This window comes from Tasmannia lanceolata, unplaced genomic scaffold (genome assembly GCF_043159265.1).
Source record: "Tasmannia lanceolata isolate RefF3 unplaced genomic scaffold, GAP_Taslan_0.1 ptg000015l, whole genome shotgun sequence".
NCBI classification, from domain to species: domain Eukaryota; kingdom Viridiplantae; phylum Streptophyta; class Magnoliopsida; order Canellales; family Winteraceae; genus Tasmannia; species Tasmannia lanceolata.
In genome coordinates, this window is record NW_027518692.1 from 59,207,800 (window position 1) to 59,268,747 (window position 60,948).

Sequence of the window (60,948 nt, forward strand, 5' to 3'; positions counted from 1 at the left end):
TCTAAATGCTTAATACTAGTGAATTACATAATAATCTAATTTGGTAGGGGTATATTGGGCTTTTTACCGGCGGTCATACATTCGTCTTTACGGCATTTTCAACTGTCTTTTAAAAAAAATATTTAAATTATTGAAAAATCCAAATGTGGTTGAAATTCCATGGTTATATCCTATCACTTGTACTACCTAGTGGTAGCTATCAAGATACCTAAATTATTGTTAGCGGAAATAGTTGTCCAGATCATGTCAAGAGATCAGCAAATGGAGAGGCGGACTGGCTAGCTAGAGCTGGAGTGTCAAGAGCAGCGCTAGAAATATTCCACTTTTTACTGGCCTCCATGAGCTCTTTTGTTCTTGTCTAGTTGCTTTTTGTCTTGTTCTTCTTATTCCCATAACTGTCTCGGTCGAGGGGTTTTTTTTTTCTACTAAAATTTCACCATTTAAAAAAAAATAGTTGAGATCATAGGATCTCCAACAACTCGGACTTTATCTACAACATAAGAAATACAAACATCAGACACCTAATTTACAACATCAGACACCAAATTTGGAATTTTTTCTATCCCCGTAGTAACTACCACTATAAGAAATACAAACATCGGCAAGGGTCATAACCTGTTGCTAAAATGGTATACCAGTATTCAAATTGACGGGTTTAAACTACTCCAATTCACTTCCAAGTGGAAATCATTGAAGTGGAGAAAGCAGATGCTGACACTAAAATATGACTTCTTGTACGTACTCAAATAGGTGGAAACTGGTTAGATGGAGAAATCAAGGGAAAAATGGCTCGAACAAGGAGACAAAAAGGACAGCAGCTTTTCACCATATGTACAATGCTAGAATAAGACACAATTGCATTAACGTTGGAGAGATTTTCGAGGAAAAAGGTGGAGGTGGGAGAGTTTTATAAAGGATGTAAAACAGTAACTTTAGAACCTCAATATTCCCCCAGTGAAAGATAAGATAGAATAAAGGGTCAAAGTTATGTCCTCAACACCCTTTGAAATACAGAACAACTCAAAAGCAAGCACAGAATCAATGAAGAGCAATCACTTCACATACCCATTAACGCAAATTTTCAGGAAATACACAATAACTAGATCTATACTAAATTCCTGTGTCAAATCACAACAAAAAATTTCCTCTAAACCCATGAAAATTCCAAATCTAAATCAGGAAATACACAATAACTTATATGCCATACCCATTAGCCTACAATTCTTCTAGTTCACAAAAACCACCACCCGTATTTTGGTGATCCGGCTAAATCTTTTTGAGTATTATACGTGGAAATGATGTTGCCAGCCCCTTTTCTAACATTTCCACCCCACCCTGTTTTTCTCTTCCTAGAAATAGCTGTCTTTTCATCCCTTATGTTTGTCTAAACTGAAAATATGTGATTCTCTAGAAAAAAAAACAAAGAAACAGAAGGGGACAAAACATGTGTATATTTTTCCACGCAATACTACAAGCGGGGGTTGTTCAAGGAAAAACATGAATAGGTAGAAATAATAGTGAGGCCCACTTGTTCAACGATCCAAACCATTTATTTGGCCTTGCTATGGAAGGGGGCCATGAATCAGTATCCACTCCCATCGGACGGTTCGAATCGTCCGATGGGAGTGGATTCTGATTTGTGGCCCACCCATAGCAAGGCATAACAAATGAATTGTTTGGATCATTGAACAGTGGGGCCACTGATACTTCTAACAGTCTATAAGGGCCAAAAATTGTGGGGTGGATTTTGGTGCATGGCTCAACCATAGGCCACAGCTATGCATAGCAAATAAATGTTTAGATCATGCAATATGTGGGCCCTACTTATTCTTCTGTCTGTTCATATTCTTCCCTGCAGAAAAATATGTGAATGTATTATATAACAGCTCAAATATTTTTGCTTATGAACTCATGCACCAGATGATCTTACACAAGCACATTATCAGCCATATTAATCATTTAGAACTTCAGATAACAATATGTAAAGACAAAATTTTAAAAGTAAAGATCCTCCAAAACCGCTGAGCGATCTCAGATGAAGCAAAATTACAGTAGTCTTGATTCAAACTCGGACCTGCTTCTGTCCAAAACCTAAATTCAAGAAAATTGGTCATCCAAAGTTTCAACTAATCAGTAATTGCAGGGCTCAAATGGGATCAGGTGCACTGGTATGTACAGAACCTTCATAGAGTTTTCTTGATCAAATGGTAGTTTGGAATCGAGCAGGAACTCGGAGCAAGGGAGGCTGGATCTCTCCGGGCTTGCCGAGCTGGCCACAGGCAGCCATCTGATCGTCCCCCCTACTGAGCCGCAAGAAGACAACACACCCCCCTTCGGCAAGAACATTACGAAACTCAATCATCTTCTCTTCACTGGTGGGTCTGAACTGCGATCCAGAGTGAGGATTAAAGGAGATGAGATTAATTTTGCAAGGAATCCCTCGAACAAGATCAATTAGCCTCTTTGCATCATCAATACTGCACACGGAAACAGATATCTCGTTATGAAAATAGATTATGAAACCGATCATATCAGACAAAAACAGCGCCCCAAGGTTACTAAAGTGGTTGAGCTGAAGAGCTCAAAGAATCGCCGACTAGGGTCAAGTTAAAGTACCTCTGTTTCCAAAACCTGAAGAAAAACTCGATCAAAATACTTGAAAACTTAAAAAACAGATGAGACATGTGTTTATTAACCTTTAAAAAACTCAGTTGACTACTTGGTCACGTTTCGAATAAACTTGAAACTTAGCTGGCTTTACAACTAAGCTGTCTTGGCAGGATACCCAATGTGCTGTGTTTTCCAAAAAAAAAAAGAATTTTTGAATGGTTGTGTTTTCCAAAAATATAACCTTTTTTTTCTGAATTGTCAAAAAAGGCTGGGGGTGCAACTCCAAAAAGATAATCAGATATATTCTTGTTAAAGTAACAAGTTTTTCAAGAAGCAATAAAGATATTGCAAAGTATAAATTGATTAAGGGAGCAAAAGTAGAGAGGGTCACTCAAATCTAGGAAAACATGTCACACTATATGGGAAACTTAGTTAACAAGTCAATGGCATTTGTTTGGGAAGCTTTTCCAATTACTTATGAATAATCAGGGTATGTTGGACATCACAGGCACTCTTCATATACCAAATACCAAAAACAAGATGAGACGTGCAACTATTTTTGCAGTATTGCCTAGAAGAAATCCTGGGAAGCAGCAGGGGACAGCATGTAAAGACCTTCCTTACCTGTCATTAACTCCCGAAAGCATAACATATTCAAACAATACTTTGTATTTGTGTTTGAATTGAAGCTCCTCCTTCAAAGTCTCAAGAAGCAGACTCAGATTATACTTTCGGTTAATTGGCATGATCCAGTTTCTGACCTGCAAATTTTTAGTGAGTTAGAATCGATTTCAAAGGAATTTCTTGCAATGTCACCAGCATTCAAAGGCTGTAAATAAATACCTCATCTGTTGTGGCATTCAGACTGACAGCTAACACACAGTTGGAGTCCCTTAGGAAACGTTTTAATTGAGGAACAAGTCCACTGGTTGAAACAGTCACCTTACGAGGACTGAAATGAAGGCCTTGCTCATCAACCATTATAGCTGAGGCTTTTATGACATTTTCAATATTGTGGAGCGGTTCACCCATTCCCTACAAATACATTTTGCTTCAAGCTTCAAATGACAATATAGACAAAAGGGATGCCTAACCATTCTTATTAGAATAGATGGAGAAGGGTCTAATTTTGGATTCAGAGGAGTTGAGGAAATCATTAAGAAACCTAAAACACGTAGGATACATATTCCTCGCCTTCCCTGTTTCCCAGTACATATGATCATAGAATATGCAAAAAAATAAAGCCAATTATTGGGGATGCAGGATTATTGGGGAAATTAAGCCAATTATTCCAAAAGAAGGCAAACTGACTAACCCATCTCTTAATTAACTAGTTTCAGTCCGACATGCTGGACAGAGATGAATCCTGCACCCATCACCACCATACAAGTAGATGAAGATCAACTGATCAGACAGTCCGTCTAGTGGCCCCAACATGAATGGGCCATGGCATGAAAGAAATAACCTCTGATCAAGAGCTTGCAACCATCCTGACTAGTGAAATTTGCCAGCTGAGTATGACGACTTTTTTCCTTTAATTGTCTATTGGCCCAACACCAATCTGAGAATTAGGATCATCCATTCAATGTGACTCTTGGACCATCACCTATCGATGGAGGGCACGCTGGATTGTTGATGTGAATCCATCGCTGATACCAAATTGATATAAACCTAGGCTCTAGCGCCAAATTGATGTAATTCCAGCTCTGATACCAAATTGGTGCGAATCAATGACAACCGAGAGAAAGAGATGGAAAGAATAGATAATCAAGAACAGCAAAGAGATCAAGATCAAAAAAATAGATCAATATCAAGAAAACAGAAAAGATAGGAGTAGCCAGAGAAGCGGTTTATAAACCCTACCGGGAAGTGTAGAGAGAGAAGGGGAGAAAAAAAAAAGAGATAAGAGAAAGAGAACTTAGAAGAAAGAAAGAAGATAAGAGAAAAGAAAGTGAAAGATGAGTTTGGGGATAGAAAAGTGACCTAATATAAAGCATCACACTTGAAAAAAGACAACACACCCTATCAACATATGTAAACATGAATTTTTATTTATATTCAACTATTTACTAAACCAATTAGCCTTCCACTACTAACTCCTCATTGAAATAAAACTCTTAATAAGTAGGGAGAGATTCTCCCTACTGCAAGTAAACTAGGACTCTCCAAACTCACTAGAACTCTTAACTCAACTCAAATACCTAATGACTTAAGACTCACATTAAATAGACTTTTTCTACCATTATTAGACTACTAGGACTTTTAAGTTGCAAGGTGGGCCCTTGAAGGCACTTATCAACTTAAGCGATTAATTAAGATTCTCGTAATACACTTGTGGGCACCATTTTAAACACCATCAACATAAAGAACCCAACTAATATTGGTGGAAAAAGACTGTGAACTGTAACTTAAGGGACTTAAAAGATACCTAAAGGATACATTAACATTAAAATATTGGCCCTAGGATGGTCCCATCAACTGTCGGTCCAGATAATTGGACCCTTTCAATGTGTCATACGCCTTTCTATCAGCACATAGAATCGGAAATTACTTCTTTCTTTATTTAGTCCATCTAGAGAAAAGGTTAGATGCTCAATTATAGTATTAGTGTCCCATAAAAGCATATATTAAACGCTCTTCCAATCATTAGAGGCCTTTTCTTTTTTGGACAACATACATTAATGAAGGGCTAGATGTATATCACTCATGCCTCCAACTATAGGACTAGTACTTGACAGCCGATTATTAAGAAATTCAAGATCAGCATTGCTGAACCAGCATACAGGTAATAAACCATGTATCTAGTCAGGCTGACAATATGGTATGGTAAAAGCCAATGCCTGGGTGTTGATAAAATCAACATTACAAGTCCAGTAAACAAGAAATGCATGTCATTATAGAAAATTTGTGCAAAGAATAGCATACTCACCATAAATACAATGTTTGTGATAGACCCCATCTCACTAGAGAACAAACGTCGGGCAAAAACAGCCTGCTCTACTATTTCTGCGGCTGTCAAATTCCTCCTTAAGCCCATCCTGCAAAGCATGACAAGCCTAAGCTACAGCTACAGAAAATGTGAGACTGAGGAATGCGTTGATCTATGTCACAAATATCTCCCAAAAATTCGACCTGTGTGGCCGTTTTCACATGCAAAAGCCAGCCGTGAAATGGCTTTCCGCGAAATTGCCTAGCAAACCCCTATAACTAAATATAAAGGCTACTGATATTTGTCTAACCATGTTTTGGTAAAGACATAAACGCGCCTAGTCTTTTCCTTTTTAATTGGCTGCAAAGCTTTTTGGGAATTGTAATAGCTTTCGGCAGCTAGTTAAATAACAAAAACAAGGTGAGCTTGTGTTATTATCAAAACATAATAGTGCAAATCTCAGTAGCCAATATAAATATGTTTATTGGGTTTTTTTTTACATCTCTGTACTTACCCCATTCAAAAAAAAAAAAAATTAATTAAATATTCGATATTTATAAATAATTTAATTTTTACAGCTTTTTTCCCCTGGAAAAAAAAAACAAAACAAAAATATATCCCAAGATTTTTCCTGGCCGAGAAATTCCCGAGAACGAGATTTGTGACATAAGTGTTGATACATCATGCAATATGTGATCTATCTAGGTTGGCACAATCTAAATATTTTAAATAGTTAAGCATGAAGAAGGTAAACTTGCCTGCCTGTGTAGCAGAACTGACAATTCATGGCACAGCCCACTTGGCTTGAGACGCAAACTGTAGTCCTCCCCTTAGTACAAGGAATCACAACTGTTTCTATTACCAGCCCATCTTCCAAAGTGAATAGAATCTGCAACCTCCTGTGTTTCATAACCAATGAGTACCCATGAAATGAAGCTATGTGCATTAGCATAAATATTGCCCATGATTCATGAATGCTTGTTAATAAATTCTGAAATTCTGCATGCAAGCTATGGATGGTATTTTTGGAACAAAGAAAATAAGAAAATTTTAAAGGTACCTTTCGGGTTCCATCGGATGCTTTGAGAGTATCTTTTACTGACAATGCCTTTAATTCGGCAACTTCACTCAACATTTCTCTGAAGTCTTTGTTTAAACCTACCAAGGATTAAAAACAGTTCCAAGATATTAAAAATATTGTTAATCACATCACTGACTGTGTCACTCAACAATTCTGGAAATAGCTCCATTTCAAAATTTCTGGGAATGGCTAGTAGAAGCAGTCCTAGTGACTCAAAAAAGTTATAACATAACAGGACAAAAAGAATATAGATAATGAATGCATTTTTTCATAGACTTCGTACGATTAACCAAGCAGAGCAAATGATGTTAGTATGATAGAACACCGTTCTATCAGATGGAAAATAAAGAAGAATATTGATAGATTGAGAGGAAAAGAGAGAAGAAAGTGAGCTAATTCGAGGAAACTCAGGCCTCCAATGAGTTAATTCGAGGAAACTCGACCTCCAACGTGCCAAGCACTAAACGTGATTTTATTTCTTGCTCAAAAAGCCATACGGCATCTACATCTTATAGAAAATATGGATAGCAAAATAGGAAATATAGATTAGCAGAATAGGAAATAAGAAAATAGAAATATAGTGCAATATGAAAATCTAGCTTAATTAAAATCTTCTAAAAAAAAGGAAAGTAATCCTAACATAGTAACTGTCAAAACACGATAGAAGTGAGAGAATAAATCAATTCCCTCACCAACAATAGCTTTGTGAACAGACATGAAGGAAAACTGAATATTACATGCCCTACATTGGACTCCAAACTTATAAGCACACACATAACAGATGAGCACAGATTACTTGATAAACTCATGAAGCAAAAAAGTTGAGGACCTTCCAATTCTTCACTGCCATGTGCCCAAATGTTGTTCCCATATAGGCGTTTCCACAGCATTAGAGCCTGCCCTGACCTGAACCCATGTGACTTAACCCATTTCTGTTCACAAAAAATCCTATTGTTAGAGAGAAGAACTGTTAAATTTAACTCCATCAACCTATATTTCAGAGTCAATAAAACACAAAATGCAAATTAATGACCTAAACTCCTGATATTTGAAAATGTTGAAAAGCAGTTTCAGAAAAGTAGAAACAACAAGAGAACCAATACATACTTCAAGTTCACTGAATTCCATTCCTTTCAATAGCACCTTTGAACTTATGTTCTTATCAGTAGTTCCTGCCAAAAACCATTAGCATATAAATGATGATAAATATAAGCCTAATCACATTACCAACAAAATTATGAAAAACATTAATAATAAATGAAAAAGGAAGAGAAATTTGGCAGGACAAATTTAATATGCCGAACAATCAAATTTGATCATATTGCATTAACAGAAATATTACCTGTCTGCGAATCGACGAACGGGATGGAAAGATGAGCGGATTTTGAAATAGAGCGAGCAAATCTAGGTTTGAGATGAAATCCGAATGAAGAGAGCGAAATCGGAATCCCTCTCATCAAAGCCATGGATTTCGTCTCAATAAAACGCTTGGAGAGGATAAAATGTGAGGAACGAGAATTAGGGTTTTTGTTGCGTGAGTAAGAAGAAGCGAGTTAAATTGAAGGAGATGATAAATTCGCACTCCTTTTAGGATTATTCGCACCCCTCTTACGTCAATTGACGTCAAAAAGCATCAAAAGAAGGGTAACGTCAAAAGGAGGGTAACGTGAATGGAAATTAACGCTGTTTGACGTGACAAGGGTGCGAATAATCCTACAGTGGGTGCGAATTCGGCATCTCCCCTTTTAGAACTTCGGATAATTTATGGAGATCGTAGGGCGAAGGACGAGAGGAATGCTAATATCCTTTGCGCAACCATCCTTCTCACCCTATTAAATGATATATTCACCCCTTTTTTTGCTATGGACAGCCCACTCTATTGTAAAAAGAGTAGTCATAGATACACTGGAGGAGGCTGTCCCAAGTGAAAAAGGCGGATTAACTTGGAATTGATATAAATAGTCATAACACGTTTCAGTTGATTCGTCTATCAAGGTCCAAGAATATCTAAACCGTTGTTTCTTTCGTTTTTTTTTAGTCATTCTTATGGATGGGGTGTCCATTAGGAACATGTGGGTTGTCTCATGATGTCGAAAAAGCTGATTATTATGACTAATCCTGGTAGTGCAAATATGCCAAAGGTTTTAAATTTTTTGTTTGGTGAAAAGAGAATATTTCAACTGAAAATTTATAAAATCACACAAATATTTCGATTGAAATCCAGTTACATTTTGGCTTAGGTACCAAATTTCGTTCTTATAGAATTTTAAACCTACAACCAGATCAAAGTAAGATTCTTACCCATCAAAAAAAATTAAGATTCTTAACCACGGATTTTTTTTTTTTTTTTTTTTGCCATTTATTTAGAAATATCTTAAAGGATTGCAACATACTAAGATTAGATTTCCAAAGTTCACCCTCAAGGCCATGGGTGATGTTTAAGAGGGAGGTATGTTGTGTTTGGTTTTATTCCATAAATTCCATTTTTCATGTAGTTTGGGTAAGTGGCGTAGTAGTGTTGGATGAGTCCGTGTAACTGGTGAATATAGTTTGTTTGATGGTATCTACTACTCATATAACGGTAGTAATTTTAGAGCTAACACGTGCAACAAACCCCGACTTTGAAAGGTATGCATTTATAAGGTGAAAGGTCAATGCGGACTTTTGCCCGTTGCTTTGATTAATCATGATAACTCGATGGATCGCACGGCCCTCGTGCTGGCGACGCATCATTCAAATTTCTGCCCTATCAATTTTCGATGGTAGGATAGTGGCCTAATGTTAGACCCCTAAAACAAATGGCATGGGCATTGGCTTGTGCTGGCACCTTGCACCCTTGCCAATAACCAAGTGGGCCTAGGGAATTAGGCCAAGAGGAAACAAGGTAGGGAGGAGACCATGACATATGGCCAATGGCATGGGAAGACCAAGTGTAGATGGGCTTGGCAAAATGGTCTAGCAAAGACCTTGGTTGCACGGCATATGTGTGCAAGGCAGCACACGAGCAAAGGCCATGGGCTGGGCATGGCTAAGAGTGAGTGCACAAGGCATATGTGCGCAAGGGCTAAGGGACTTGCGGGCATTGGTGTGCAAACGCTGCCATTGGCGGGCACTGGTGTGCAAACGGTTTAGGCATTGGCGGCAATGCACAATGCCCAAAGAAGTTGACGTCAGGCTATGGCATTGTTGGGCAACATTAGGCCAATGCGCAAGAGACAACTGGCCAGCACATGGGCGTGTTTGCACATGGAGGTAACGGTTACAAAGAGTTCAAATTTGGCCAAAGCATGCTTGGACGTGGTGTTTGTGTTTGAAAACAAGGAAGGCAACAGCAGGGCAGAAGTTTGCACACTTGGCAGCAAGGCAATGGCAAAGTGGCGTTGCACATGCACATCTTGGAGGCAAACCATGTGGCTATTGCACACACACATGGCTGGATGGTTGTGGGTTGTTGTGCCACTTGTTGGCTTGTAATTTGTAAGTGCTTATGCACATGGATTGTGGATGTGTTGTACATTGGCCCATAGCCTTTAGGCACTATGTAAATTGGCCAATGGCCTTGAGTTGGTTGCCAAAACTACCCTATGTTAGGAAAAAAACGGCCCATGCACATGGGCAATGGGAGTATACGTGTATTGTGAGAGAAAAGGCTTCCTTGTAATGGCTTCGGAATAGAGTAAGAGTTTAAGAAAGAGGATGGCAATAAGTTGCTAGTGGAGCAGGCATTGTTTGGCCGAACCACGTCAAAAATTGGTGTCTGTATTCTTTTGTATGCATTTTGTGCGCTAGTTTTTCTTTATGTGTGTTGTTCCATTTCTCGAGAGAGCCTCGTTGTGTACTTGAGGGTGGGTTTGGCTGACTAAGTTATGAAGACTTAGTGCCATCACAGGTTCCTTTGAGTAGGACCAATTTGACCCCGTGACAACTACTATGGTTGTGACGGGTGACATAGAATTAGGATTCAATTCCGAAGAGTACGAGGAAGGCAGCAGGCACAGAAAGAGTGTAATGTCTAGTCGTTGTCGACTCTATTGATTACTTACTGCTTTACTGCAGCTTCATGCGTGAGTTTCGATATCTAGTTTTAGGTCTCTTCGGAGTTAGTTGGGTTCTCCCTGATCAAATTATTAATCATTTTAACTTGTGTGCATTTGCTCCTTGGCCTTTTAGAGGTAGGATTCTTTTTGGAGCATGTTCGTTGTTGTCACTCTTTGACTAGTTTTGATAGGAAAGAAAGATTCGAGTGTTCAAATGTGTTTAAAAAGGAGTGCACAACTTGATATGCAAATTCTCTTTGATTGTTTAGTGGGTATGGAACCCTACTACTGCTATAGGAATCTCGGAGACCTCTTTCCACAGGTCATGGAAAGAGATTGGGTTGTGTGGAAAGATATTGGGTTGAGCAAACACTACAGGAATGTTTGATGTTCGAGCCCTGGGTGAGAAGTGAGAACCTCCTTCATATATCATTGATGACAAGTTAACAACTCCTTCAACATAGTCAAATGGGTGACATATGAAGTCAGGTATTCGTAGAAATTCGCAGATGCTATAAAGGGAAATCGTGCAAGTTTCCGAGGGACACAACACACAATTCCAACAAGTTTCAGATAACATTTTTACTTATCAACTCTTCGACGATGTTTTGGTTTACTGACAGTTTTCTTTTTCTGCTTCATCTCCTAATGTTATATCTTTCTATATGAATTTTCCATTGCTCATCCTTTTTTATTTCTTATATTTTGTATGACTATCTGAGTCACAGGGGCTTGGCCTTTTTCATTAATAAAACTTTATCATTCAAACAAGGGATTTGTCATTTGCAGGCCTCCATCGCAAAAGGCATTTCGCAGCTGCCCTGTCGCATGTCAGAGCAGCCGCCTTGTGAATGATGACAAAATCTGCTGAAAAGTGAGCCTCTGTGGCTGCTCTGACATGCGGGAGAGAGCATCCGCGAAATGCCTTTTGCTATGGACGATGGACGCTAGCAAATCCCTTCAAACAATATAACAGTGAAGGAGGGAAAAATAATAGCCAACAGTGACGAGAGTAACCATAGCAAGATCTCCCAGGATGCCGAGGAATCAATGGATACCGACGATTTGCCTTTCAACAATGCCAATTGAGAGAGGTGGTAGGAGACTCGGGATTCAATTGGTGTGTCAACACACTTCATAACTAGCTTCACCTCTATTGTTGTTGCTGGGGGTCTCATTGCTATGAAAAAAGGAAGGGAAAATTGCCACAGAAACCTTTGGTTTATGCCCTCCCTGTTGAGGGGTGTCTTGGGGGGGGACCAAACGAAGTGGCAAAAAAAAACAGGGCAGAAAATGCTACATAATATGTAGCCTTAAATTTAGGGTAACAGTGATTGATTGCAAGAATCTCAGTATCCCAGGCCTGCATAAGCAGATGAAAATAGCAAGCATACGATATACAGAAATAACAGAAAATATAAAATTTAGATATACATAAATGTATTTTGAGAGGACTGCTATAGTCAAGCAGCTATTTTGCCATTTGATTATACTCGGGTTTCCATTGGTTACCAAGTGCTAGCCTGGCAAACTTTAATGTCTACTTTCCCTGTTTTATTAGGTAGCTTTATTAATGAAATGCATATTAATGGACACCTGTCGTTAAGGAGAATCTGCATGCCTAACGGCTTCAATGGACGACGTCGTTAAGGAGTAACTAAAATGAAATCCATAGGATCCCTGTGATGCTTGATAAGAAGAAGAGGAAGGAGAAGAACAAGAGCGGAAGAAGCAGAAGAAGAGGATCATTGTTACTCTGCCTCGTCCTGAAGCTTCAACTATATGAAGAAATCCTGCAGTTAGAATTCAGCACTGATTGTCAAAGAGTTGCATGCACGTTGGTGGGGTGTCATTGCTTGTTTGTGTAAGTCCTTATGATTGTGCATGCATTGTTGAACGGTTATTACCTGTATTTTGGTGGAGAATTTCAAGGGAATAAATAGTTACTGTAGTTACTCGACATTTTACTTGTTGACATGGATTGTTCTTCTTCGAATCCACCTAAAATTTCACTTCATATCGATCTCCATCTTGATATGAATTCACTATTCGGTTGCTACTCCATTGACCATTTTTAATGAAGCTTCTTTCATGGAATTCAAACCTTCCTATGATTGTGCTGAATTCGTTGTAGCTTCCAACTAATGATAGTTGTTGTGTTTGTTGATTTGCCTCAGAGCCATTACATACAGATCTTAAATTCAATGGGAGTGCCTTTTTAACTTCCAAGGCTTAATTTCTATAGACTCCTATAGTGCCTGGTGGAAAATCATTTCTAAAGCTATATGATCTGCCAGTTGTTTCAACTTACCTGTTGAATCTATCCTCAAGAAGTGGGTTCTGATGTTGCTTCTTTAAGTTTGAAATGTTAAAAACACCCGCTGCCTCAAGAGTCCTGTCCTGTGCCTCTTGTGAACAAATAATTTTGCTAAAGCATGCCCAGGAATCTCAGGATTTTGGGCGGTTCCTATATCCTATATCAGGCCAGTCTCAACTCTGGCCGGATCAGTGTTTTTGGGCTAGTTTCAATAGGTTAGACACGCTAAGCAGTAGTTAACTAGACAAAAGAACGGATAATGACAAGCACATTTTTCTAGTCATTTCACATTCTGTTTGGGAGTTGTATGGGTGTCGAAAATCTCTAAAGTTTTATCAAGAAGTCATTTACAGGAACCCACAATGCATTAAGTTGAATCCAGACAATGCCATTTTTTTTCACTGAAAAAAAAATAGCGAAACAACATTCACCAATCTGTTGATTGGGTAAGATTGATTAATGACAAAAAAATCCATGATAGAATTAGGAAGGGTAGAAATTTTGGATTAGGGAGGCTAGAAAATTTGGAATTCACGATGTGGAAAATACTGAGAGAGAGAGAGAGAGAGAGAGAGAGAGGGAGAGAGACCAATATGCAGGGACATCGTTTTCCAAAGTAGTATTTAATATCAAGGTGAGAGAGAGACCAATATGCATATGCAGGGAAGTCGTTTTCAAAAGCAGTATATTTTTTTTCCCCAAAGTAGTATTTACTATTTAATATGAAGAAGGAAGGTCGATTGTGAGAAGCCCATTTTAACCTTTCTTAAAGCAGCCTAATGAAATCAGGGAAAGACAGACTTCATAGTTTGCCAGTCTGGCACTTTATCACCAATGGATACTCAAGTAAATTCAAGCGGCAAAATATCCACTTGATCTTAACATTTATTTTGAAATATTCAAACCGTAATTACAAAAGAGAGGATGATGAGGATGGGTAATTAGAAAAGGAGATTTAATACAGTGTAAGCCCTTATAGTCCCTTGTTTTTTCAAGAAGTACTGTACGGACGACACTATAGGATGATCCAAACCGTCCACGTGATGGGCCATAACGTAAATAGGTTGTGCCCAAAAAATCATTTCTATAGGATGATCCCAACCCTCCGATCCGCAGATGAACTGCATATTATGGAAACCTCTATTGATAGGAGGGCTAGGATCATCCTATGGAAATGATTTTTTGGGCACAACTTATTTACGTTATGGCCCATTACATGGACGGTTTGGATCATCCTATAGAGTGGTCCGTACAGTATTTTTTGAAAAATAAAGGGCTATACGGGCTCACACCGTATAAAAATCTCATTAGGAAAGACAGGAACATGAGGGTGGGTTTTAAAGCACTTGCCTTGCTAGCAGTTTTGTCCAAGAGCAAAGCCAAACCCTCCTTGAAGCCATCCCCAGAAGCAACACATGTCCTGTGGACGCACCTGAAAAGGAAGATATTAACAACCTTAGTAGCGAATAGATAGACTCGATATCAGTTAGATATTGGGGTGGGAATTTACCAACGGCGTTGACGGAGAGAGGCAAGACCAAGCTCATCAATTATCTCGTCCGAGTTCATTTGCATTTGGGAGATCTTGTTTGTTGGCAAACACAAGCAGCGGAACATCTTTCAATTCAACCTACCACCGGGTGTTTATTGTAGATGTCAGTCCTTTGTTCTTCTCTTTTATTTATAAATTAATTATTGACTCAGGTTCTAAGCCAAAAACTAAATAGAAAAAAAATCTAAGAAAAAATAAATGTTTATATAGATGTTTTGCATGTGAACTATTAGAGGTTTATTCACGGATGTTTAAATTGAAATATGGTAACCGATTTGGGGACCAAGAGTGGAACCGAAACACATTAGCAATCTTTCCCTTGATTTTTGGCTTTTTCTCCGTGAAAATTGCAAAACTACCTCTCCCATGGCATGTGGGGATTTGTTAGTTGTACTCTCATTTCCACTCTCGGTCTCCATAGCGGCACTCTTACTTTAATCCAAGACCTTCACATCATAATACTGATGACTATGAAATATTGCTATACAATTTCTACCTGGAAATGTTTTTTATGGAGTCATCTAGTGACCTGTGTGTTATGACTATTAGACCTCACTAATTAAATAACTACCTTGCTTTTAAATCGTTGCACTTTCTACTAATTTCACCCTATTTGAAAGACCTTTTACCTTTCCCTATTTTGAGCCAATTCAAGCATTACCTGCCAATTGTTCGATGAAATGCCTCATATGATGTCGACGACTATGGTTATTGGGTATGAAATCTCTACAACTATGGTTACTAGGTATGAAATCTCTAGGCATATCTCCATCAGTGTATTTTGGTATTGGTTGCCCATGGTAATTCAGAGTCCACATGCTAGATAAGTATAAAATCTTATAAATTGCCTTTAAATCGAGTGTCTAACCCTCTTAAGTATACTTTAGTGACAAAAAACCTTGTTTGATAGGTATTCGATTCCAATCATCGAGGGATTGGAAGGAGAGCTTTCCTTGAAGGATTGCTTGGACTTTTTTGAGGCATCGAAAGAAGGTGAGTGGTTATATCTCTTGTTTAGTTGTTTTCACCCAGTGTTTTCCCTATGCAGTTTGTGAAACGAAATATTAGAAACAAGTTGTATGTAATGATATTAGTTTCGAATCGATTCTTCCTTTAAAATTATTCATATGAAAGGTGATTTACAATGTTCTCTCAAATAATATTCCTAATATTACCACCGGATTTCATGAGCTTTATTCGAAATTACTGCATTCCCATGTTTTTAACCGCTACGAGTCAAGCATGATAGTGTTACCGAGATCTTGTTTTGAAAATACCAATATTTCCTTATGCCTTAGCTATTAACTCTTAAACTGAAATTGGATTGCCTATTGAATATCATTTGAATTTCAATGTATTATTTTATGGGTTCTCAATTGGACTACGAAGTGATCCCGCCAATGAGGGTTAATACGCCATGTTTAGTAATCATACAGTAGTGATTCTAAAGTGTTAGTGAATTGTGCTCGCCACAGAGTGGTGACATAGGAAAGTGGCCTTGTCACAAGAATAGAGTATGGTAATAGTTCCAATGACATAGGAAAGTGGCCTTGTCAGAAGAATAGAGTATGGTCATAGTTCCAATTACTGTAGATTCCAAGTGCTTTACAAATATGTGTTGCTTGTGAACTGAAAGAAACGATTTATCTGTTATTTTTTGAAATATGCATATTTGATATTTCAATTGTTAAATCGGTTTCTCTTCGCAGAGTAATGCTTTAAATTGTTTATTTTGGTTATCAAAACGTGCATAGTTTCTGAAAGCGATCAAATTGTCTTATCCAATGATTTCCACCTCAAATGTTTTTACTGCAGCATGCTTGTCTCGGCTAAGTAAGGGTTAAAAGCTTAAAATCTCTAGCTGAGCATTGACTCACTCTTTATATAAATATTTTCAGATAACCACGAAGCTAGTTGAACGTAGAAGACTAGTGCGAGGATCGAAGATTCTGATAGTTGATGTATTCATTTCGAGAGTGGAGAGGAACATTTATTTATTTTGATCTGTAGAATAAATACGATTAAGCATTCATTAGTAATCACAAAATTAAAAATTCTAAAAAGTCTAGTTAATAACAGCCTAACATTGAGAAACAAAAACTCAAATCAATACCTTGCCCTGATCAATAAAATCCAAAAAACTAATGTTGATGCTCCTAGCTTCCATTGGTTCCGCATTAAATCCTAAGAACAACAACTGCTTAGATTACTTAAATCATCCACATGGCATTGGAATACCAAAAAAAACAAAAAAAGAAAGAAAGAAAGAAAGACTGCACCCCTTTCAGTATAGGAAAACATGAAGGTGGAAGAGGCTTGAATGAAATTAAAGATACTTAAATAAAGACAAGGACAATGACATATAATTATTCACACCAACTTATCAGTTCACATAATGCTATTTAATATAACATCTACAGTCACATTAACATGCATGTACGTGCTTGCAATGCACCCCCCTCGCCCACACACATTTAATTTGAAAGTAAAATTCCCATGAGAATGAGATTTAATTATTCATGATTTTCGGAATCTATTCATTCTTTTCTGCAGATTTCACTCAAGATGCTACTATAGCATCAATCATTGTTCCGGTAGCATATCACCCAATGAACCAATCTCATTATCTATTCCCTTCTCCAGTTCACATATACAAAAGCAAGATAGGAAAACCTTTAAAATTAAAAACCCCTACACTAGACATGGCATTGCTTAGTAAAGCAAGAAAAAAAGAACCCAGGATTAAGCTTTATCCGCAATTTATTCCTTTTCCCCTTCACTCCCTAAAAATAGAAATAAGAAAAAACATCAATGACAACTGGATTACCTAGTTATAAATATATTACTAAATGGCGTCCTCCAAAGCCCAATGTGATCAAGCTAAATAACGACAGTTGCTCCATTGGCAACCCCAGTTCAGCAGGCATTATGAGTGTCTTTAGGGATAGCAAGCGGCATATTTTGTACTAGTTTTCAGGTCTAATTAGTCATGCAGATTCATACAAGGGTGAGAGCACATCATTTAGATCTTCATAGCTTCTTAAGAGAAATGGAGGTAGAATTTAAGGAGGGTGATTCCTCTAATGTAAGACATTGTTTTTACGCATATTTCAAGGAGTGCAAGTGATGCGGATGGTAAATTGGCGAAGATGGGGGCTTCTACATCTATCATGAATCTGAGGCCTATATTGCTGGCTGATGTATCTTTGCAATCTAGTTTTCTTTTTTTACTAAATTTTTTATCTTCGTTAAACAAGAAAATAAAAGAGAGTTAACGATTGATTGGGGAGGTGGTTTCTTGCAACCTATTTTCAACATATTCTGTCTTTTTAAAAAAAAAATTTGGTAGCATTAACCAATCAGGACCATGGACTAAAACAGCTCTCATTGATGGGTGTCACAGATTTTCTATCCACCATCAGCTTATCAACTTCTGGGTATACTCATGTCAATAGCTGAATAAAAGAAAAACAGCAATAGAAGAGTTCTAGGTCATCAAAAATGTATGCTTTGATACCAATTTGATGCAGGGTAAGTGGCAAGGAAATTGAAGAAAGGGTGCACGGATGACCACGGACAAGTCCTATAGGGATCACAGCAATATAAAATACAAAAGAATACAAGGATGAAGTTAAAAGGTATGACAAGACATAGGTTAAGAAAGTGCAGAATTTAGGGTCATTGTTATTTTATTTTATTTTTTTGAAAAGTGAAATTTGTGGATGGACAAAAGTGTGATTGTTATCCCATTTCATAATTCCAGCCCTTGTCCAAATTCTGAGTTTTTTGTCTACCACAGCTCTCCCAGCAAATCCTATGGTTTGAGACCAAATTTAGTAGGGTTTGAACTCGACATTAGGAGGCCAATTCCTGACCAGCTGAAATTCTGTCACATGCCCAAAATTCCCATTACCAGATAGTTGCAGAGACAAGTAGTATGCATTAAACTTCTTCAATTCCAAGCAAAAACCAAGAGTTCAGAATGTCACACTAAATGTATTTCAACTATCAAATCAGCAGCAAGCACTCAAAAGACTTCAATATGAATTTTAACACCTATTCCAGTATGTTGATATAAAACCTAGTGTGTAGATAAGTTATCTACACACTAGTACAGTGGGGCCACATTGTTTGGGTGATCCAAAGCATTCATTTGATTGGCCGTCACATACATAGAGGGTGCCCAAAAAATCAGCTCCATAGGATCATTCCAGCCCTACGATTTGTGGAGGTAAAAAAATGGACAGATTTGTTAAGCTTTATATATGTCCATTTTACCTCCACAAATCGTATTGATACTTCCAAAGCGTCTGGTGTGAGTCATGAGACCGCGTTGATAGTCTTTCACCTGCCATGTTGTCACTTTTTATTCCGAGTTTCATGGCAACCTATCCCCAACTGTGTATGGAAAGGTCTCTTCTAGTTAATCTTTCTGTAGGACGATGCTTTTAGCTAATGAGAAAGAAATTGGAGAAAAAATTATATGGCCTTTACCAGTAAATTTCCAAGAGAAATATCGGTAGCAATAGTGGATTTGGTAAAAAGGTGGGGAAATTTATGATAAAAATGAATTTTCCAGCATTTGATTGTAATTTTTCATGGGAATTTTTTTACTTGAGAACACAACCATAGCTTCTTTTCACTTTTTCCTATTTCAAACGTCCCATTGGGTTCCTTTGGACGTAAGAAATTTAGAAGTAGAAGTAGAAGAAAAACAACAGCGAAGTAAAGTTAAAGTGAAAATAAATTTTACGTTATATTATTTATTTGGTTAACAATTGATTAAGATGGAAAATGAGGTGGGCTAGGCAACTTTCATTATTCTGAGAAATATTTGATAAATGTGTACACGCAAAATCCTCTAAACATTATTCAAATAACCCATCAAGAAATGCCATGCATCATCTAAATCTGTGGCTCCAGAAGGTGTTTTACTCAAAAGACTCACTGAAATTACTATAAGCCTGGATATGACCTTGTAGTTCTTCATAGGTTCCTTCACTCTGAACTAGAAATCCATCGAAGGGGCCGTTTGGATACGCAGATTTTAGAAACCAGGTTTTAGTTTGAAAAAAAGGGGTTCATGATCAAGCTGTTGTATGCTGTCCTGACAGTATTTCTTGGATTTACAAGGAAATTCAGGTTTTAAAAACCTCTCCCCCATCATGAGATTTCTAAAAAATGGAAACATTGGACAATCTCGTGCTCTCTTGCTGTCGGAAAGAAGGACGTGAAACCAGAAAATGATGGATGGTCTCTTTCTTCTCTCGGCTCCCAACTACAATTTTGAGGAAATCCATGTTTCTAAAATCCGCGTATCCAAACGACCTCTAAAGATCAGAGTCCACTTTTTTCTGCAGCCCCAAACTGGCGTAAAAAACCTTCATTTTTCTTGTCTCTTGCAGCCATATAGGTAGTTCACACATATCTCTGTACTCCTCCATTTTAACGCCTTTGCCTGCAACCCCGTACTAATTTCTCGTCCTCTGGCAATAAAATAGCCCCGGTCGCTCCTCCCTCTTCCATTTCGGAAAACTATTACTGCACTCCCCTTACAATGTATTTGACAGCCTCCGACAACCACTCTGTGGTGCTTCACCAACCACCTGAACCCACACCTCTTCGGTCAATGAAATGTAGAGCCCTTGTTCTTGTTGAAAAGATCCACAATATGAATGGGATCACATAGGTGGGTTGCTTGTGGTAACCCACAAGACGGACAGAATCTAGACACATTATTAGGATCCATGGACACATTTTGGGACCCTGTCATAGGATCCCAAATTAATACCGATCGGATCTAGACAACTTACAAAAGCACTATAAGCAGGGTCCCCAGGAGTGGAGGGAAGGAGACCTCCGTATGCGCACGCTTGTTAAAGAACACTCGTGCAGTTAATAGAACATGTACTGGCGCATTGCAGTAATGAAGAAAAGTATGAGATCGGTCCGGTCTTTAAGCCCTTGTGTGAATTCATTTAGGTATCAGTTTTAGTTGGTGTGGGGTTCATTTTTTTTCTTTTGCTTGTGACTTGCAAGAAGGGGTTTTGCATGCCCAAGGAACAATACAATGCAATCGGGAAACATAAGATCTGTACATTTTAGGAATTTCTTATTCTTAACATCATTCTCTAAGAAATCAGCCCCATGAGACCATCCTGTTGCACCCCTCAGTCAATGTTAGAGGGCTGGGTCCCCTCCCAAGTCAAACAAAACGGAGGCTAAACTTGGCTAAACTTTTTGAAATTGAGGTCATGAATGTGAAACCGCTATGAAAGACCACCAAGGCGAAGGTGCAACCCCCTTACTATAGGGGGTCAGAAAAGCTATAAAATCAAAACCATCCCATCATCGAACTCACCAAAAACGCTCCAAAAGACAAGAATGAAAATGGAAAAGAAAAGAGTTAGGAATCAAAACGTTTACCTCATTAATTGGTAGATCTGATTCCTAGTCTGCCCAACAAAGGGAGGGGGATAGGATCCAGAGAGCTAAACGAAAATTAAGAGACAAGAATGAGGTCTAACTTATTTATCAACCGTAAGTGTTTCCCAAGGAAGAAAAGTTGAAAATGCTATCGTGAACAACTTCTTCATGAACTCGGAGTACCACAACTTCTTCGTGAACAACCGTAAGTGTCTCCCACATGCCAAACAACAGCTACACAAAAGAGAAAGAAAGAGAAACCAACGCATAAACCTTGAGAGGAAAGAAAGGAAAGAAATTGCAAGATTTATATGGTGTAAGCCCAAATGGTCTAGTATTTTTCAAAAAGTATAGTACGGCAAGCTTACACTATAGGATGATCCAAACCTTCCATTTGATGGGCTACAATGTAAATACATTGTGCCCCAAAAAATCATTTTCATAGGATGATCCTACCCCTACGATCTATAGAGAAACCATGCTTATTATGGAAACCTCTATAGATCGGTGGGTTGGGATCATCCTATGGAAATGATTTTCAGGGCATAATGTATTTACGTTGTGGCCCATCAAATGGATGGTTTCGATCATTTTATGCTATTAGCCGTACAATATATTTCAAAATACTAGACTATAAGGGCTTACACCATATAAAACTCTTAAGATCAAAATAGAAAGACACAGCATACGGTGTGATTAAAGGAATCTAACGAAAGTTGACAGCGTGCCCGTCGGTGGGTCCACCACCGGGTGCCACGGAGGAAGCCGACATCGGAAGCTGCAACTCCGCCTTCGGCTTCTGATCGTTGTCCTTGGGAGTTGAATTGTAGTAGCACCCATAGAGAATCAACTGTGATGCACCCAAAAGTGCACCCAATCCGTTCGGAATCTGTGTTTAGTAGTGAAACAGATTAAATTGTAATTAGCATTGCCAATCAACTAATGCTGGATTTATCACTCTTTCTGAATGGAAAATGCATTGTATTGTCATGTTTCCTAGTTTTAATAGTGCATATGGGGCCTACCATGATTGATGTAAACCATTCATTTGGTAAATCTGATCTTTAGATGGTTCAATGCCCAATATATACTACGATCAAGTGTTGGTTACTGTTCGATTAAGATGCAGAATAATGGAATACAAAATCTATGTTTGTGTTCATGTTTGTATACGCGTGGAGCATGTACATATATGACTCATGTGATACACTTTTGTACCATTTTTCCTTCTTCTTATAGTCCTGTTTGGATTTCAGGAATTTTTGGAAAATTTTGGAAAGTAAAAACTTTTATCCAGTTTCATGTTTTTCCGATTGTCTGATTTCACATTAATTGAACCACCCCAATTCAAGTTCAAATTGCAGGAATCTCCAATTCATAATGATATCTATCTAAGTAAGCCACATCAATATCGTCTCCCTCTAGTTTGTGGATACAAATTCTTTTATTAGGTTTCGTTTCTCTTCGGACATAAGATAGTGTAAAACAATTTTTACACCCATTTCCACTTAAAAATGAACTTAAAATTTGTTTTATGCCCATTTTATATCAAGGCTCCATTTCTTTCGAAGTAAATGGACGTAAAACAAATTTTACACCTCCATTTTACGTCGGAATAAACGGATTTGGGAAAAAAAAATCCACAAGAAATGTTTTTCCTGCGATCCAAATAATGTCTTTTCAAAAAATTATAGTTACCAAGATGAAGAGGTCGAAGTGGATAAGGGCATAAGCTGTCCAACAAACACCATTTAGGAAATTGGCGAGGGAGAGATAAAACGGCATGTATCTCGAGCTCTTTGTCTCTATAACCATTCTCTGCAACATAAATAAATAAAAGAATTTGTCCCTAATAATTAACGTGTAATTTAATGGAAATATGAAAATAAGCTGTTCAAAAGGTTCATGAATTCATATTGCCTACATTTCTAGAAAAAAAAAACCAAAAAGATGTATTTTATTATGGTTCATAATAGAAACATGTATATTTAGCCATTAACAACTATACAACTACTTTTTGAAGTGGAACAATTATATATCTACTGGATATTCATTTTAATATAATATTGTCCTGAAAGCTTATTTGGGCGGCTTTGTCCTTTCGATTTTTCTAATAAAATCACCGTGTCCGTGTGCGAAATTCCAAGATAAAAAATTATATATATATATATATATATATATATATATATATGAGGAAAGTGTTGGTGAGCTTAAGCTCACCAAACTTAGGGTGAGCTTAAGCGCCCCAATCACATGGGTCCCACATTTTCTGTGGTGATCCAAACCATTCATTTGTAAGGCCCTATCATAGATAGGGTGTGTACCAAAAATCAGCTCCATAGGATCATCCTAACCCCTCCATTTGTGGAGGACAAAAATGGGCAGATTTGTGGACAAATAATGTCTGTCCATTTTGACCTCCACAAATGGATGGGTTAGGATGATCCTATGGAGCTGATTTTTGGTACACACCCCATCTATGTAAGGGCCTTTCAAATGAATGCTTTGGATCATCCTAACAAAGTAAGCCCCAATGTGATTGGGCGCTTAAGCTCACCATAAGTTTGGTGAGTTTAAGCTCACCAACACTCTCTCTCTCTCTCTCTCTCTCTCTCTCTCTCTCTCTCTCTCTCTCTCTCTCTCTCTCTCTCTATATATATATATATATATATATATGAGGAAACTGTTGGTGAGCTAGCATGCCCAATCACATGGGGGCCCACTTTGTTAGGATGATCCAAACCATTCATTTGCAAGGCCTTATCATAGATAGGGGGTGTACCAAAAATCAGCTCCATAGGATCATCCTAACCCCTCCATTTGTGGAGGACAAAAATGGGGCAAATTTGTGTCTGTCCATTTTTGTCCTCCACAAATGGAGGGGTTAGGATGATCCTATGGAGCTGATTTTTGGTACACCCCCTATCTATGATAAGGCCTTGCAAATGAATGGTTTGGATCACTCCCCAAAATGTGGGACCCATGTGATTGGGCAAGCTAGCTCACCATAAGTTTGGTGAGCTTAAGCTCACCAACAGTTTCCTCTATATATATATATATATATATATATATATATATATATATATATATATATGGAAAAATGTTTTCGATACGTTATCTACTCGTTCGACCTAAAATACAATGGGGACCCACATTGTTTGGGTGATGCAAATCATTCATTTGATGGGCCCTGACATAGATATGGTGTGCCCAAAAATCAGCTTCATATATAGGATCATCCCAACCCTTCGATTTGTGGAAGTTAAAATGGACGGGTATAAACCACCACAAATCTGTCCATTTTTTTTTAAAGAACTGTCCATTTCTAACTTCCACAAATCGAAGGGTTAGTATGATCCTATGGAGCTGATTTTTTGGGCACACTCTATTTATGTCATGGCCTATCACATGAATGCTTTGGATCCTCCAAACAATGTGCGCCCACTGTGTTTTGGCCGACGGAGTAGATAATGTTATCGAGTAGAAAATGTGAGCCCACTATGTTATCATATGAAGCTGATTTTTTGGGCACACCCTATCTATATGAGGGCCTATCGAATGAATGCTTTGGATCATCCAAATAATGTGGGCCCTCTATGTTTGCGAGCTCTAGCTCATATAAGCTTATGTGAGCTCTAGCTGATATAAGCTTATATGAGCTCTAGCTCACACACACTTCCACACACACACACACGAGTGCAGGTAAGGTTACCTGCACTCGAGCGCTTAAAACATGGTGGACCCACATGTTTTGGGTGATCCTAAGTAGGGCTGCAACTCGAGCCGGGTTTTACCCGACCCGCATCGACCCGACCCGAAAATAGCCTGGGTCGGGTTCAGGTTTCATGGGTTTCGGGTCGAGCCGGGTTCAGCATTCAAAAACCCGCATGAATCCCGGGTCGAGCCGGGTTTGAAGGGGCCCGACCCGACCCGACCCGAGTTACATAAGTTATAGTATGTACATTTTTTCTATTGTTAGTTAAAAGTTAAAGGGATAATTACATTTACACCCCCTCTAGTTTCTGACACATCCACTTCCACCCCTATAGTTTAAAACGTGACAAATACACCCTTGTAGTTTCAATTTGTTTAAGGTAGGCCCCCTCAGCTGAAGGTTCATCCATAGATTGAAGGGTTAGGATGATCCGAAGGAGCTGATTTTTTGGGCACACCCTATCTATGTCAGGACCCATCAAATGAACGCTTTGGATCATCCAAACAATGTGGGCCCACATTATTTGGATGATTTTTTGGTAGTGTTTGGATTCGGGTAGGGGCCCACATTATTTGGATGATCCAAAGCGTTCATTTGATGGGTCCTGACATAGATATGGTGTGCCCAAAAAATAAGCTCCGTCGGATCATCCTAACCCTTCAATCTATGGACGAACCTTCAGCTGAGGGGGCAAACCTTAAACAAATTGAAACTACAGGGGTGTATTTGTCACGTTTTAAACTATAGGGGTGGAAGTGGATGTGTCAGAAACTAGAGGGGGTGTAAATGTAATTATCCCAAAGTTAAAAGTGAAAACCCACGCACCCATTGTTACTGTATGTGAGTGTAATTTCTGCCTCTATGAGTTGAGTTGATTCAAGTGTTTGATTCAGCATTGTTTGATTGTAATTACAACATTGTTTGATTACAGCATTGTTTGATTCAAGTGTGATGTGAGTATAATTAAATCATTGTTTGATTCAAGTGTAATGTGAGTGTAATTTCTGCTTCTATGAGTTGAGTTGCCTTGCCAAACAAGAATTTTCCTTAAAAATTTGCGTCAACGTGAAAAAACCCGACCCGACCCGAACCGACCCGAGATTTATCATGGGTAGGGCCGGGTTTGGGAATCGTGGGTTTTCCGAAAAAAAACCCGACCCGAGATATTTCTCGGGTAGGGTTGGGTTCTCCAAAACCCGACCCGCCCGACCCGAGTTGCAGTCCTAATCCTAAGCATTCATCTGAAAGGCCCCATCAAGGCCCCATCATGGATGGAGTGTGTACCAAAAATAAGCTCCATTGGATCATCCTAACCCTTCCATTTGTGGTGGGGGAAAATGATCATATTTGGGAACACACTAAAATAATCCAATGAAGCTGATTTTTGTTACACACCCCATCCATGATGGGGTCTTTCAGATGAATGCTTAGGATCACCCAAAACATGTGGGCCCGAAGCAATATAAGGGACATCCGGAGCTATGATAGCAACCCTTCTCTCTCTCTCTCTCTCTCTTATATATGTGTGTGTGTAGGCCCGCGGGCGCGAAGGATTGGGGGGGCTGGAGGTGGATTTGCTAGGGACCAACACAGAAGGCATTTCTCGGACAGGCCGTTGCATAAGAGAGCAGCCTCATTGGTTGGGCGATACATTTAATTCATCCAAGGTGGCTGCTCTCGCATGCAATAGCGGTTCCGAGAAATGCCTTCTGGAAGAACAATGAGAGCTGAGTACTAACCATGACAGAGAGCGGCGAGGCGTACATGCAGGTGCCGAAGAATACACACAAGATTCCGACGACCAATGTACGTTGTTTGTGGGTATGACATAGATTAAGCACAAGAGCAACTATCAGAGCCATGAACATCAATTCTGCCACAAGAAACTTCAAAGCTCTAAGCTGAAAAAAAAAAAAGAAAAAAGATATTAGACTATTTAACTTATTTTATTAAAGTTAAAAAATAAGGTTACCCATGTAGAAAGTATTAATTAAGCATATAATTCATTCACAATAGTTGATAAGCACACAAAATTTTTTTTATCTGAAATCGATGTATTAATTGGTTAACACAAAGCCACATTGGATCCATTGCCTCCCCTTGTGGAAAGGAAAGCGAAAAATGACAGATTTTGCAATGTTTTTTAGCCCGGTATTTTATACCCCTTTTCCCTTTTTTATTTTTTTCATGGAATTTCCTAGGTCGTTTGGATACATGGATTTTATAATCCAGGATTGTAAAATCCTGTATTTTACATTCCTAAATGTAGTCAAAGTTTTAGCTTATAAAATCCTGGTTTAGCTTGTAATATCTTGGAATTTTAAAATCCTTGTATCCATTTTGTAGATTGTGGATTATTTTCAGTGTGCATAGGAAAAAAAAAAAGGGGGAATATGTGCAACCCATAACAGTAAATGGAAGAAAGTGGGGCCACCATGAAATAACAAAGTGTGAAAATGGAAAAAAAAAAGGGTGAAATGCTTAAGATTGTCCATATCAATTGGATTTTCTCAAAGCCATCCATCCATAGTGGGACCTTTGCTGATGGACAGTCCAGATCAACGGTCCCTCCACCCACATTTCGTATAGATAAATCGCCACATACTTAATTTGATCATAATTTCACTAAAATATATATAGACCTATAGATAGCGGACAATGTAGATAGTACCATCAGGGTCAATCCTAATGATCAACTTTTTGGTCCCACATGGGACCTTTATGTGATTCAGATGGTCTTTGTCCCATGCCGAACGAACATGCCTTGTATAAGATAAAAGATACAAAATCAATCGTTTAGCTTTTCCTAATGATCAACAGATCCAATCATGTACGAGTGGGACACAATTAGGTCCAAAAAGTGACCGTTAGGAAGCAACCTAACAACCACCATCTTTTAAGCAATTTTCAAATGGGAAATGTTATCAGCACGACCATATTTTGATATTTGCCAAACCCAACAGTCTTTTCTTCTTTAATTAGCTCGTGAGAGTTTTTTGGGGAATGTAATAACCTTTTAGCAGCTCTTTAAATCCTAAAAGACAAGATGTTTTGTGAAAATATCAAAATATACATATGATTGTGCCGATATCATTTCCCTTTTCAAATATATATAAATAATTAAGAAGTATATCTAATTATTGAGAAGATAATTAATTACCCTTTGTTGTTTGGTAGAGTACAAGAAGTACATGAAGAGGTAGATGGACTCTAGGACGAGGCCAATTCCATTGATGGTAACGACGAGGAGACTGTGTGGATGGACAATGGGAAGGCCATAGAAAACCCACAACATACAGTTGAGAAGCGTCGCCAGATATGGAATTGGAGAGAATTGCTCTACGGATCCTTTCTTCCATATTTTGTAGAACGTTGGCCTGCAATCAATTTTGTGAGATTTCCATTTTTTTCTTAAAAATCGCAAAACTACCCTCCATATGCCATGTGGTTTGCAGGGATTTGTTTGGTTCCGCTATCAATTAGGCAGAATACTCTTTTGAAAAACATTTTTTTTTAAATATATTCAATAGCTAAGAATAAACTTACATTAATAAAGAACTTTGCATTTATGAAATTTTAAGGGAAGTGATATCTACGCCCCTTTTGATCACCAGGGACACCCAACGTCAGTGCATCAATGGCAAAAAGGGAGATGATGTACTTTATGTCAAAAAAATCCAGTGGCTTTGATTGCAAAGTACACTGGCAAATGGGTGTCCCTGGTGATGAAAGGGGCGTAAATATCATTTCCCAATTTTAAATGCACCTGTAGTTTGTCTACAGGCCACCCCGGCCAAGGCCAACAAATGAATGGCTTGGATCATCCTATAAAGTGGGGGCCAGGGTACTTTTTGAAAAAATACTAGATTTGGCGCTCGAATAACATATAAAATCTCTTCTTCTTTTTTTAATAATGAGACTACTCACTTTAATAAATATTATTCTGATTCGCTATTGATAGCTTTTGAGAAATAATTAATTGCCAAGTAAAAAATACAAAATAAAGTGAGGAGAGTGACATTTAAAACGAGGGATTGTGAATGCCATTTCCCTATTTATAAGCCATGCATTTAATAATTATTTATAAATTTAGTGTGAATATCATTTCTCTATTTATAAAGGGCACTTAATAATTGGGATTTGCTAGCGTCCATCGCATAAGGCATTTCGAGGATGCGCTGTTGCATGTGAGAGCACACTTTTCAGAAGATTTTGTCTTCATTCATGACGTGGCTGCTCTCACATGCAACAGTCCATCCACGAAATGCCTTCTGAGACGATTGCTAGCAAATCCCTAAATAAATACATAGAAATTTATATTTATAACTTTTTAAATAAAACAAGGGAGATTGCGCCTCATTTAGTTGTTTTAAGACTGAAACCAGATAACATTAGTAGACATAAAATGACTATAAGGGGGCGTCCATGGTAAAATAAGGGGGCTCACTTATCCTTAGTTAATTGTTGGATCTCTGGAACAGCTTCCATACTTATTACGTAAACAAAATTTTCAACAAGAACGTGTAAAACAACAGGCTTACGCGGGGGAGATAAATAATCCAAAGGATATAATATTTCCTGCAAAAGAAAGTTCACCAAGTTACAAAATTGGGAAAAAAAAAACCAATTTCAGCTCATAAACAAGAGAAAAGAAAACGAGGAAAAAAGAATCAAGGAGAAATAAAAATACAACAAAATGAGGAAGAGACAAAAATAGACTGTAAATAAAATCAAATTACCGATGATGCCGACTAGATTCCGAGCTGTGTTAGAGCTGACCATATCCAAAGGAAGGAGATTTCAAAGGGAGTCAATGAGAAATAGAGAAAATGAACGTGGGAGTAGAGATTTAAAACGGGGAGAGAGTTCGAGAGCGAAATCAATGATTTACGGGAATCAGTGTTTGGAGTTTAATGTGAGGTAAGAAATTCAATTCGTGTTTATCCTTAAGAGACTCGTTTGGCGAAATGCGACTGGTCTACAGATGCTGTTATTTTGCATTGCATGCATGCAAGCCATGCAGACAGCGCCAAAGCCTGTATTTGCCCTCCAACTTCTACTTATTAACTACTAGATTTGATGTTTCTCACATTTTTAATTTCAAGGGAAATGATATCAGCACAACTATGTTTTGATATTTGCATTAACCTTCTTGTCTTTTATCATTTAAAAGACGAGCTGGGTTTGTGCATTTATTAAAACATGGTTTTGCTGATATCATTTCCTGTTTTCAAAGCAAAAGATGAGCGGCAATAGAAGTACAAATGGCCCCACTTGTTAAATGATCCAAGCCATTTATCTGTTAGGCCTTGCTATGGATATGCCATGCATCAAATTGGTGCTATATTAGTTGCGCTCCTGAGTACTTCTGTGGGAAATGATATACTCGCACCTTTTTACATTGGACAGCCCCCATCAAATGTAAAAGAGTACTCATAAATACGCTAATGGAGGCTGTCCGAAGTAGAACAAGGCGAATAATATATCACTTCCCAAAATATTTATCATTTTGAAATGTCTCACAATATAATAGGTTATTAATGGTAATACATGGAAAGTGCGTGTCTTCAACATGAAGCATTTTCATCACCAAGTCTTGATTGAGGAGTAGTGCAAAGCAAGCCTCACTTCACACAACCTTTTAACGAGTCAAAGGATCGAGACTGCCTCTTCATCATTTCCACTATATTTGGAAGATTTGCAGGCCAGGCTGAGTTGTGAATTCAGAGGCCTCCCATTATAGTTTGAACAAAAGAGGAAGGAGCCCATTATAGGCCACGAGAAATCCCACACGTAGGAGAATGGCAGGTGGGTTTGGACTTGTGAGAAAGATCCAAAGACAAGGGTTTTAGATTCTTTGATTTGTCCCAATTTTGGTAGAGGAATACGGTTTAAATAGACAAAGTTATATATAGCTGATTCTAAGAAGGGAAATTATAGCTTTTCTCATCCGAAACGTGGCTTCCCTATTTTGCTTCGCTTCCATCTTTGTGCTTCTATAAGCTAAGCTATTTTTTTTCACTTTCATCTTAGTTATCAAACTGCGGCTCACAATTATCTGGTGTTTAAGCTATATACTAAAAGCATAGAGGGCGAGCATTGGCGCAGCGGTAAGGTTGCTCCATTGTAACCTGGTGGTCACAGGTTCGAATCACAGAGACAGCCTCTCTGCAAAGAAGGGGTAAGGTTGCGTACATCTAGCCCTCTCCAGACCCCGCAATGGCGGGAGCCTCATGCCATCAAAATTGATGGCTACTCTTCTTGCTCTGAAAATCACGTGTAATCCTAACTCTGAGATCATAGACCAAGTTTCTGTGTAAGTTTATCCATGAGACCATCCCTATAAGGGTTGAAACGACTGTGGAAATGGATCATAGACCAAGTTTCTGTGTAAGTTTATCCATGAGACCATCCCTATAAGGGTTGAAACTTGAAACGACTATGGAAATGGATCATAGACCAAGTTTCTATGTAAGTTTATCCATGAGACCATCCCTATAAGGGTTGAAACAACCCTTGAGCTATGTGTAGATAAAGAAACAACCACATAATCAATCATCTCTATAATTTTAGGGATTTGCTAAGCAATTTTGAAGAAAGTCATTTTGCGGCTCACTTTTGCATAAGAGAACGTCCATACAGGCTCACTTTTTAGCATATTTCATCTTATTGATTCTAATTCATGTAAGGTGGCTGTTCTCTCATGCAAAAGTGAGCCGCGAAATGGCTTCACACAAAATTGCCCCGCAAATCTCCCTAATTAGGTCTCTGTTCACTGATATTTAAAAAGAGCCCCACTAGGAGGACAATGACTATTGGGATCAATCGTATAAGGATTAATTTTTAGGTCCACAGTGGGGCGTATATGTAATCGAGACCATTGATCTTGTTGAAGACCACAGAGGCTACCAACATGGTCTTATCCTCATGCCAAACATACATCCATCCTTAAGATAAAGGGCTACAAATATCATCACTTTAGCTTTTATTGGCACCAACCTAAAATGAGGCTTGGTGGATCGTGAGGCTAGGATCATCCGATCAAGGTAGGATCAAAAGTACTGGGCCAGAACTGAATCACTGATTGGAATCAACGGATCCAATTAGCATTTTTGAATTAAAAAAATATAGAAAAGTAATACAAATTAAGGTGGGAATGTCAATTGCTATCCGCAAAATATGGTCTCACATGGGTCAGAATTTTTAAACATAGGGACTTCACATGCTCCGAGACATACACTTATACTCAATGTAAATCCCCCGTGTATCCAGTAAGTGCAACTTGGAAACTCTATATCTGTTGTGTGGGAATCTCCACACAACCCCACTTGTCAATGGAACCGAACGGTCCAATGGATCTTTTGGATAAAAAAGATCCGAGCATTAACATACAGGATTTGGGCACAATAGTGGGTGGGATCTCATCTTGTCCATTGGATCCATATCATAAGGTCCAAAATTATTTTGGATCGTGACATGTAGCTAGCCACAAAATTAATCATTTGGAGCATCCTAGGATCCAAATGGAAAATGCCAATGTACATAAATACCCTTCATTCTCTTATTAATTTTTACGTCTATTGATGAGTGTTATTTAGGAGCTGTTTGGATACGAGGATTTTTGAATCTTGGATTTCCTCAAAATTGTAGTGGGAGAGGAGAGAAGGAGACCGTCTGACTTCACTTCTCTTTAGAATCTTGGATTTTAAGTAAGAAATCCAGGTTTTAGAAGTCTCTCTCACATCCTGAGATTTTTAAAATCTGGAAACATGTGCTCCAAAATCCCTGTATCCAAACGACGGCTGGTCTCCTTCTGTTAATTTTATAGGAATTTCACTAAACTTTGATTACTTTAAAAAGAGCCCAATGACTTGTTATACAGAACACTCAAAGGGTTAACCACATAAAGAGATAAACATAACTACGTCAAGAGATAAATATAAAAATCTTACCTACTAGGCCTAATTGATAATTTAATTAACCTACCTAATCTAGCTAGCTTTCCCATTTAACCCACTTGCCTAATCCCATTCAACCCACTTGCCTAATCTACACCAAGATAATCCAACGGTCTGTCTTAACTCCTTCTTCTCTCATCTCTCAACTATAATTTGGAGGAAATACAAGATTCTAAAATTATCGACCAAGACATGGGTGGATCTGATCCGGAGTAGATCCATTGACACCCCTAATTACACCACCATCATTTGGGTGTCGTATATACTGTCCCACTTTACAATTTACATACGCAAAATTGATATGGACACGACAATCAATTAGTTATTGACCAAAAACTGTAATATCGAACAATCCTAACCATTTAATCAAGGGATTTGCTAGAAATAAAACGGAGTATCGGTGCATGTGGATTCCAAGAATGGTAAGGACCCTTTTAGAACCACGACGAATCTATAGAGGGCCCAATAGTTTCGGTGGTTCTGATCATCTTCATGTGCAGTAATCACACACTAGCTGAGTGGGGCCCACACTAAGTATGTTGAGTAGGGACCACTTTATCCAGCCTAATGAAAAAAGGGTAACTGATATCCGCACGACTCTGTTTGGGTAATAGGACGAATCACCTCGACCTTGTTCTCTACCTTTTTATTCAACCAGCTGTCATTGTCAAAAGATATTACAATCCCAACGAGCTCTAAGCTAATATACCTTTTGTTTTGTCATTACCATGGAATTATAAAATAATAAATCTTAGAGGCTATTAATATTGGCACTACCATGTTTTTATAATGGGACGAACTCAACTTTCTTTTCTTTTTTAATTGGCTGCTGCGAGCATTTTGGGAATTATAATAATAGCATTTGACAGTTGGTAAACTAATAAAAGACAAGGCGAGTTTGTCATATTATCAAAACATGGTAGTGCCAATATCAGTTCTCATCTTAGTCATCCACTTAAATATTCGAGTCAACACCACGGTTGTAAATGAAAAGTCCAAAGAATCGCACGTTCATTAAATTGGCAGAGAGATATAGGAAATGAACAGAGGGGATTATAATATAAAATGATTTTTTCAATGCGCTGACAAATCGTAGTTAGGACTTTTCGTGTGTGGATTTTTTAAAACTCGAGAAGTTCTCAAAATATAGCCAACCCATTTTCATCTATGACTGTGAATTGATGATGGTCTGATTAACTAGTTTCATGGGAATGTTAACGTTTTAGTCGCCCTCACGTTTATTTGGATACGAAAGAGAGAAGAAGCTTCTTTGAAAGTTCAAACAGTCATACATGGCGGAGATGGGCTTCAATGCATGAACAAGTAAACGGTAGAGATACATTTATACAGAGGAAGTGGTGAATTTAATTTCTTTTTCCGGGATTAGGGCATCTGGGTTTTTTCTATCTGCCTTTTTTTTCGATTAATGGGATTTTGTATTTGCTCAGAGTGGTTTTAAAGTATAGGGTTTTTTTTTGTTTCTCCTCGGCTGCATATTTAGTTAGTTTGGGGATTTAGGTTTCGCTCAGTAAAGAGGTATATGATTTTGGGTCCGCTCGGAAGTGAGTTTTCTGATTTTGGTTTTGGGTATTTGTCTTTTATTCTCTCTGATAATGGGGTTTGGTGATTTGGGTTTTGTTAATTTGGGGTTTCACTAGAGGAGTATTTTGGTGATTTGGGTTTTGGTCAGGGGAAAGTGTTCCTTGATTTGGGGTTTGCTCGAGGAAGTTTTTTGGAAGCTTTTGAGATTTGGGTTTGATTTGGAGAGGGTTTTGGGGATTGGGTTCTTCTCAGGGTAGTTTTTGTTTTTGGTTCCTTCTCAGAAAGCTTGGCATTTAGGGTATTGGTCTTTGTATATTTTGGCTTTAAATTAGGACGAAATTGGGTGAAGATGGCAGCTTCATCCCCTACTCCTAATTCGTCTGTAATTCCTCCCCCTTTGACTACTTCCCCACCCCCATCCCCACCAGCTTCTTCAGCTCCCACACAATCACCACCAAATTCTACCATTCCCTCTTCCTCCCCACCTCCCCAATCCCCTCCCCCCTCCGTCGCTCCTCCGCCGGTGTCTCTCTCTCCCCCACCCCCTCCCCTTAGCACTTCACCCCCAACTGCCCCTCCTCCTCTTCCTTCCCCTCCACCAGTTTCATCTTCACCACCTCCAACATTAGCCCCCCCTCCATCCCCACCTTCATCTTCCCCTCCACCTCCCGCAGTTTCAGCTTCACCCCCTCCACCATTAGCATCCAATCCACCTCCCCCAGTTTTAGCTTCACCCCCTCCACCATTAGCACCCAATCCACCTCCCGCAGTTTCAGCTGCACCCAATCCACCTCCCGCGTCCACCTCCCCTCCACCTCCGACTGTTCCCTCACCAATTTCATCACCACCTCCACCAATTTCATCACCACCTCCACCGGCGGTCTTACCTTCGCCACCGCCTCGTCATCATCCCTCCCCTCCGCCTCCCAATATTTCACCCCCAACTTCTACCAAATCTCCACCACCACCGCCATTGGCAACACCTCCTGAGAATTCACCCCCACCTCCTATTCTACCAGCCCCCATTCCATCTAGTTCTCAACTATCACCTCCGCCCTCCCCAAATTCCCCCATGCAATTATCACCTCCGCCCACGCGTCCTTCTTCTTCTCCTCCTACTAATTCATCCACCGGCAGAACTCCTTCTTCTCCTTCCCCATCCTCTCCTGATACTCCGTCTGATAATGGTACTAAACCCCAAACGCCACCACCAGGAAACACAAGCTCCCCAGCACGTGGTAAGAGTGTGAACACAAATGTGGTGGTAATTAGTTCTGTGGTTGGTCTTCTAGTGTTATGTGCCTTTGGACTCGCTGTGTATTGTGTCAAGCGAAGGAGAAAAGCGGCTGGATTTCATGGTGGCCATATTATCCCTACACAGATTGATTCTTCCCAGATGTCAGGTAGTACACCAACATTCTTCTATATTTCCTCTAGCATGTTATTCTCTTATTGTACTTGCCATTTTCAATTTGAAACCAGTGTTACCACTTACCAGGGTCACCCCCAACCCCAATTGGCCCACAATCTGGATTGCACGACTCGAAACATGGTTCGCTTGTGACCCGGATCGCCATTGCATGACCCCAAACATGGTTCATTTGCAACCCGTATTGCTAAAAATGGTGACCTACAAGAGAGAAAAACATCAATGGGGGCTTTTCCCTCAAGTGCTCGGTTTACAATTTACACGCAGATATGATGCTTACTTGATTGTCATGCTCTTGAAATTTTGGCATTTCCCATATTGTTCAAACTCACCAAACTTGTCGGTTGGTTATGATATTTTATTCTTTCCTCATAAAGTTCACTTCATTTGACGTTTTTTACTAGTTTTCAATCCTGTTATACCACGTTTGTTTTGGATTTTGATAATTGATTTTGAGTCCAAATCACACACATACAGAGTACCAGAACAACCCAAATTAGTGCTCCAAATCGATCTGGGACCCCAAATCGTGAACAAACTAAGCCTACTCTCATCCATGGTTTTAAATTTCTGTTTCGGTGTCGGTTTGGGCCACCACCGAAACCAAAATATTGTGGTTTCAGCCGAAATCATATAAAAAATATGATAATGATTTCATTTTGTTTTTTGAATTTCGACCGAAATGTCTAAGATTTCGGTGTAAATTTCAGCGATTTCGGTGGAAATTTCGGCTATTTCGGTGGACATATTTAAACTTCATATAAATTTCATTTTGGCCGTGGCCGAAACCGAAATATTTCGGCCATTTCATTTTGTTTCGGCCGAAATTTAAAACCAGGCTCTCATCGTACCACATGTCAGGCTACCATCGTACCCCATACGCATTCCTGTATCGCGTACCAGAACGGACCGTGGTAACATCTTATGAAACTACAAACTGCTTCATAGCTACTTCTTAGGACCCTTCTATTTCTCAAATTAATTTTTATAGTTACAAAGTACCATGCATTTTTTACAAGAAACTTCATAATGTATATATGTACATTTTAGTCGGGTCTAACTCATTGGGCTTGCTTTCCTTCAGATTCATCCAATTCAAAGACGCCTCCCTCTTCAGCCCCTCTTGTAAGAAAAGGCTCAGGCGGTAGTGCATTCTCATATGCAATGTCAGATCATGGTGGTTTCAACTCGAGGTCATGGTTCACATATGAAGAGCTATCACAGATTACTAATGGGTTTTCAGAGGATAATCTTTTGGGTGAAGGTGGATTTGGTCGTGTGTACAAAGGATGCCTATCAGATGGAAGAGAAGTGGCTGTAAAACAGCTCAAAGTTGGTGGCGGCCAAGGTGAACGGGAGTTCAGAGCAGAGGTTGAGATTATTGGTCGCATACACCATCGCCATTTGGTTTCACTTGTTGGATACTGCATATCTGAGCATCAAAGATTGCTCGTATACGAGTATGTCCCAAACAATACGCTCTTTTATCATCTTCATGGTAAGAGACTTTTTCATCACTATTCTCTTGCATTTTCTTAGTGAACTTTAAGTTGTATTCATAAGTGAAGGTTTAACTTTTCAAACTTTTTAGTACAAATGGTAGGTTATTTAATACTTGGCGTGCATTTTGCAGGGGAAGAAAAATCAGTTATGGACTGGGCAACCCGGGTTAAGGTTGCTGCAGGTGCAGCTCGTGGAATAGCATATCTTCACGAAGACTGTAATTTTCTGTCTCTTGTATTATGATTATTAGTTAATTCTGATACATTTCACCCTTTTACATGTCTGTTACGTTTTTCTATTTATTTCTAAGTTTTTGTCTCCTTTTTTCTTGGATATATCAGGCCATCCTCGGATTATTCACAGGGATATCAAGTCATCAAACATTCTTTTAGATAACAACTTTGAAGCTCGGGTATTCCCAACATTTTGCAATCTATGCTTTGCTGAATAACCTTATCCCAACTCCATCTATCTAATTTTCTCTTTGTTAATAATTCTAGTTTGTAATTTTGAAACATTTCTGATGTAATAGGTGGCAGATTTTGGGCTTGCAAAATTAGCTCTGGATTCATTCACACATGTATCTACCCGCGTAATGGGAACCTTTGGGTAAGGAACTTTGTTAATCAGGGTATTCGCTAAAATTTTGAGCATATTTGTTACATGCGCATTTATTTGCAATAGACTGTCCCATAACGAAAAATATTAATATGTTCTGATCCTATAGAGATCTGACAAATGATATTGACATCCAGATATTTGGCTCCGGAGTATGCATCAAGTGGAAAGTTGACTGACAAGTCTGACGTTTACTCATTTGGAGTTGTGCTTTTAGAGCTCATTACTGGACGCAAGCCCGTTGATGCATCTCAACCCTTGGGTGATGAGAGTCTGGTTGAATGGGTAAGCTCTTTTTCTAAGAATGTAAACCTTTGCTCAGGCTCTTTATTGGCAGTTCAATGTCTCATTTCAGCAGATTTGGCAATAATAATAAAAAATTTTGGGCTCCGGTACAAATCTTAACTACTGAGCTCTAAATATGAAAATGAGGCAAATTTTAATTCTAATTTTAATGCTTTTACACGATAATGTCTTATTTTCATATAAAAAACTGATCAACCATGAACCTATCAACCTCACTTATTTCTTTATCTTGCTAGATACCTTTAGGCCATAGTTAGATATTATTTAGCATATCTGATTTATTTGCTAGACATACATTGTGATCTGATTTCTTTTGATTATTTAGTTGATTTCCCCTTTATTAGAAAATTATTGTTGGAACTTATTTGGATGAGTTGAAAATCTTGCTGCCTCTTGTGTTGTTTATTTCATTTTGGGGATTTATGCTATTAAATTGAATTAGAAACAGTTTCTAAGCTCCAATGTTCCCAGAAAATGATGCGAACCCTAGGTTTGCACCACCGACACCATGTAAAATTTATGATCAGTACGAAGAACATAAGGCAATAGAGAAGATAATTGATTTCGAAGAAGTGTTATATCATTTCTGTCATTAATTATCGGAGTACAGATTACTAGTCATACTTATATGGGGCTGATCAAAATGACAAAATTCTCATCACATAGCAGGATCACTTCTAACACTAAGATCAACTAAAATCTCTAAAATGTCCCTAAAATTGAACATAAAAAACGTCAACTTTCAGCCTAAAGAAAGCCATAAAGGACTCTGAAAATTTTGGGCCCTGTTTTTGTCTATATAGTCATGATGGACTTGGCCTACAGAAACCCTCCTAAACCAACTCAGTTTTAGAAAAATTACCCATGGTTGGAGTTCCCCATGTTCTAGGCTGTACTGACGGTTTGGGCCCATTGGGTGATGTCATCATGTCATCAAATTTTGGGGCCAATTTTGGTTTTTTTTACCCCTTCCATGCACGATGATCTGTTTTTGACATTTAGATATGTATTCACATAACCACATTAATCTTTGTGTTTTATGTGTGTGTTCGCATTAATCTGTCTTTAAAATTAGAAAATATCTCTATTGTTCTTTATCAAAAAAGGAAAAAGCAAGAAAATTCTTTGTTCTACTAAATGGAAAGCTCATGTATACAAAGAAGGAAATTCTGGAGCCAACAGAATGGCCAACTTAAGGTTAGGATCCGGAGAATACAACACCACTTAATGATGCTGAACTAATGCAATACAAATTCCAGAGTTCTTTAATGTAGTAAACCTGATGTTTGATTCTGTTGTCTCTCTGGTTTGAGGGTGATAGGTAGAATATTTTTGGTTGTTCTGTATCAGGGTTCTGCAATTTTTCTCCTCCTTTCTTGTGTTTTCTTCTAATGCAGATCTACTTACCATAAAAATCAGCTAGCTTTCTCCCGGTGACTAGTGCCATAATTACCTACTATATCATTAGTGGTCGAGGACATACAGTTCTCATCGGTGTCTATTAGGAAAAAAATGAGATTTTTATGTAGGTTCTTATCTTAGCATTGTAGTAAATCCTCTGATTTAAATAAGCGCCTGGCTTAGGATGAGCTTAGTGGTAGATGGTTATTAAGCTTTCAACTAGTTCTAAGAATCTCACTATGGATGAGCTTAATCAACCGCCTGCCATTTGGCTCTTACTAATCATGCATTCAACATTTATGTTTGTAACTTGTGTTGGGGTAATACTTTTACTGTTTTTCTCTATATAAAATAAATACCAAAATGCTTTAATAAAGCTACAACTTATTGCGCTAGGAAAACATATTCTACTGCCCTCTAAGGGATGGATTTTGTGAAACCTATCAACCATAGTCCTGATTAAAAGGCCCTTTTATCTTTCAGGCTAGACCATTGCTGAGCCAGGTGCTAGATAATGGAGACTTTACAGACATAACCGATCCAAGGCTCGAAAAGAACTACATTGAGAGCGAACTGTTTCTCATGATTGAGGCAGCAGCAGCATGTGTGCGGCATTCTGCTACTAAGAGACCTCGAATGTTGCAGGTAATTTCAAAGGACAATAGAGTAAAAAAATTTCTGTTCTTGTGTGAAAAATAAAATAAAATAAAATAATACATTTTGTTTTATGTTCTCAGGTAGTGAGAGCCCTGAGTGGTATAGCAGACTCCATGGATCTAAACAATGGCATCAGACCAGGTCAAAGTGAACTCTTCAATTCAGCACAACAATCTGCTGAAATTAGATTGTTTCAGAGAATGGCATTTGGTAGTCAAGATTACAGCACAGATTTCAGCCGAACCAGTTCGATATTCGAGAGAGAATTTTAACAACCCAGGTTCCGTTCGCTCTTTCAATGATGTCATGGTATTCTTTTTCTTTTTTTTTCCAATTTTTTTGTTCCTTAATTGATGGGGATGCTTTTACAGATACAGTTTTTTCTTGTTCATTCTTGATCTGTCAATAAAACTTCCTTCTCATTTTTCAAATGCCCAAAACAGTCATGCTTTGTATCTTAAATTTTCCATTCTTGTTCAAAGTTACTTCTGCTTCATTTTGTAAAACGGCATGGGGTGAAATGTCAAAGTTTCCGGTGAGGTGGTTCACATTACCTGATAAAATGATCAATCCTTTGAAATGTAAAAATGATGATGTAATTAGTGGTGGATCTTTCACTATTTCAGCTGTCAATGTATTGTTTTTCTTGATGTCAAGGTGGTTTCAACTTTATAGGATAAAATTCTAGAAAATGTAATTTCAGAATATGGCCATTTCACCATGGAGAGAATCAAAATATGTCATGTCAACGGGTTCAAACCCAGTTTACCCAACTTCAAAGGATCGGATTCTTACCTAAAGTCTTTACCATTAGGGACAAAATTCAGGGAGTGCTCTCTCTCTCTCTCTCTCTCTCTCTCTCTCTCTCTCTCTCTCTCTCATCATTCTTCTGCAACGAGCCGTGAGCAAAAATCAACCATCAAATGCCAAGCATACATAGTAAAATGGGGTGGGGATAAAAATCAAAATCAAGAAACAACATTAGAATTGTAACCGGATGCGCTCTTAGGCACTGTTCGTTTAAGATTGTGACAGCTGATTGTGAGGGCCAGACCAATTATTGCCCCCAAAATTATATGTAACTTTGAGTCCAATAATTGGTTGGGCCCTCACATTCAGCTGTCATAATCTTTAAGGAACAGGGCCTTAGGCGCTGTTCGTTTGAGATTATGACAACCGACTGTGAGCCTCCATACCAATTATTGGACTCAAAATAATGTAATTTGTGTCTAATAGTTGGTTTGGGGGTCACCGTCGGTTGTCATAATCCCAAACGAATAGGGCTTTAGTGTCTCTTTGAGTACAGGTAGATCATGTCAACTCAATCGGGCTGGTCACCACATGATCATCAGGTTGGGTGGGTCAATCTTTGGGTTGGGCCCGGGTCCGGGAAGTTAGCTCTTGGGTTCAATCCACTAGCACCCCCTACTGTTAACGGCATCTCCAACCTCTAATTGCTCATGAGGATGGCCTACCCAAAAACTTCAAAAAGATGCCTGACAGTCGTGTAGTTTTCACTTGCTCAATGCCATTAAAAAAAATTGTAGTAACTTTTGGGCAGCCTCTTTAGAGCCCCAGCATTTCCTAAGAAGTCAATTTTGGTTGCAATTTCAGTTAACAAAAGTCTAGAACTCATGCATGCAATGCCAAAACATCTCATTTTTTTTTTCTTGATAGCAGAAGAGAATCAATCTGCTTCTTATTGTACCATTACTCAGAAGCTGAATGTTGATTAAAATAAGGCTAGCCGAAAGATGAAGGCCCACCATCAAACACCAGTTTCTTCTCATCCTAAAATCGGCATGGCTAAAAAAGATGAGAAAAACAACCATTATTAAACTCAAAGGGAAACTGCAAGGGGAAGGGAGGCAAAATCTGATTGAAACTATCCAAAATTGGATTGGACCCCAGTGTGATCTGCATTTAGAAACCTGCGAGAGATATTTGATATATTAAAAAATAATGCAGCCTTTAAAGGCGACGAATCAAAATTTACAACATTTGGGGCTCATTCTGTGCCCCCGCGCCACACCCAAACTAATCAACCAACCACCCCACCACCACTAATAACAATAATAATGCAACAGAACACAGCCCCTCTTCTGAACTTAATCAGTGGAAGGCCATGATAGCAGCTCTTGCAAATTTGATGTACACATTTTGGGCCATAAAGTAGAAAATGAGCCCATTTCTTAATGCCTTCTGGGAGATTAGTTTGAACAACTAAACATCCTCCCAACTAACCAAACACCACCACCACCACCACAAACCATTAATAATACAACAGAACACAACCCCTCTTCTGAACTTAATCGGCGGACAGCCATGATAGATGTCCATATTTGGGTCATAAATTAGAAACTGAGCCCATTTCTTTCTGCACAAGGGGGATTAGTTTCAAAAACTAAACATCCTCCCAATTCAAACTATCCACTGACCTCCAATTGCTCAGGTGATTGTTTTGTATTATGAACCTTGCGCTTTACATTTCTCTTTTTCGCTTCGAAACGTGCTGTAAACCCGACTGTTGTCGTTCGCAAGGATCTTTGCCTCACCACTTGACAATACTCAGGGTCGTTGGATTGACCGTCCAGCCTTATCCACTGTATCATCCCATGATACATGGGGAAAAAACGCATCTGAATGGCCGCATATGCGAAGTATGGGATGAGAGTAGATATGACAACAAAGAGTGTGAGAATCCAGTACGAAGGAGCCGGAGCACATCCTTCAATGAAGACCATATAGGCAGTAGTGGACAAGGTTGGGGATATGGCGCCATAGGCCATGAGAAAAAGGTACCAAAGAGCAATACCACCCCACACAAAGATGTGTTGAATCAATGTGAAGTAGCTGACGGAGAGAGCCATTTGGCAGTTTACAACCCAAACAACACACGTGTATAGTGTTGTCCCAAGAATTTCCATTCCGACAACCTCTCCACCTTTACGGAAGGCCTGGTGCTGAAATGCACTGGTGCAGAAGAAGAAGATGATGATGGAACTGATAACCCCATTGAACATCCAACCAAGTATTCGTAACCAACTGAAGAGAACATTTTGCACGCCCTCTTGGTATAGTAGAGGGAACTGAATGAGAAATAAAAGAGATCATGAATCAATCTCGTACAGTTTATTCAAAACATGTTAAGCTCGCATTCTTAATATGCAATAAATTCTTTAGCTGATTATATTTTTTTATAAATCACAGTTCAAAGGCGTAACTTTAAATAAATGGTATAAGCATGAGTGCTAAACTGACGGGCGCCCTTGCAAAAATCAGAGGAAAGGGCGCCCCCATTGGATTCACGCCACCAAAGTGCACTTAAAGGATGTAAAAGTGAATGAATATTAAATGCACTTTGGCACGTGCATCCAATGGGGGCGCCCTTTCCTCTGATTTTTGCTAGGGCGTCCTTCATTTTAGCATCTCTCTTTTTCTTTGTATTCATATAATTTCAGCCACATTAAAAGAGCTAGAAGGGTGTCTCTTGTGCAACCAGAAATCAGGTTAACTGGAGAGTGAAAATATAAAATCAGATGTCATTGTCAAAAGAACAGAAAATATGTAGAGTTATAACATCAAATAAAACAACAAATTCTGTATCAAAAAGAATATTACTTGTTTTAAATATTTGTGGGAGGCAGGAAGCTGACAATGGTCACTCAGAGCAAACTGTTTTCATGCTTAAAAACTATGCTACTGTTGACGGATTGATTGCTCCAAACTTTAACCCAACAATATTTTCCAAGTAGATTTCAAAATTGCTTACAAGGAGCCTACTGCAATGAGGAAAACTACATGAAGTTTTAGTTTTATGAATGCTGGATGGTGAATATACCTGGAGACAAAACCTTGCAGAGACATCTTGGTCAAATACCCCCAAAGCAAGTACAGGAAGAGATGTGAAAAAGACGTTGTATAATGACAAATACCAATCATTATATGCTGGTTGCCCAGAAAAAGATGCATATGCCTCAAATATAAAGATGGTAAGACCAAATGTAATGTTCTTGTAAAAGAAGTAGCATATCTGCAAAATAGACGAGAGAACACATCAAAATCAATTCTACATGTGAAGAAAACTAACGTTTAAAATACCAAGAATGGAGTCCCTACCATTGATGAGATCCTTCTGTAACACCAATGCCCGTGTACAAGTAGTAAACGCTCCAAGAATTGGAACTGAGCAATTGCAATGTCACTTGACATTACAGCCTGATATCACATCATAGGTGTAAAAACATGAGAAATAAGTGCAAAAACAAGCTTAAAAAATATGAAAATGCAACATAGGTATCATGAAGGAATTATGTCGCCACCTGCATTCCTTCAACACCGCTGATACCAATTCCAATATCGGCTTCTTGAAGCATACCCACGTCATTGGCTCCATCACCAATTGCTAATGTTGTCTTACCCGTGCCAGCTTTAACCAGTCTTGTAACCTGAATTTTTTTTCAGACACATCAGATTCCTTAAATCATTCAAAAAAACAAAAAAAATCAGATTCCTTAAGCGCAAGAATTAATTAAGAAATAAACCAAGGGAGGTTACACTCTAAAAGATTATGTGAACTCACGAGTGCTTTCTGTTTGGGTGATGAACGGCAGCAAATTACAGACGCGCAGCTGATTGCGAGGTCTAAGAACATGTTCTTGACATCATCCTCCAGAGCAAAAGACAGTGACTTACCATCAATGATCAAAGCAAATGCATCTCCACTTGATGAAGTAAGTTGCGATTTTCCCTCACTTAGCTGATGGACAACGCTTTCCTTTGATGCCTGAAAAGATAGGCAATAATCCCTTTGGATGTTATAACAATCCATAGATCCTAAAATTTAGATGAGATGTAAATGTTGGTAAGGGACCAAATGATGAACTTAAAGACAGATGACTACCAAACTTGATCAGGATAAAAAAAAAAAAACCAAAGTCAGAATAATTATCCTTTTATATCGCCATTAAAAAAGTATCCTTTTATCTCTAAATTTGGGCAAAGTCTGGTGGAAAGTCACTAGTTACAACAGGCCTACATTTAACAGAAATGTTGGTTAAAATCCCAAGTCCCAACAGTCCCAAAATCTGAAAGAACGAGGAAAGACCCTTCCAACTTGAAATAAAAACCAAGGCACCTGAATCAAATATAAGATATATGGACTTCTAATTTCTTCATTAATCCTCTGCAAGAAAATTTCATTGAAAAATAGTTATCAAGGTTGATAGTAGAGATAAGAGAATACAGGAACTAATACGAACTCTCAGTATTTAGAACCATATCCGTCTAATCACTCTGACAGACTGGAAGCACCACTTTCACTTTAACTGCTAGGGCACTGAACCTACCCACATATGTTGCAATATGATTCATTGGGTAACTAATACATGACCTCCAGCAATTCCTTCTACAGGGCGAGTGGGCAGTTTTTTTTTTGGGTACATAATCCTGGACCGAACCTCTGACCTCACAGTTGAAGAACAATGCCTTAACCAATTGAGTTAGAGGCTCAACCACAGCGAGTTGGCAGTTGTCAACACTTCTGGGATGCTGCTTCTGCAAAAGTCTCGGGTTCTTTGACAGATATGATACAAGAAAGAAAAATGCTTGAAAAAAATATCATAAGAAACTAACCTCTGAATTGAAATTGGAATAATTGGATACTATCAGAACAAAGATGCCTCTAAATCATAACTGCAATGTGTCCGATAAAACAACTACTAGTCATCAAAATATGCATTTCGGGATTGAGGCCCTACGTAACAGAGTACAAGACCACTTGAATTTCTTCAAAATTTTAATTTTGGATTCAACTGATACACGTGGTCACAGCAATTAGGGAATGTGCAGATTTACCATCCCTCCTCGTGTTTGGGTAACACAGTACGTTGGTTATTTATTATTTTCATATATCTAGAGATGTTTTTGGCCACCAAATATTTGTGTGAATGTCTTGACATATTGGGTTTTTAAGGGCTCTCATGTTCAAACCTCGCTTCATTCCGGTCCATGTTAAATGAGCCATATTCCAGTGGCATCGCTGTTGATAGAGAATATAAGTAAAAGTGTGAGATCAAACTGTGAGTTTCCTTAAATAACGACTAGATAACTCCAACCCAGGACAAAATTTTCCAAAGATGAAATAAACATGGAAACTAGTGCACACTCTTGGATCTAGGACGAGTGTACCAAGTTCAGGAGCGCCAAAGAGAGGCTAGCAATGTTGGGACCAGATTGATATGCCCAACCTTGGCGAGAGAGCACAGCCAGCTTCAGATCTGATGCAGATAATAGGCCAAATAAGTGGCATATCTGCCCAGTAGGACTTATTTCCATGTTATTTAGTTTCTAGGATTTATATTTCCATATTTTAGTTTTAGGATTTTATTTTCCATGTAATTTTATTTCTATCCCATTGCCTATATATAGGCCTCATTTAGGAATCATAACTTTTGATAAATAAAGATTGATTGATATTTCTCCCCTCTATTTCTCTTCTTCTTCTACTTCTAGTTCTCATCTCCTTCTAGTTCTCTTCTAATTTCCTCTCTTCGTCTATTCTTCTCATCCTCCTCTCTTCCTCTTGTCCTCTTTTCTCCCCTTTCCTCTATTTCTCTTCCCTGTCTTCTTCTATTTCTTCCTCTATTCTTCTTCTTCTTCTTATTTTCTCTCCCGGTCCTACATCAAATTTGGTATCAAAGCTAAAGATCCAAGAGACGGAGCAAAGGATCCAAGTTGCAAAAGTTAGTCCCAAAACCCCCTTCAAGGCGCCGAAATTTCAGTCCGAAATTTGGTATTAAGCTTCGAAATTTGGGACTGAAATTTCGAAATTTCGGCCAAAATTTTGTAACATTTTTTTTTTTTAAAATGCCATTTTCTCGAAATTTAGGTTTCAGTCCCCACCGAAATCCGAATCGGTCAAAATTTAAAACCATGCTTCAAGGTACGTCACCATATTTCCCCTTAACCCTTGTTTCTTCCGCCACTTTCAGCCCACTGATTACAGCCCAAAACAGCCTCAAATCCAGCCCCTTGCCTCACGAATCTTAGCCCCAATTTCCCTTCCCGGTCCTACATCAAGATCCTTTTGGCTTGGCTTGAAGGCTCCCACCTTCTAGGTACTAGGAATCACGGAACATGAAATTCCAATTAGATTATGAAGACAATGAAATTAGTTACACCTTGTTCGTAGGGAAAACAAGGTGTTAGACAAGGCGGACTCTGGAAAACTGGAACAGTCATACCTGAACAGGTACAAATATCAAATCCATTTGTGTGTATAGTGATAAAAATTTATCCTGGAAATAGAAGTACATTTAAATTTGAAGTGGAATGTCAAGCATAAAATTTGATCTCCATTATATATATTCTATGATCACTACTGCATGTTTCATATATTACATCATGGTACACATCCTTGCGTACAGGTGCAATGTTAGTACTGTAGATCTGTTATTCATGCATCAAGCTAAGCCTTAATGGAATTAGTCACTTTGAATTTGTACAAGGTTTTTTTATCATTTGATGTTTACAAGTAGTTGATAGGGCTCCAGTTATTATAAGCCACTTTTTAATTAAGTTGCTCATCAAAATCAACCAATGATATTACAAGTACAATATCTTGAACGGCGTAAGATCTATATTCCCTTTTTTTTTTATGGTAGATGTATTGATACTTCAAAAAATGGATACAAGCAGGGAGACCAAGGGGGTCTCAAAACACCAACCACACCAACTAAAAATAAAACAAAGATAAAATATCTGTATTCTTCTATTTATGCTTTGAATAAAGTTTTCTTCATCCTCAAAAAAAAAATCTTTAATGATGTATAGAGAATACAACATAAAAGGTCATATTGATAACCTTTGCAATGGCATTCTTGTCCCCCTCTTTCTCCAATCCTATAATTTCCGGTGTCTCCAAATTGATAATTATCTGCCGCATTCCTTGTCTCAGCAAACTACATGCAAAGCTGCAAAATTTAACCAGAGTCAAAATCATGTAAACAAATGGAAGAAGCAACCCCATTTATAACAGCAGGTACTAATTTGCAATAGTTATATCCCTAGAATCATACCCAATATTGATGGCAGTCTCCATCTTATCTCCAGTTAAAACCCAGATTTTTATCCCAGCTTGAGCAAGCTTGTCAATGCATTCAGGAACCTGGTAGACATGGAAGAAGGAGAAATCACTTTCACACTATACCTAAAATTTAAAATATTTGAATTAAATCATTTATTAAAATCTTGTACCCACCCCGTTTTGCAGTTTGTCCTCAACAGCTGTGGCACCGAGAAGAATCAAATCCTTCTCTATCTTCTCTGCCACTTCCTCAATCCTTTCATCTCGTTCTGCACTGACTGCGTTCTTGGCCTCAACGAATTCCTTCTCAAATTCCTTGTACTCTTCCTCATCGAGCTCCCGATATGCAAGGACCAAGGTTCTCAAACCTGCGTCAGCATACTCATTCAGGTGATCCTTAGTCTGATTCTCAAACTCCCTTCCATTCTCCGCGAGCCTTTCAAACATGACACTGTTTATAAAACATATAAAGAATATTACGGGAACAAACTAATTGTAACTAAAAGAATTGGATATAAAAAATTTAATCATAGTTAAAAGTGTTTAATAATATCCAGTAACCAGGAAAGCTTAATTTGTAGCTCACAAACCTGTCAGCACCTTTGGAGACTAGCAACAACTGGCCCTCTTGATTTCTTACTATTACAGACATCCGCCTTCTGGAGCTACTAAACTCTAAGATATTCAAAAGCTTATATGATCTGCAAAAAGGAACTGGTGGTTCAAACTTTTCTGATTGGATGTTGATTGCATTTTGAGTATTGTAACAGCCGTGAATATCAGCCTCCTTTCTATATTATGCACAAACAGAATGGGAAAATCTTACCTTTGAACTTTTGTTCCAGACACGGGGTCCAATTCATTCAGTGAAATATTTGTCTGTGTCCTCTGGTAAAATTCAAAGCCAAGTTCCCTCGCAGCAACCACAAAGGCTGCCTCATCCGGTGACTCAGCTTCATAAGAAATGTTGCCCGTCTCTTCATCCATTTCAGGAATAGCCGTATGGCAGGTCGCCATTACGCGAAAGAACTTTTGAATAACATCTGAGCGAGGCTCATTAACCCAATTCCCATTCATAATGCGTTCATCCTTGAAGTTAAAACCTTTAACTGACGGTTTGGTATCCATGTGGTCGTCATTATCTGTGTGATCCTCAACAATATCCTCACTTTCTACCTCTTGAACCAAAGGCGAGCCTTTTCTTCTAGCCATCGCCTTTTCTACCTCTGTAACGCCACGACCATAGGCTATTCCAGCCACAGAACATTTGATGAACTCCATGGAATTGCAGGTCAGAGTGCCTGTCTTATCTGAGAGTATCGTGTCAACTTGACCAAGCTCCTCATTCAAGTTGGAAGTCCGGGCACGTGCAGGCTTGTCGGCCTCCTCATAATACATGTGCACATCTTGATTGATGAAAATACTCTGCAAAACTTTGACGATTTCTATAGACACATACAAAGAGATCGGAATCAAGTAACTATACAACATCAAGGCTGTTAGAAAATGTAATATTGCCGCAAGAGCAGCTCTTTCAGGATCATAGAATACAGTAGTGTCATCTGGCCTAAGGTACCATCGCTTCATTCTGCCATCGTGTAGATCCTCTCTAGTCGCTATTCCAAAGAAAATCGATCCAACAACAGATAACAAAACCAAGACGGCAAACAAAAAATAGATGATTTTGTCCATTCTCTTCTCGATTGTGCTTCTCTTTGATGGTGGATTTGTGGAATTTTGGATAACTTTCGTATCATGACCGGTGAAGATCACAACCCCATAGATGTAATCTGTGTTACGGAGTTTCGAATCCCTAAGAAGCAGTTGTTGAGGTGTCAGAGGGTACTGTTGTTCTTCAAAATCCATACTTCCAACGAATGAGTATAGGTTTGCATTTGGATCTTCACATTTAACTAATGCTTTGAAATCCCGGAAACTAGTATCATCATGTAAATTGGAGGTCATTTCCAATGCTTGTTTTAGTTTCAAATTTGTCTCGCCATCAAGGTTCATAGTCTCAACGTAGCAGATAGCGTCTTCATAACTAGATGAAAGCAAGAGAAGGTCAGCAGGGAAGAAATCATCCTTTTCCACCTTCACTATATCTCCAACTTTCAGTTTCTTCCATTCAGTATTATCAAAAACGCCATCGCCGTTATGCACTTTAACCTTCCGATTGTTGACCTCAATATCCTGAAAACATTTCCACATTAAATTATGCGTGCCAGTACATTATCTTGATTACAGAACAGAATAGAGAAGTTATAAATCCTGATCAGGAGTTCAAACATGCACAAAGGTTATTCATTAAGTCAACCTTAAACTTGAAAATGCTTGAGAACTCTTCATAAAGTTCACCAGAAGATGGGTCTCCTGAAACAATCAGAAGGGCACTGAAAAATGATAAGCTCATGTTTCAAGACAGAACCAACTTCAGAATAGTCTAACACAGGCATATGTATGGAGTTGTGTGGATCCATAAATAGTTATATTAGAAATAAATTAAGAATATTCTTTCCATAAGCTTTTTTTTGTTTTGCTTTGTTAGTCAATTGAGTATAAAATCTCTTCTCTCGTTTCACATGACGGCCAAATTTCCAGTTTGACTAGTCGAGAAATCAATTGAGCCATTGATAGACTGGGGCAACTCACTTCATTTTCAGGATATGAAAGGCTAACATGAATGAAACCACAGGCGAGGAGCCTCTGCAACCTACATTTACAGCCCCTCTCATTTCATTTTTTTGGCCAAATTTTTTAAATAAGCAATTCCTTTAAAGAGGACGTACCGCATAATGAAATTCAAATAGATGAGTATTTTCTCCCAGATCAAGTCTTTTATGTAGCCTGATATGGGCTCTCAGATTCCCCTTCAAATCCAACACAAAACACAGAGATGCTATATTGCAGGAAGACCTCACAAAGCCTTTCAAAAATTCTGTGAAGAATATTCAACCCTTGAGAAACATTGAAGGAAGAAGGATTGCCCCAATTGTGATTCGAAACCAATGCAAAATATAGTAATCTCCACTTCATCATGAATTAGCCTTGACAATAAGGTTTGAGAATTTTTTGTGTAAGGAGAGAGTCGAAATTTTATCATAATCATATTGAACTGTAATTCAACCTAGAGATGTCATCACAGCCAGCACCAATCAGAATAATAATCCTCTACTTTCAATACTATTAAGACTTGTGTGATAGGTGAGAAGCATTGAAACAAGTCGAAATCGTACTAGAAAATGGTACTCCCCAAAAACTAAAGTGGTAGCAAGATGGAATTCCCCTCCTAAAAACGTCATCAAACTTGACATCAATGGTTGCTCCCATGGCAACCCACACAAGGCAGGTATTGGAGGCATTTTTAGGAATTCATCAGACAAAATCATCTGTTCCTTTGCGGGTTCACTTGGCATCACCAACTCCACAGAAGCAGAGGTCCGCACTATTCACTAAGGATTGTCCATTTTCATTACCCAAACGAAGAGTAGTTTGGAAGTGGAAAGTGATTCGTCTAATACTATTTTATGGGTCAAGGGGACTTGTGAAGACCATGGAGACTAGCCAATATCATGGATGAGATTAAAGTTTCATGTTTGCGTTGTCTTTTTTTCCTTTTTCTCTCATTCCTCGTCGCGCCAACGATTTGGCTGATCATCTTGCCAAATCAAGAGCATAAACACCTCATTTTATATGGAATAATCTATACCGCATGAAGTGCACTTATAGTCTTTTCTTCCTAATGAATTTGGCATCTTTATCCAAAATAAAATATAAAAAATTACCTGCCGGTTCCTCCTCCAGTCTTCTACAGCCTCTTTGGCCATGGTAGCGCCAATTACAACAATCAAAGGAACGAGCGAGCTGACAGCAGAGTAAGGAGCGAGAGGAGTGAAGGACAAACAGCCAACTAGAAGGAAATAAAAGTTGGCTACCCTCCTGAATTGCTCAAATAAGGATTTGGGAATGAAAGTCGCCAATGTGTACTTGGTTGTAGACACATAATTGGTGCCATAGTCATGGATTTGAGCATCGACGCCTTCGGGGTCATTACAAAAAACCACCCTAGAGAAACCACGGCCACCAATCTGCGAGTGTTCATCTTTGAACGACGATTTCCCACATGTAAAGGTTTGGATATTTCTGAAATGAACCTTTCTTCTCCTACCATCAGGCATCCTCTCCACCAACAATTTAACCACAATTCAAGAACTAGGATACAACCCACCAAAGAATAAGGCAAAAAACACCTCTCCTTTAGAACAAAAACCTCCCTAAGATTTAGTACCCAAAACCAAGACCACAAATTTAACAATGAAGAAAAGCTCCAAAACACCACCAAATCCTAAAATCAAAACCCAGAAAAGTTCCCAACTATAAAAGCCACTAAAGAAGAAGGAAAAAACTGCTACTTGAGAAGAAAAACCTCCCTAAAATGAAATTTTAACTGTATAAAACCATGATCACAACCCAAAACCAAGACCACAAATTTAACAATGAAGAAAAGCTCCAAAATACCACCAAAACCGAAAATCAAAACCCAGAAAAGTTTTCAACTATAAAACCCAAAAACCCAACAGAAGTGCAAATTCAGAGAAGATTACAAAAGCACAAAAGTCCCAACACTAGTTCCCAATTCACAACCCAATAAAACACAAAAGTTGTGCAGATTCAGACAAAAAAAACACAAAAAACAACCTCCACCACCACATTTAATCTATAAATCCTCCACCAAATGCAATATTTACTATTCAAAACAAAACCCATAAACCAACCACCCCTTTGTCTCTCAACCCACTACTCCAATATCCAATTATTCATTAATTTCACCCTCTTATGTTTTAACATATCCATGAGAAAAGAAAAAAAAAAAAAAAGGTCTACCCTTTGAAATGTGAACGTGGCATTACATATTTGAACGTAGACTTTCCTTTCCCATTTGACTTGTAACAAAGAAAAACGAAAAACGAAAAACGCAAGCGGGTTTTAAATTTTCAAAATCCACCCAGAGATATTAAAAAAGGAGTAATTGAAGATTTTACAAAAATAAGAAAAACCCACCTCTAGAAGATCAATTAAATCAACATAGAACCCTGAATTTCTACCCAATCTCTGGTTTTCGCCATGGAAGGCCAAGTTTTTCTTCTTCTGAAAATTTCTTTGAAGGAGACGACTTAAAATATATTAAGAAAACCGAGGGGAAAATTTTTTATTATTTTATTGGGGTTTGAAGGTAGAAGGGTTTGGATTAAAATAAATTTTATTAGGAGATTGGATTTGTTTAGAATTAAATTGTCATTACAGATTGGATATTGGTGGTAATCAGGATTTATTTATTTTTAGTGAAGGGATTAAGATTAAAGGAGAGCGTGGGAGGTTAGAAAAGAAACATGTGGTTCTGATTCTTGTGAATTCGAACAATGTCAGATGTTACCCTATATTTTAGCTACCTGTAATAAATACACTTAGAGAGGATATTCCGGAAATGCCCCCAAAACCATGCATCTCTGCTTTTCAGGCATCTTAGACATGTTCCGAAAATGCCCTAAATTATGAATCCTCTCTCTCTCTCTCTCTCTCTCAAAGTATAGTGGGGCTCACTTCAAAGGATGATACAAACCATTCATTTGTTGGTCACAAGTCAATACGTAAATGGGTTGTACACTCTTAGATTATGTAAAATTTTCTAGTAATTTCACTAAACTTGGATAAATTACAAAGAGAATCAATGGTGCTTATATAGAGCACTTACATGATGAACATATAAAGAAGAATATAGTGAACATGGAAGAGATTAAGTGAGAAGGGAAAGAGATAATTTAAATGTAATCTAGTTACCTAATAAGCTTACCTACCTCAATTTATCACCAAATCAAATCAAATCTTAAATCCTAATTTATTAAGCTTGCTCCATCCAATCAACTTTCCTAATCTTCCACCAAGATGATCCAACGATGGGATCTTCATACTTTAACAGATTATTTCCGTAGGATGATCCTAGTTCACACCATATAAAATCTCCTCTCTCTGATGAAATGATCAAAGTACCCTTGGGGACCAGTGGTGCAATCGAGGATCAATTTTTAGGAATTCAGGTTGAGCTTTTATCATAAAATTTGTGCTGGATTGGGATTGGTTCCAATTCATTTTTCAGCAAAAGCCCAAGTTGCACTCCTATTCGGGGATAATAGAGATTTTGCATTAGGTATGGCAGGAAGATTGAGTGTGTTAGAATTTCTAGCCTACTTATTTGGTGACAAATCCCATTAATTTTGAAGGGCACTGCTAACACACTCAAATTATCAGGTTGAGCTTTTGTGGATGCTAGCAAATCCCACTTTTATATCAGGTTGAACTTCTACGGATGCTAGCAAATCCCCCTTTTATATCGATGTATCACCAAATTATCAGTAATGTTCAAAAAAAAAAAAAAAATTCAAGAGGAATTCTAGACTAAAGGGAGCCCTTGCAAAAAAGAGGTGAAAGGGCTCTCCTATTGGCTGCACATTACCATCATGCATTAATAACGGTTGAAAATGAAAAGTCAAACATGATGGTGATGTGGGGGAGCCCTTTCACCTCTTTTTTTGCAAGGGCTCCCTTCAGTTTAGACTTCCTCATATTTCAAATATATCAACAGATCAGAAGAGTTTCGATGTCTACGTATCAATATATTCCAAAATATTTTCAAATTATGGACATGGTTGGAAGTGCCTAATTTTAAGACTCAATTTATGCTATCTAATTAGTTTCTCTCATAAACATAGGGGGGCATTTTAGGCTAGATTTTGGTGCGGTATATTCGGTATTGTTGAAAACTCAGTCCGTATTTTACTGTTTTAGGTCTGGTGGTCTATAAGGGCCGCCCTGAGTCGGGTCCGGATGCCACGCATCAATCTCCTAACTATGTGGAATGGGAGGAAGGGTAGAGTAATTTATTAGGTCAGACATAGCAGGCAAAGATGAACTCAATGTCATGGGGCCTACATATGGTATAATAGCACTCCTTCACATTTTTTTTTTATTGGCTATTCACAGCTTGGGGCAGCCCCCTCTGGTATATTTATAATAATGAGTAATGACTGCTCTTTTACCCTAGAGGTGAATGTCCCCAGTAAAAAGAGGGGTGAATATTATTATTACTTTCCTTCTAACAAATGGCCAAATGGGCGATAAGATCTCCTTAAAAACGGGACAAACACATGGGCTGGGTTTGGAGTACCCAAATCAGGAATTGGAATCCGCCTACTATTTTGATTCCTATTCCCGGTAGAAAAAAGTTAACAGAAAAATTTTAATAAAAGAGATTCTAATAAAAATTTCATTCCGGACAGAGTGGAATTAGAATACTAGCTCTTAAGGCAGGAAATAGATTCTGTTATTTCCACCTGGTGTCACTTTTGCCCCCTTGTTCTGTTCCCCTGTTTTGAACTTAGTGTCAGAATGACGGAATCGGAGGAATCAGAATAGGATGCTGATTCCAGCAGATGATTCCATGGAGAATTGCAGGTATGAAAAAAGAAGGTAGATCAGAGTGTAGACTTCAATCTTTGTTAAAAGTCAAAGAGTATTTTGAGTAATATTTATTTTATAAATGTTTAGATAACAGGGAAAATCAAAGTAGACGTATTTACCTTTTACTAACATGGCTTGGTTGTGATTAGTATTCACATGACAACCCTTTCGGCTATAAATTTTCCAAATGCAAGCCATTTTTTACCCTTAGTCTTTCCTCTCAAATCAAGAGAAAAGGAAAAAAAAGTAAAGAAATGAGAATCTATTTTCCTATTCTCTACTTTTTTATTACATACGTCGAGATGGCCCTCTATGTGATTTCCCATCACAATTTAGTTATCCACATCCGACATAAAGATTTTTCCTCTCTTGCATTTCTCTTCCTCTCCAATCGTGCGTCCTCCCTCATCCCTCTCATGTTCATCTGAACTACATAAGATACACGAGTCAGGTTGACGTCAACCCTCGCCCAACCTAGGGAGCCAGACCCGCAATCGTAACCCGAGCCTCAGGTCAAAAAGGGTCAACCCTAGTCCAACCCACCTTTAAATCTGTCTACCCTAACTCAACCCGATTTTCGGATCAGATTCGGTTTGAGTTGGTCCAAGGAAAAAACAAAAAAAAAACCATATTCCTAAAATTTTGAAATCATAATAAATTTAGGGAAATTCTGACCCCAACTAGCTTGGGACAAAGGCTTAGTTGAGTTGAGAATAAATACATCACTTCCCCAAAATTTTGATTAAATTAGGAGGACGGGTCAGGGTGAGGGTGGGCCAGTTCGGTCACCCAACGCCTGAACCCTAACTCAACCCAAAATTAAACCGGGTTTTCTGTTTCTAACTCTAGCCCAACCCAACTCAAAGAAATGCCAACCCAACCCGAGCAAAAATCGGGTTTGGCCCATCCCTATTGAAGTTGTGGACTTTTCTTTTTATCCTAATGAAAAGATCCCTTTTGATTCTTGGATAAGGTTTAAACGTTTTACATACATATCTGACGTAACAGGTTCTAAGAACATCTTCGAGCGTACGACATCAGCAGGACAAAAGTATAAGGGACAGAAAGCTTCACATCCTTTTGAGACGAACATATAAGTTGTTATCTTAGAAGAAAGGAGAATAAGACATGTCCAAATATTACAAGGAGAGAACGCCACCATCTGCTATTACAATAACCTTTGTTTTTTCATAACTAAGTACCCCACCAGGGAAAAGTTAAGACGTTGGTAAGGAATATTTTGTCTCAATGGTGAAACCCAAGGTCGAGTCCACGAGGGGCACATGGGGAGGGCAATGGTTCGATTTACATTAGTTTTAGGCTATAGGAGATCCAATGTAGGGCCCATTGGATGTATGATCCTGGTCAATCAAAAGTGGGACCCGCGATGCCATACCTACCGTGCCTGTTACACCAGACGTTGATGAAATTTATTTAGGAAAATGATATATATATATATATATATATTTAGTCTCCCTAATGATGATAACGGCACTACTTACTTTATTAACCACCATCTATTATTGATCAGTATCTTTGAGAGCATTTTGGACATTATTAGAGCTTTTAAAAGCTGGCTAGAAAAGTACAGAGTAAGGAGCATAGATACAAAGCTCAAATTAGGAAATAATTGGCCGAGGCAAATGTTCGGAAAACGCCGGAAGAGTTTAGGGGGAGCTTGAAAAGCACAATGTGTTTTTTTTATATTTACAACACGCATATCTACTGCATATATAATTATTTTCTAAATAAGAAAAAATAAAAAGCACGAGGATTGTTATATGTCATTGCTAGATTTTGATGTGAGTTAGTGTCACTAAACTGTCGTTTTTTTTTTATTTTGAATTTCTCCTACGATTTATGGATAATTTATGAGATATCGATGGATAATTCATCAAATTCACATTTAATTTGAAGAAATTGGGTTTAAATCATATTCGAAGGTAAACTAATGCAGGGTAAGTAAATCATTTTAAAATGATTTACCCCAAAATGATTAGCCAATCGTATTTACCCTCACCAGAACAAATCTAGTAAGAAAATTACTGAGTTTTCAATTATACTATGGTTTTTTAACTTTAAAACGTGGGGACAAAAATCAGGATTTTCAAGTATTTTTCGATTATTTGGATAATTTTATAACCATAGCAAGGAGAAGAGTGAGGATGTGTGGATATCAATTCCGATCGCCTTATTTTTTTCTCTCCTTGTAGCTTTGAGTATAATACCCATGCCACTTAGAATATCATTCAACACTAGATTAGTATAATCTTTTTTCATAAATTCTAATATATATCATGGTGATATTGGTTTATATTATTGTTCTACCTTAAATATCAGCATAAGATACACCTCCATTTCACGCAGTGTATTCGCTCATCGTGCATGAAGGTGAGGTTTTAGTATTAAGGACACCTTCCTACAAAGTGGGACGCGACTATAAAAAAAGGCACACAAACCCATCTTCCTCATATTAATTAGCATGGTGGGGTCACATATTTAGGTCGGTTTTTAATGAACCAAACCATTAAGATCCTCTAATTACTATTTTAAAATTTCTATTACCTATTTTTATCCAAAGTAAAACATCAAATTTCACAGAAGATGCTAAACCCTAAACCTAAACAATTGTGGGCTAGCTCTTTGGGTAATTATTTTGCAAATATTATGTTAATCTTCCGTGTGGGGGGCGTGTGAAGCCTCTAAGTCCATGGCTACTATATTTGGATTTCGCCAAATATATATCAGATTAACTTAAAACAGGAAAACAGCACACTCTATGCACAGACACTGTTCTACATGAATTTATCACTAAATTTTCCTAGGTGAAAAATAGAGTCGATGCTTAAAATGTAAAGGTATTTGATAATTAACTATAAACACATCTATAAGGTATTTAATAGAAGGTGATCTAGCATATTCGGTGACTACCTTAGTCTCACAAAAACTATACTATTTTTTATTTAGTAACAACATTTTGCTTTTTCATCTCAGCCTTTTGCGGGAAAAAAAAAAAAGCCACTGAAAGTGTGATTCAACGGACTGGTATGATGAACTTAGATCACCGCGTTAGTAGTTGTAGAAAAATAAAATAAAATTACATGTATGAAATATTTAGTAGCAATAAATAATTTTATAAATTTACAATTATAATGCGTTAAATACTTACAGAAGAGTTTACATTTATTAGGTTTTAAAAAGGGAAATGTTATCATCACTACTGTATTTCGATGAGGGCACTCATCACTTTATTAAAAGTACTGTATGGCCTGCAGCATAGGATGATCCAAACCGTCCATTAGATGGACCGCAGCCTAAATAGGTTGTGCTCCAAAAGTTATTTCCATAGGTTGATCTTAACCCTCCCATCTATAGATGGTTAGGATCAAGCCTCTAACATTTAGATCGGAGGGTTACGATCAACCTATGGAAATGATTTTTGAGGCACAACCTATTTAGGCTGTGGCCCATCTGATGGACGGTTTAGATCATCCTATGGTGCAGGCCATATAGTACTTTTAATAAAGTGAGGAGTGCCGTCATCAAAATACAGCAGCGCTGATAACATTTCCCTTTAAAAAACATTGTATACCCTAACCAAGCTTTCCCATTATATTAGTGGCATCAGAAATTGCAAATAACGACAGTATGTATGATTTTACAGAAAACTTACAGTATAGATGATTTTATTTGCAAATAACGACTAATGTTAGTGGCATCAGAAACTGTTCCTAAACTCACCTAAACTGTATATAACCTACATTTAAATCCTAATCCTAAAGCATAAATTAAAACATCCCAACTTAGAGTATGCAATATTATTGATATGTTTTAATATTTAGTCTGATATATTAATATCGAATGCGTGGTGATATGGCAAATATATGGTTAACCGTAAAACGTCAATTAAAACCACTCATTAGGTGTATTTAGAAAAGACAGTCACATCACACGAAGACAATCCATATCTTTACCCACCGTCACTATAATACCTTGAAGGATCGCCCCCACTCTCGCCGCATTGTAATCCTTGACCCCAATCAACCTAGAAAAGGCTCACTTGGTGGATTCATTTTCGTTTCTAAGAATACCTCCAAAATCCATTAGTACTAGACTGCCTAAGCTAGAACCATCAAAATCTAACTTCAACCATCCAGGTTAGGGTGTTCTAGGGATGACAATCTCTTTACGGTCCCTACTGACAGAAATCTTTCACAGCTTTGCACCCAAAAAATACTCCGTTTCTATTAGATGTATTGTGACCAAACTTTCCAAGCTTACCCCAATTTTAAATATAATAGATGCATTTTTCATGTTTCCATTTATTTTAACATTTTTTCTATGTTTTTTAACCAATACCGCATTAAATCTGAATTTTTTTCATACCGTTTTTTTTTTTTTTGTGTGTGTGTGTAGTCTCTTAACATGTTAACTACTTGCCTGTATTTTAGTTCCTTTTTTATTACTTAAAAAAAATTTTAAAAATTACATCCCCCAGCCACATGCCACATGGCATGTATGGATTTGCTCGTTTCCACTCTCCCTTGGTAGCCGGTTTACATAGGAGCACTCGGTTGGGAATTGTAATAGCTTTTCATAGCTGGTTGAAAATGTGTAAACTAAAGTGATTCGTCCTATTGTCAAAACATGGTCGTGTAGATATCTACCGTGACGTTGAAACGTGACAAAACGTATCCTTCATGTGTTACCATTTTTCTTCTGTTGAAGTTGGAAGTCCCCTCAGTAACATATCCAACAACCAATGTTAGGTCACCTAAATTTTTTCTCACATGCCACTCCAATATCAAATGAAAAGACATCCCAATAATGCCTCCAACTTTGACCACATGAACTTCTCTACGTAACAAAAACTATTTACTTTCTTAAGACGCAACTCGACCCTAATAATGGTGGTTGGTGACCACTATTTTGGTTTGGTTAAAAATGCATTTCGTTCCAAACCGCACCGAATCCCATATGTTTTTCCTGAGCCGGACGTACCGATAAATATCATTATCGGAGGGGTATGATATGTTAATATATTGGGAATATATTAGAATATTCCCGATATATCAATTTTAGAGGGGTCCGATACACCTTCAAACTGTCTATTGTATCTTAATTATCATAGGCTAGAGCTACTTTTGAATCTGCAATATTTTCTTCATTAATAACTCTAGATTCTTTTATCTCAATGTGAAGATCATTTCTTTCTTTTTTGAGGTACACCCGGGTAAGGTTTTAAATTTCGGTTTCGGTACTGATT

General features: G+C 38.2%; 4 protein-coding genes and 1 long non-coding RNA gene across 6 annotated transcripts; 2 read left to right on the forward strand and 3 right to left on the reverse strand.

Moving 5' to 3' along the window:
- Nucleotides 1-1,939: 1,939 nt before the first annotated feature.
- On the reverse strand, nt 1,940-8,145 carry LOC143892731 (Radical SAM superfamily protein). The gene is made up of 9 exons (XM_077397582.1): nt 7,963-8,145; nt 7,728-7,792; nt 7,450-7,552; nt 6,600-6,697; nt 6,298-6,428; nt 5,540-5,648; nt 3,454-3,645; nt 3,235-3,371; nt 1,940-2,477 (listed from the first exon to the last, which is right to left on the reverse strand). The coding sequence occupies exons 1-9, from the start codon at nt 8,084-8,086 to the stop codon at nt 2,201-2,203; spliced, it is 1,236 nt and encodes a 411-aa protein (XP_077253697.1). The 5' UTR covers nt 8,087-8,145; the 3' UTR covers nt 1,940-2,200.
- Nucleotides 8,146-14,107: 5,962 nt separating this feature from the next.
- Nucleotides 14,108-18,319, forward strand: LOC143846287 (uncharacterized). The gene is made up of 3 exons (XR_013234737.1): nt 14,108-14,629; nt 15,437-15,519; nt 17,930-18,319. It is a non-coding gene; the product is annotated as an uncharacterized LOC143846287 (long non-coding RNA).
- A 2,594-nt stretch (nt 18,320-20,913) lies between these two features.
- Nucleotides 20,914-29,561, reverse strand: LOC143846288 (bidirectional sugar transporter SWEET6b-like). Of its 2 annotated transcripts, XM_077354719.1 has the most exons (7): nt 29,407-29,561; nt 29,209-29,245; nt 27,828-28,044; nt 26,407-26,568; nt 22,651-22,770; nt 21,642-21,841; nt 20,914-21,186 (listed from the first exon to the last, which is right to left on the reverse strand). In XM_077354719.1, the coding sequence occupies exons 1-6, from the start codon at nt 29,447-29,449 to the stop codon at nt 21,659-21,661; spliced, it is 762 nt and encodes a 253-aa protein (XP_077210834.1). In that variant the 5' UTR covers nt 29,450-29,561; the 3' UTR covers nt 20,914-21,186; nt 21,642-21,658. The 2 variants fall into 2 exon arrangements, with proteins under 2 accessions (XP_077210834.1, XP_077210835.1); XM_077354720.1 differs by lacking the exon at nt 29,407-29,561 and having other exon boundaries at nt 29,115-29,227.
- A 4,083-nt stretch (nt 29,562-33,644) lies between these two features.
- LOC143892732 (proline-rich receptor-like protein kinase PERK8) lies at nt 33,645-40,512 on the forward strand. Its single transcript, XM_077397583.1, has 8 exons — nt 33,645-35,570; nt 36,681-37,094; nt 37,230-37,316; nt 37,441-37,511; nt 37,632-37,708; nt 37,855-38,002; nt 39,908-40,069; nt 40,162-40,512. Exons 1-8 carry the CDS (start codon nt 34,517-34,519, stop codon nt 40,351-40,353), a joined length of 2,205 nt encoding a protein of 734 aa, XP_077253698.1. The 5' UTR covers nt 33,645-34,516; the 3' UTR covers nt 40,354-40,512.
- Nucleotides 40,513-41,999: 1,487 nt separating this feature from the next.
- LOC143892734 (putative phospholipid-transporting ATPase 9) lies at nt 42,000-53,558 on the reverse strand. Its single transcript, XM_077397584.1, has 11 exons — nt 51,953-53,558; nt 48,994-50,360; nt 48,758-48,868; nt 48,342-48,618; nt 48,160-48,248; nt 47,946-48,054; nt 44,664-44,867; nt 44,404-44,529; nt 44,201-44,299; nt 43,923-44,114; nt 42,000-43,170 (listed from the first exon to the last, which is right to left on the reverse strand). The coding sequence occupies exons 1-11, from the start codon at nt 52,343-52,345 to the stop codon at nt 42,508-42,510; spliced, it is 3,630 nt and encodes a 1,209-aa protein (XP_077253699.1). The 5' UTR covers nt 52,346-53,558; the 3' UTR covers nt 42,000-42,507.
- Between the last annotated feature and the right edge of the window lie 7,390 nt (nt 53,559-60,948).

Coding starts and splice junctions, on each gene's coding strand:
- LOC143846288 (XM_077354719.1), bottom strand. CDS start 29,449: ATGGTCAGCTCTAACACAGCTCGGAATCTAGTCGGCATCATCG. Junction 29,246..29,406: donor GAATCTAGTCGGCATCATCG/GTAATTTGATTT, acceptor TTTCTTTTGCAG/GAAATATTATATCCTTTGGA. Junction 22,771..26,406: donor CCTCGCCGCTCTCTGTCATG/GTTAGTACTCAG, acceptor TTTATGTTGCAG/AGAATGGTTATAGAGACAAA.
- LOC143892734 (XM_077397584.1), bottom strand. CDS start 52,345: ATGCCTGATGGTAGGAGAAGAAAGGTTCATTTCAGAAATATCCAAACC. Junction 48,869..48,993: donor TCTGGAACAAAAGTTCAAAG/GTAAGATTTTCC, acceptor TCCTTTTTGCAG/ATCATATAAGCTTTTGAATA. Junction 44,300..44,403: donor GCGGTGTTGAAGGAATGCAG/GTGGCGACATAA, acceptor ATGTGATATCAG/GCTGTAATGTCAAGTGACAT.
- LOC143892731 (XM_077397582.1), bottom strand. CDS start 8,086: ATGGCTTTGATGAGAGGGATTCCGATTTCGCTCTCTTCATTCGGATTT. Junction 7,553..7,727: donor TGGAATTCAGTGAACTTGAA/GTATGTATTGGT, acceptor TTTTGTGAACAG/AAATGGGTTAAGTCACATGG. Junction 3,372..3,453: donor TGAATGCCACAACAGATGAG/GTATTTATTTAC, acceptor AAAAATTTGCAG/GTCAGAAACTGGATCATGCC.
- LOC143892732 (XM_077397583.1), top strand. CDS start 34,517: ATGGCAGCTTCATCCCCTACTCCTAATTCGTCTGTAATTCCTCCCCCT. Junction 37,317..37,440: donor AGCATATCTTCACGAAGACT/GTAATTTTCTGT, acceptor TGGATATATCAG/GCCATCCTCGGATTATTCAC. Junction 37,512..37,631: donor ATAACAACTTTGAAGCTCGG/GTATTCCCAACA, acceptor CTGATGTAATAG/GTGGCAGATTTTGGGCTTGC.